The 55552-nt window shown below is 33.4% G+C and overlaps 1 protein-coding gene across 1 annotated transcript; it reads left to right on the top strand.

Moving 5' to 3' along the window:
- Positions 1-1214: 1214 nt before the first annotated feature.
- On the top strand, positions 1215-40301 carry LOC127712037 (ultra-long-chain fatty acid omega-hydroxylase-like). Its single transcript, XM_052218203.1, has 11 exons — positions 1215-1241; positions 3854-3860; positions 5792-5919; positions 7723-7847; positions 12678-12801; positions 13166-13295; positions 23559-23682; positions 24512-24707; positions 32951-33033; positions 37593-37658; positions 40125-40301. Exons 1-11 carry the CDS (start codon positions 1215-1217, stop codon positions 40249-40251), a joined length of 1137 nt encoding a protein of 378 aa, XP_052074163.1. The 3' UTR covers positions 40252-40301.
- The last annotated feature ends 15251 nt before the right edge of the window (positions 40302-55552 follow it).

The raw sequence follows: 55552 nt of genomic DNA on the forward strand, positions 1-55552 counted from the left end.
GGTGACGGTCATAAATATATTCTGGTATATGTGTTAATTTTTAGGGTCTTATTATGATAAGTCAAGTTCAGACTTATAATATACAATGCATGAAAAAGCTGGCATCCCACTTGAAAATTTGTTTATGTATTTCAAAAAGGTTTCATTAAACATCGAACATGACATGGTTAGGAGCGATACTCGTACGAACATGACTTTATTGATATAAAACATCGCATTTCCTATTTGCGGTGAGATTAACGCGAGAAAATAAATGGACGGCGGGAAAGCGACTGGCTAGTAATTTTGCAACGTCACAAATATGGAACGTCAATGCCGTTTCAACAAAACAAGAAAAACACTAGATGACTCATGACCCAAGCTTCCATTTTTAAAATGTTCAAAGTTTGTGAAATTTTGTTACAGATTATTATATTGCAGGTAAGTACTGAAGGTGACAACATCGAAATTAGAAAAGTTTGAGTAAAAATTAATAATAAGTTACCCTCTTTAGATAAAGAATTTATAATTATTATTATCATTACTATTATTATTATTATTACTATCACTATTATAAGATGAAATAAGGCATACCTAGTGTGTGAAATATAATCTTAAATTTTGATATACTATGACGATTTGAATATAAGTAATAATAAACAAATCGAGCGGTTTATGATAAGTCAATCGGACAGTAACCCAAACACAATAAATCAAGAAAATACAGGCTGATATCCAGTTGAAAAAAGACAAAATAGAACTCTCTTTATCAGAGAAGGTAAAAAGGCCAAGTTGGTCTATTTGAATTGTTTACACCTGTTTCTATGGGCTCTAAAAGTTTAATGTAGGTGCATAATTTATGATTTTTTTTGCATCTTAAATTGTATACAATGTAAACTTTTGTAAACCTTTTAATTAAAGACAGATTTTCACAAAACAGTCGATTATAGAAGGTGAAAATACTGTAAACCTGGATTTGTTTTTGTGCATAAGCATAAATTCCGCTGAAATAAATTCAAAAGAAAGATAAAATACTAATCTTTTAAAGCATTGATTTGCTTCTCTGGCCCAGGTAACAGACTTTTATGGGGAAAAAATGGGAAATAATATCATGGCATCGTAAAGAGAACATTGGTACACCTTTTTATGTTCAGGTGTGTTTGAGTTGACTGTTTTGTCTTGAAAACATTGTTTCGCTTTTGATAGCCTATTAAACAAAAACGAACAATAGTATAATGAACGGAGTTCCTGCTTTTGTACAGGTATGTAAGCATATGGCGGAGTAAACATAAAGTTATCTAAAACTGTAAATTAACCGGTTGTGTCCTATTCCCGACATCGATTTGACTGATTATAGAGTCGCATGGCGGGTAATACATGTATAGTAGGAGACACTACCCTGTCGAAGCAACCGGTCTTGCTCCTTTTAGAGTTCATAGGATTCCCTCGGTGTTTGTTTGTACTCGATTTGTATCTTCCTAAAAATAATTAGGAGATTTGGATAGTGGTAAACTATCAACAGTTATTTACAGCTTTGTACATTAAAATCAAATTTTCATGTATTTGCCATCCGCTCAATGTAAATGGATTAGTTGCCAGATCTTAAACTGTAATACTGAATTTTATGTTGAAATGAAAATAAGCATTTAAAATAAAAAAAGATCAAAACAATAATAAAGATAATGAAAAAATACAAGTCGACGAGATTATCTTTTTACAACCACTGCGGTTCTTTGTATTTCAAGTTCTTTATTTATATTTCAGTTCTTAGTACATTAAATTTCAGCAATGGTGTTGAGTACTTATATATTCAGATCTTTGTTTGTTATCGTCATTACTTACCTTCTATGGAAAATCAGAGCGTTTGTCATAAAATACAGACGGTGGCGAACAGCAACATTTGGACAAAATATAACAACTCTTGGTCAGATTCATCCAATATGGGGCTCTCTTCATTTGGTAAGTATAAATGTATTAATGGTACAAGAGGACTTTAGAAAGACATGAGTAATGAAAAATATAAATAAAAAGAGGTGTTTGGTATGTGTCTATGAGACAGCAATCAAACGACAAAAATAACCATAAGACATCTAGAGGGCAATATAGTCTTCTACAATAGACTGGTGTAAATGCAATATGTCATTGCCAAGCTATAAATCGTTTATATAATTAGAGTCTTTAAACGTTGTAATTAGGAACGAATTTCTGACGAAAGATGTCCAAATAATACCATAGCTCTTTCCAATCTCCCCCCTGCCTCCCCAAAAATGTTGATATTTTTTCCACCAAAAAGGACTTTATTTGTGTCTTATTCTTATATTTTTGTCATATTAAATTGTTTTCACCTGGTCCGAGTACACAGTTATTTCGTAGTGCATTTCTTTTAGACAATAAATGAAAATTAAAAAAATCCCACCTGCGCTTTCTCAATAATATTTTTACAGTGTGTTGTACTACTTTTGGGACAAATTATATCAAAATTATTGAAAACTTCATCGGCTCTAACTCAAAATATGGACAATTTTATGTTAAGGGGGTCTTCAAATCTTTTGACAGCTTCCGAAGTGCTAATTTTTAACATTTTTCAGCTGGACCAAATCACTACTTTACTTTAAAATTCATGACCCAAATTTTTTTAAAGTGTCATTTCACCCCCCTACTTGCTATTTGAGTCATAAAACATGGAGAAATAAATTTTGAAGGGGTATAAAAAAAATTGGCAAGTAACACACTGTCCACACTAGGGACTATATTCGTACTCGGACCACCTTATCGTTACATTTGTTTCCCTCAATTTTGGACTGTTGCATTTTTTATCGTAAAACAAATACTAAATAAGTTTGCATACACGTTTGCATTTGAAAAGAATGAAAGTACAGACAAAGACCATCCACTGATTTAATGCTAGGATCAGATTGAGGTTTTGCAGTTGCAAATTTTCTTTAAAAAATATAGATTCCGCGTCATATCTTACCATTTACTCACTTTGTGACTATTTTATGAGCGAGAGAAAATAAAAATGACTAAACATTTCGATTAATTGTATCTCTTTTAAACTCTATAGCGATTAAGCAAATAATGATAATGATATATTTAACCTGAGCTCCTACAAGATTTGATTTAATTACCTTTTGTTTGTAGTTTCATGATATTGCATCATATTTCAAGCTCCTTGGACAGATTGTTGAAAAGGAGAGACCGAAGGTTTATGTTTATTGGAGTATGTTTTTCTATGCCAGCTTTGGAGTCTGCCATCCTGACTCGGCACAGATACTGTATAAATCGTCAGCACCTAAAGCTTATGGTAGCGGAGGGGGCTACAGGTATCTAAAAGATTGGATAGGTAAGCTTATGCTGTCGGAGGTGCCTACATATACAAGTATCTAAGAGATTGGATAGGTAAGAATGCTGTCAGAGGGGCCTACAAATATCTACGAGATTGGATAGGTAAGCGTATGCGGTTCAAGCTAGGGGCCTACAGATATATAAGAGATTGGATAGGTAATAATGCTGTCGGAGGGGCCTACAAATATCTAAGAGAGAGGATAGGTACGAATCCTGTCAGAAGGACCTACATATATCTAAGAGCTTGGATTGGTATTCTTATGCTGTCGGAGGGGCATACAGATATCTAAGAGATTGGATAGGTAAGAATGATGTCGGAGGGGCCTATAGATATCTAAGAGATTGTATAGGTAGGATACAAGTTTAGATTCCGTACACTCGGTACCAATTGCAACGACTTAAACTATTGGTAAGTAAATTGAATACTTGAATAATTGATATGTGAGATCAGCTTCGAAGTAAAGTTTCACAAACTTGGTAGGAAAGGTGAACATAGTTTTAAGGACCAATATATGTATGTTTTCTACAGACACTTGGTATTCATATGGGAACCAACTGTGTGCTCCTTTTCTTAGCGACATGTACCTTGATTCATATAAGCCAGTGATTTGTTTCACAAAAAAATCTAACGACTAAAAATACTCATGTTCATTTCAGTATAATTTATTTGTTATTGCCGTAAGATTTATTTGTAAAAATAGCCTCCAAACTTCATAATTCAAACAGTTATAATATGTCCGTGTATCTTGGCAAACCACCTGAAAGTATAAAGATACATGATCTAGATGATCGTTAACATGGTTCACTTGATATCATTGAATTTGTACAAAAGCATTTTTGAGGATGTCATGCTTCTGTCAGTTATTTTTGCTTTTATCAGGACCTATCTTTATTTGAATGCCGAGAATCAAAATTTGCACCAGCAGTGTCACTCAAATGTACTTATTTAACGCGCATTGGAATATACTTATTTATCATGATGAAAATTGACAAACTTATATTTTTCATAGACTAGAACTTTTACGAATAGGACTATGATAGATTTAGATATACTATTAGATATAGGGTCACCTAAACTTCTTCTGTGAGGCAGAATAAATTTTTGTCGAAAGGGGGCGTCCGTTTTTTGCCATGACGTTATCAGTTTCTTTGACGTATGAACTGGCCGTACGGTTGCCTATATTTGCTTACATCCACTTCATTTTAAATTTGGTGGGTAGTTGTCTCATTGGCAATCATACCGCATCTCTTCATTGTTATATTGAATATTCTTTTTAATATTTTCGGCCTCTCTTATCAATGGGCAATTTTAAAATAGTGTGTTATAAATGACAAGCTGATGATACCCATTTGGTCTAGTAGGCATGTATGTCCTCTAGACTGCTATAATTGTTATACACAACTATTTGTTCAACATTAAAATGTTTACATATTCTTCCTGAAATTGCAAAATTGTTTTATAATAGGAATTTTTATGCTACGCATATATGGGTTTATTATAGGATTAAACGCCTTTTTAAAGGAATGTATTGGTGTATAAACTCGACCAATTCACTCACAAACAAATAAAAGTCCGAAGTTCGGACTTTTATGATATGTTTGTGAGTGACTTGGTCCAGTTTATACACCAACACATTCCTTTAAAAATGCGTTTAATCCTTATAATTCTTTAAAATCGGAGATAAGGAATCTATGTTTCCACACTCGTAACCTCTATCACACGTAAATTGTATATTTGTGTCATTGAATTGGCCTAGCGCATGAATATATTTGTTGGTTAACGCAAAAATATGTACTACTTGAAATTTGCAATCTGAAAAAAAAAAATAACTACAAAAACTCTTATTATCATTCAAATGAATGTTTTGAGTTATTATTTATTTTAACGATTAATGCAAAATGAAAATAAATATTTTAACGTCGAGCCAGATTTGTGTTATTATCGCCGTCATCTTGTTTACATTGGTTACAAAAAGAAGTTCGGTCAACGTCGTCTATCGAAAAATAAACAACGTCAAGAACAACTACCGGAGGTCTTCTCGACCAATCATATCAACGTTTTCTCTAATATGCAAATCATATAAGAACTATTAAGTTATCAAACAAAAGTGATATTTTCTTTTTCCTTTCACTTTCTGTGGTGCATTAATTTAAGATAACATCTGTAATATTTTCATCATGATGATGTTGTTCATGATGATGATTAAAGTACTAACTCTGTATGTTAATAATTTAATTTTGGATGTAAAACTTCTTCTGATTGGCTGAAAGGGTTTTGTCTATAAGCTCATAGACATAATTTTGTCATGTGACCACTTTAAAATAACCCGCTACGCGTGTTATTAATGTGCACAACATTTTTGAGGTTTTTTTTTCATAGACAGAAAAAAATATTACAGTCATTCCTTAAATGAAATACAATTATTGACTATTAAGAATTCAACATTGAGACATTATTTTTTTCTAGGCGACGGTTTGTTAATATCTGATGGAAAGAAATGGGAACGGAATAGACGACTTTTGACCCCTGGCTTCCATTTTGAAATACTCAAACCATACGTTGAAGTATACAACAGTGTTACAGATATATTTCTTGTAAGTAAAGTACTGTTAGGATGTTTTCCAAAATCAAAAATATTAGAGAGAAAAAATGAAGAAAAACGAAGATATCAGTTAATAATAGCGAAATTGTCTCATGTTAGATAGATAATGTCATATTGTGATATATAAAGGCAGCGCATACAATAGGAACAAAACGAGATGTTGGGAATACGTCAGTGGCATAGAAACTCTAACACGATGAATACAGAAAAGACAGACACAGGTCAGCTAACGGGTTCAGCAATATAAATAAACAAGAGTCTATGTTCAAATTCTCTACTCAGGCTGTAGACAGAAGGAATAATACGAAATTATATTATCGTTTGTTTAATAAGAATGTTTAAGTCAGATATCTGTGTGTATCATTAAATAAATTATATCATCAGTCAAGTGGTACTTTATTTGAAGTTTGTTAACACACTGAGATCCTTAGCAGCAGTGAAGGAACTAATCGGTAAGACGGGCACAGCTAGTTTTCATTGGAATACCTATCATCTAAAACCATAATGATTTACCTTAAAGATGATTATATACATTATTGAGCAACAAAATTATTAAAATTAGGCCGACAGTGGTGGATCTAGCATTCGACGTAAGGAGGAAGGGTGATCCTAATAATTTCATTATAAACTCTATGACATATTTTCATTGGTACTTGCTAAACACCAAACAGCTAATACAACATGCATTGTCAGTACAATAAAATATCAACTTGATATTAATATCATCCTGCTTAATTTTACAAGACAAACTTTCAGCGCCTTTCAAATACATTATTATACCAACTCCAAACATATCAGTCTTTGTCCATACTCCTAAATGCTGCTTTCTTGACGAAACATTTTACTCCACCAATATATCAAACACTACAGACAAATACACTTGACGAGTTAGTTGAGTGTGTGGAGAGTATAGAAGAAAAAATAGTGAGGCTGATCTAAATATAATAGAATCTAAAGGACCTTGCTGCATCAAAATACGACTGCCGTTATATAACCTTTTTGAACTAAGGCGGTCTAAAGCTTAACACCAATCAATCAATCAAAATCCGACCTTCAATAATAGATAGTTGTCCATACAATATGTCATGCTCTCAATCACTCCGTTTTTAAAATAGTTTTCTATATCTGTGAACTTTTAATAAAGAATATTTATTTTGCAAATGGCCATTTTTCATTTACTAGCACTGATCAATACATTTGCAGTTGGACTGTAAGTCCCCGATGTTATCATCAGCTCAGCTCAGTCATGTCAGAAGTCAGTGCTTCGGTACATTGACATGATTTCATATCATATTTTTTCTAAAATTTCCTTTTTATAAATTCTGAAATAATTAAGAAACTAAGGCTTCAACTCCCTCAGGCAAATTTGGCCTTGGTAGAATTGGTCTGTCCTTTTTGTTATATAGCTCCTTGTGTTGCCGCATATGCATCTCTGGCTAATAAATGTTTTGTTAGAGCATTCTTGGGAAAGGTAAATTCAGAAAAATGCTCCAGACGCACACAATTTATTAAGTGTGTTTTATTTTTTTTTTATGTTGTGTAAAATTAATTCACACAATATGGCACTACCCTTAGTACAGAGACTATCAAAGACCAACCGTCAAAAACTAAATTCGTCGAAAGTTTCTGCTCCACTAGTTCCCCTCCCCCACCAGCCCATGGCAAGAAAATATCGGTGATAAGTCGCATTTGGCCATCATGTTAATCGTTATTAGTTTTGATCAAAATAACATTTCTAAGCGATGTTAAATTTGAAAGATTTTTTAAATATTATTTCGTTTGAATAATCTAATAGGAAAAACTGAAGTATTATGCAAAAAGTGGCGAGGCAGTAGACATTTTCCCGCGTGTAGCTTTGGCAACTTTAGACACAATATTAAGATGTGCATTCTCATACGAAGGAAATTTACAAGATCAGGGGTAAGTAGGTATTAGAGGAAAATAATATCGATACCGGTGTTTCCTGTAGTTTTGGAAAGAACTTTATCTTACAATTTACTTCCATGTCATGCCTATGGTAGTAGTAGACTAGATGTTTTGCAGTCTGTGCGTACGTCCGTTCATCAGTCCGTCCGTATGAAAGATGTAAGTTCGATGGAATTTTGCGTCTTCAAAAAATGAAGAAAACCTTTTTCCACTTTGTTTTACCCTACGTTAAACATTGTATGTCTAAAAAAGATTTTGCATATATCATATATATATATATATATATATATATATATTCGGTTTGACTTTTTTATTGTATAAATTTCAAGATTGTTATAGTTTAATCTAAGTAGACTGATATGTGATTCATTCAACATCACAATCATATTTACTGATGAAGGATATCTGTTATCCGAAATATTTATAAATAATTACATTTATAGTTCCTTTTTTTGTTATTGGTGTTGTTGTGTACACTTTTTAGGCGTTTATATATACGTTGTTTTCAATTTAGACTTGTTTATATTTTTTCGTTTGGGCTTGTATTATATTTGCCTTCGGGTTTATATGATCCGTTCATCCTATTTTGACTCTTTCAAAATTCAAGAGTCTATCCTAAATTGAGGTAAATTATATGGCCTTCCAAATACCGTTTCGATTCCTAACATCACTGAAGAGACATTAATTGTCGAAATCCGGATATGGTGTACAAATTTTTGCACCTCATGTTTGCGGTATACCATCTTTTCCGCAAGTTTATGGTTTTCTGTTTGGTAATAATTTAATAATAAGATCTGTTTTGTTACATCTTGTGATCCGTTTATTTGGCAATCGCCAATGGCAGTCAACAGGGTTTAAGAACATCAGTTGTTCGACCTGCTAGTCAAATGCGTTTTGTTAAAATATACTTTTTCACTCATTTGGTCTTTTGGAAAATGTTGTTTGTGCTGTATTTAGACCCCTCTACCAAGAAATTTGGTTTGCAGGCACACGTATAAAAATTGCGGTTTTTATCCAACGCAATCATAGGTTTGATCGTTGTTTTCAATTTAGACTTGCTTATATATATATATATACCAAACGATTAGAATAGAATAATTTATTTTACTTATTATTTGATAAGATGCCTTATACAAAACAATATCGAGTTCTAAAAAGCATCAGTTCTCCAATTGCATTTTTTTTCAAACCTTCTGTTTTATTATATACTCTACTAAGTACTACATATCTTTTATATGAAAATTATATACAAAAAAGCGAGAAAGTATAAAATGTGCAAAGAAAAAAATATAAATACTATATCGATGAAAGGTAATTGTAACCTCAATGGAAGTTAAAGCGAATGTTTTACACACCTCGTTACATAACTTGAGGTGTTTTCAGTAACTTTGCTGAAGGATAATTTACTGGGATTCAAAACCGATACCAGATAAATTCCTTTAGGACAAACAACAGCAGACTATTGTTTTTTGTTTTTTTTTTTTCGAAAACATCGTTTAAAATGTTGTTTTGTGAGCACATTCTTAATGTAGCCACGTCATATAAAAAAGAAGATGTGGTATGATTGCCAATGAGACAACTCTCCACAGGAGACCAAATGACACAGAAATTAACAAATGTAGGTCACCGTACGGCCTTCAACAATGAGCAAAGCCCATACCGCACAATAAGCTGTAAAAGGCCCCGAAATGACAATGTAAAACAATTCAAACGAGAAAACTAACGGCCTAATTTATGTACAAAAAATGAACGAAAAACAAATATGTAACACATAAACAAACGACAACCACTGAATTACAGGCTCCTTACTTGGGACAGGCACATACATACAGAATGTGGAGGGGTTAAACATGTTAGCGGGATCCCCCCCCCCCCCCCCCTAAACCTGGGACAGTGGTGTAACAGTACAACATAAGAACGAACTATAAAAGTCAGTTGAAAGAGGCTTAACTCATCAGATGGATAAAAATACAAATACTACAAATACAAGTGGACGTGTACATCCAAACAACAAAAAGACACTAAGTACAGATCTGAGAGTACTCGCAGTTACTAACAGCTAGTTCAAAGCCACTAACAACCAATTAAAAAAATCATGCATCTAAGAATAAATGTTTTTGTCACATGAACGAATAAAAACCTCGTGTGTGCTTCAAGATAGAATGTCGAAGTTGAAGAAAAATATCGAAATAATCGACCATGACCATTTTGTATAACTATTTCACTTTATTTTTAAACGTCCTGCTGCAACTTTTAATCGTTACTTCCCCTGACCTACCAAGAGTTGATCGATGTGCTAGCAAACTGAGTTGTTGAAAATCAAAAGTATCATTCTTAAAACTGTGAGCTGTATGAACATACATTTTGATTGATCGATTGATTGATTGGTATTTATAATTAACGTCACTTTCAACACTATTGTGTTATTTTGTGGCAGTCAATTTTTATTGGTAGAGGAAGACGAAGTGTCAGGAGAGAACCAACGACCTTCGGCAGTCATACATTTTAACATTTTTTTTTATCAATATATACCATAAGTAAATAAATGGTGATCGAACAACAGTACTAGTGTGGAAATGCTATGTGCATTCGTGAATAGATGGTAGTTGAGTCAACCGTAAAACTATTGTCGTTTCGATTTCAGTCTTTTTTTTTCATAATTCTTTTGAAGCAGTTTTAGTGCAAGGAGCACACCCCTGCTTATGAAGTTCATTTAGAATAATCATGCACGAACGTAACGTATCAGTTGATATATGTAAACGCCATACGATGGGACAGTTGTCAATTGGATACCGACTGTATGTTGATATATCAATCCATCAAACGCAATAAATTGTTGTCGATAAAAATATCCAGCATTTTGGTGATATCTTCAGTGTAGTTGACTTTGGAATCAGTGCAATTCTTCCCAAAGTAAGATTTTTCATGACCTCAAACAAGATATTTGTATGTATGATTTCCATTTTGTAGAAAAAGCTCTGGTTTAAGAGACGATGCATTCAATCTTTCAATTGAGTATGGGGAATAAACTCCGGCTAAAACGTCACTCAGTTATGTAGCAGATCTCACGAAATTTTTTCAAAAATTTACATGCAAATACAGCAGAATAAACTGCATATGAATATTAAAAAAAATATATTATATGTAATTTTGATACTTTCCGAGGTATAGCAAACTTAATATCCGGGATATTGAAGTACAAATGTAAAGAATTAACATAAATATTCGCAAAACAGTTCAGCAATTTTGACTTCAAATTACTATTTCTCGAAATGATGTTCTACGAATTCTTTTTTAAACTGACATACTATTGCTGCAGTACTGGTATTTTCGTTTTATTTGTATTATAAATCAAATGGGAATCATAAAGTTAGCAGCAATAAGATATATAATTTAAAGAAAATTAGTAGGACAATTTTTTAAGAAATGGCTGTTTTAAGTCAGTTATTTTCTATATATATTTATCCTATTTATTTGTTCTTCTTTCTACAGAAATTTCAATTTCCTTTATCTCCAAAAGTATCAAAGTTTCTTATACCTTTTTTTTCTAAATTCATATGCACTTCCACCTGTTCTATTTGCTTGCAGAAATTCATACAAATCCGTTGATTAGCCCATTTACATACATGCAACCTTAAAGCCAATCATGTCCAGGTGAAATTAAATAATAACGCACGGGCATCTCCGAGATAGTGAGTGCCATATAACGCTGATATGGATCTATACAGCGTACAATGGACTCTTTCAATTTTTCATTTGAATGTATTCTAAACTTTTATAGACTTGGACGATATCGAACATAGCATACTGTAGACACTTGTCTATTAGTGAAGACTGTCAATTGGCCTCTAGATGTCTTTAGGTTTTTTTTAGTCGTAGTGTTTCTCTCTCTATGATTTATACTGACTTCTCCGTTGATACATACTGTATATTCTACTGAAAACAAACCATAAACGAGCAGCAACTTATAATTCTAACATTGTTCATCGTTACAGATCAAAGCATCCCTACGTACATGCTGTAAACAGATTGTCATATCTAACGCTGTCGAGATGCTTGTAAGTATATGTAGATATAAGAAGATGCGGTATGAGTGCCAATGATACAACTCTCCATCCAAGTCAAAACTTGTACATGTATACATATGGATGGAGAATAATTGCGTAAAGTTGTCTTATATTTAGACGCATATGATAAGAATAATATTTATATGACTGCGTGATGAATAAATTATCAGCCGACAGGCAAATGCATATGATCTGCAAAAAAGGCGACAGAAGAAACCTCTGGGACATTCTTAGCTGATGCTTCAAAGAGAAACCGACAACGCAATGACAAAAAAAAACGAAAATACGACGCAGACAAACTGTCCAGAAAACACTTTATAGAAAACTAACGACTGAGCAAAGCGAAACTTACCAAAAACTAGATTTTGCAAGTTTACCATCTACATGTACTGTGGTACAACCATAGATAAAGCCGATGAGGAAAGGTATTTATTGACTAACGCAAGTTTTTTTATATAGCCTAGTTGACCGGGTTGCTTAAGGCGCTAGACACGGCGCAGATGGTTAGGACATTCTGTCACTGATCTGAATTTAAGACGAAGTATATAAATTATCATGTTAGCCTTGTATTACCATAGATGATCCGATGTAGAACGTCTACTTATATATATACACAGATTCTACAACTGCATCGAGTGTGCTACTATATTTATCCACTCGAGGAATATAGTTGTAATTTACCTAAAATTATTATTTAAAATTAATAAACTTTTTGATTAATAGAAAACTACGAAAGACTTATCATTCTTTTTTTCAGAAAGCCTTGGTATCAAATTGATTTTATCTATCAATTTTCTAACGAAGGAAAAGAACTGAAGCAGCTTTGTGATTATTCACACGAATTTTCAAACAGAATTATAAAAGACAGGCAGCAAATTCTGGTACGTGTTAAGAATTACGTAATACGTTAGTTATTATCATAGTTATTACTTAAGCGAGATCAAACTCCCAAACGTATGAATAAAATGTGTATCGGGTATACCTCACCGATACAGCTTGGTTACTACTATAGTTAAGTAAAACAGACAGATAGAGATATGTGTAGCCTTAATAATAGATAATAAGTCAATTTAGGTAAAAAGCTCTTTATTGTCCGAGGATTAAAAAGATATCAAGGGTAATTCAAATTCACATACATTCAATCTCTTCTACTGTTATTTAGTTAAAGCTGTAAACTGAAGGAGTTGGAACCTTATTTTCTTAATAATTTCTAAATTTATCAACTGTACATTCTTTACATTCTAGAAAAAAGAAGGACTACCAGCAAAGCGTCATCTTAATTTTCTGGATATACTCCTTACAGCTAAAGATGAAAATGGAATAGGACTTTCTGATGAAGATATAAGAGCTGAAGCGGAGACGTTTATGTTTGAAGGTGAATGTTTAGAGATTAGGTTTTTATATTTGGGTATTCACTCGTATAAATAGAAAATACCATAAGTCCATTGATAAGTCATAACAACCGAAGCCACACAAACAATACAGTGAAGTACACAAAGCAAGAAGACTAACATTTAATATTATGATATTATTACGTGAGTATTTCTGTATTGGCCTGAGGCGAAGCCGAAGGCCAATACGGCTGGCCTCGGACCAATAACAAGGCAGAAATACTCGCGTAATATAAAAAAATTATCTTTATTAATTAACTACAGTGTTAACATACTTTCATTTTACAAGAGATTAACATTTTTTACCTTGAAATGGAGCTATCCAAATCTGAGTTCCCATTTATAATCTGCAATATTTAATGATCTGGTGCTGTTTCCAAGTGTCTTCTACATTTTCTGATGATTTTTTTACCCTTTCCAGTCACTATAAAGTGTAACAATTCATATTTAAACGCAACACATAAATAGTAATTGGAAAGGTATTATGCGGAAACTTGGTCCCGTCTTTGTAATCTGTGTTGTAGTCTTTCTTTCATGTTTTTATCAATTCTTTTTGCGGGGAACTACTCATATTGATGTTACATTATTTGGGAACTAGCTTGGACTCGGCATGACAACAGGACCTAAAAGACAATCCAGTCTGCTAACTACATTTTTATTCTGGTTCACAATCTAATCATATTTACAACAGTTACAATACAAATTACATTTCTTTTCCCAACATAGTTATACACCAAATATTCCGCGATATAAATCGAACAATAATACAAAACCCGACAATAGCATATACGCGCCATAAATGAACAGTCAAGTCATTTGTTATCTCCCCTTAACTCGTTTACTTTTAATATTTAATCAAGTATCAAAATAAGAATTGTATTTTCAAAAGTTATCTTTACAAAGAAGTTAAATATCCTTTTAATAAGTTAAGAACCTTTTATTTAATTCATTTACCTTAATATTATTTTTAACTTTGCCTACAATTTATTTAATCTATATCACGATTTTACTTGCGAATATGAATAAAATTTACTTTACTGGAAAACATCTTTTAAATCTTTAAACTCGTTTCTTGTAAATTTATAAAGCATTCCATCAAACAACAGTAAAATATTTACTAACCTAAAAGACAATCCAGTCTGCTAACTACATTTTTATTCTGGTTCACAATCTAATGAACCAAATAATTTTGCACGACTTTATATAGCAGAACTGGACTTAATCTGACACGTGAATATTTTGTTACTCATTACAATGGCTTTCTTTGATCTATTCTAAATAAACAATTGAATATGTCGGATATGGGTAGAATTACTTAATCTTAATTGTTCAAGTCTATTAATTTCAAAAAGTATGTATAATTATCGTTTTGCCTTCTAAGCTGACACATTTATCAATTAGCCGGGGGGATACGTTTGAGACAACGTTATTTAGTATGTTTTAAAAGATAAAACACTTACATGATAATTTTAGGAAATTGTTCTATACACAAATTAAACTTTCTTAAACTTGTTTTATTTGTTTTATTTACGTTCATTTCTTGGTTTACTTATTTTGTAATAAATATTCTCCTTAACTTCTGTGCATTTTTCCATTATTTAACAAAACTTTATTTGTAATTTATTAGTAAATACTATCTTTAAATATCACGCATTTTTGCATCATTATATTACCCCTTTGTTTAAAAATTTTTGTCCCCAAAAATTAGTTTATGTTAGGAGAACAAGATGAAGTTTAATATGAGATAACAAGTAAAATTTCTAATAGTTCAAGTTTTCTTTGTTACTCTGTCGTCTTGATGTGCTGGCTCTTCGGCTAGAATATATTTCACTGTTTTGAAAACAAATAGTTCTATATACATAATTTTACACAGTTTTTCTATTTCTGTCAATTTCCATAAAGTCATTTAAATTTTGAGTCCATATTACTATCACGGTGTATCTTTTTCTTTAAATGATCTTGGGTCTTTTCTTAGTTCTAAGATGATGAATTTTCGAGGCTGTAGTCCCGGACCAATCACCATGCAGGATACTCAGGAATATGAAACGACATAAGAAATAGTTAGCTCATGTATAAACAATAAAACAATAATACATATTAAGTATAAGACAATTTATGTACATCAAAGAAAAAAATTCAGAACCAACATTTGTTTACCCATTATTTACAACATTTTTTTTTTTTTTTACAGTTTTATTCGTAAATTAAATTATCTATATTCATTGGTTATATCAAAAGGTAACGAGGTCGCGCAATTGAAATAAACTCAAATTTCTAGATACTTTACAAGTTTTTGGCCTACTTAACTGAAACAATAGTTGCGAGTGCAGCTACGACTAAAACTAAATCAGATAATTATAGTAAGCTTTAATGGTATACAATAAAATCTTCAATGTTCCGGGACAAACAACTGTCGAACTCATAATTTGTTTACCAAGTTTGTATTCTCTTTACTTTAGAATAACATTATTCGATTACTATTCGAGTGGACGTCGATTTTATTTCATACCTATTTGTCAAACTGTTCGTAAAACAACTGTTTCCTGTTTTGCAGGTGGCAGCACAATTATTTGTAACTATTAGCTACTTTTCTTCAAAATATTTATTTTCAGTATTTCAGTATATCACATGATCTTTTTTTAGCTGAATAACTTCTTTTCATTTCTATAGTATATATAAGTTATCTGTGCTTTGGAGTGCAAGTTTACCACAAAACAGTTTTTCTAAAGTATGCGACCAACCTAGGTTTTATAATTATACATTTTCGAAGTTGAAGTTGAATTGTGTCAAGATGAATCACGGTAGCTGGTCTAGACTTCAGCTGAGCACTAATTTTAAATACTACAAAGATAGCAGTAAAAATTCTTATGGTTCATACTTGGCCTAATTCAATATCATTGGCCTAAATTGTTAGTATACTAATAGTTCGTGTTGTTACTTGGGCACTAAAGAAAGCTAAATTGCATACTTGGCAACTTGAAACCGACAGATATAAAGACTTATAAATTTATTTTGACACTACATTTTTTTATAACATTCAATATTTCTTTACGGATTTGTCTGTTTCACAAATAAACTAACTGGTCTTTTTCTCTTCGTGCCTGATTTAGTAAATTTAGTGTAAAATTCAACCAATAGACCTTCACCTATGTTTTCTTCAGGTTCCCAGGTAGTATTTTTATAACCTACCCATTTGACCTTATAATAGTTTTTACCTTGTCTACGCTTTTTGGCAAGTAATTTTTCTGCAATGAAGTTATTATCTTCATCATTAGTCTCGTCATTTTGTTGCAACAATGCATCATTTTGTTGCATCTGTGCATCATTTTGTTGCATTTGTGCATCATCATTTTGTGATCTATCTATATTGTCATTTTGAACATCATCTATATCATCTACTCTATCTCTATTATTTTCAGCAACATTTCTAGGAATATCCCTATGATCTCTTGGATCAATATAAGGTTTCATTCGATTTGTGTGTATTCGAGATTTAATCAACTTGTGATCTGAACATCGTCTTAATTTGCATGTATTATTTTGTCCAACATTTATTACATAAAATGGACCATCCCACTTTGGGTGTAATTTCGGTGATAAACCTTTTGGTACTTTCATAGATTGCAACATAACATAATCTCCAACTCTAAATTTCGGTGCTTCAGCTTTCTTTTCATACCTATTTTTAATTTTCTCTTGTGAATTTTCTACCGAGGTTTTTGCTATATCTTTTACAATTTTAAGTCTATCAATAAGGGTATCGAGATGACTCTTAGCAGTTTTACTCATACCATCTTTAGGTTGAACAGAAATATCAAATGGCAAGTTCATTTCTTTACCAAACAACATTTGAAATGGAGAATAACCAGTTGATTCAGTATTAGTAGACATACGTAAAGCCATCATAACGCTAGGAACTTACTTGTGCCAATTTGACTGATCTTTAGCCACTAATGTTCGTAAAGTTTGGGCGATCGTTCGATTCATTCGTTCACATGTTGAATTGGTTTGCGGATGGTACGAACTAGTATGATACCTTTGAACTTCAAATAGTTCACATAGAGCCTGAATAAGCTTACTACAAAAATTTGCTCCTCTGTCAGATAGAATAGCCCTTGGGGCACCAAACCTAGAGAATACCTCATTACATAATACTTCAGCTATTTCAGTTGCTTCTTGAGTCTTAAGAGGGAAACATTCGGGCCATCGAGAAAAACTATCGACCACTAATAACAAGTGTTGATGTCCGTCGTTTGTTTTGGGAAGACATGTAAGAATTTCCATATGCCATCTTGATAAAGTGTCTTCAATAGGAAGAGGAAGTAGTGGGGCTGGTCTATGGTGGGTTGGTTGTTTTGACCTTTGACATTTATCACATGACGTCACATAGTTATAAACTTCTTGATACATACCTGACCAGTAATATTTAAGATGTATTGCAGCGTACGTGCGTTTGACGCCTGTGTGACCAGTATGATCATGATATGCTAATAAAGAATCTTGTCTTAGACATTTTGGTAAAACCAATTGTTCAATCATGCTTTCAGCTTTAGGTATCCCTTTTGTTCTTGACCTATGTAAATGAATCAACTCACCAGACTGACCTAACCTATAGTGGTCTCGCTCATAACATATGTTGCGAGCCTCTTTTTGATTTTCGGGCAATTCGCCGTTTCAAGGTATTTTATCAATGGGACCAACTCATCACATTCTCTTTGCATTTTAGAAATATCTGATATATCATTCAGATCAACATCATTCCTTTCAATAGCTGCAATTAATGGCTTTTCATTTGCATATTCGAACTTAATTTCAGTTTTAATTTTATTTTCCAATAAACTGTTTACAGCCAATTTTGGGTGAATTTCCTGTTCAATATCTTTATATGGAATTCTTGACAAAGCATCCGCATTTGTATTCTTTTTACCTTCTTTATATATAATTTCAAAATCATAATTTTGCAATTCAAGAGCCCATCTACCTAGACGTGAGTTAGTATCTTTGGATTTGTGTAACCAAACCAAAGCTTGGTGATCAGTATATACTTTGAATCTAGCATGAGATAAATAAACTTTGTTTTTAGTGATGCCTTCAAGAACTGCTAAGCATTCTTTTTCAGTAATTGTCCAGTTTAATTCATTATTTCTCAAAGCACGACCACTGTATGATATTACTCTTTCTTTACCATTTTCATCTAACTGGCCTAGAATGTAGCCAATGGCTGAGCCTGATGCATCGCAAGTCAAAATAAATGGTTTAGACATATCTGGATACGACAGAACAGGGGCAGTTGTCAAAGCCTGTTTAAGATTTTCAAACGAAATCTGACATTTATCAGTCCAAACATATTCTTTGTCTTTTGTAAAAGATTATTCAATGGAACTGTGATTTTAGCATAGTCCTTTACAAAACGTCTATAGTAATTACACAGACCTAAGAACTGTCTGACCTCGTGCTGATTTTTAGGCCTCGGATAGTTTTTAACAATATTAATTTTGGAATCATCTACCTTGACACCGTCTTTTGAAATAATGTGACCTAGATAATTGACTTTCTTAACAGCAAAGTGACATTTTTGTGGCTTTAGTGTAAAATTTGCTTTTCGTAATCTAGTAAATACTTCTTCAAGATGTTGCAGATGCTCTTCAAATGTTTTACTAAAAATCAAAATATCATCAATATATGCAAGTACATATTTCCAGTGCAATCCTCTCAATATTTGTGACATGACCTGAGAAAAAGCTATACTACTATTACGTAGACCATACGGCATTCTATTCAATTCATAGATTCCAGAATGAGTTATAAATGCTGCTTTTTGTTTAGAATTTGGGTGCAAGGGCACCTGCCAAAAAGATGAAGATAAATCTATAGAACTAAATATCTGTGGTTGCATTTCTCCCATAGTATCAAAGACATCATGCATGTTCCCAAGCGTAGAATGCATTGGGGAAGTAAAAGCATTAACCCTTCTATAATCAACGCAAAATCGCCAACTGTTGTCTTTCTTACGAGTGAGACAAACGGGGCTATGCCAAATAGAATTAAAAGGCTCAATAATTTTGTACTTCAACATCTCTTCAACTTGTCTTTCAATCTCTGTCCTGATATTGGGTGGTAAACTTACAGGAGGGTTGTTCCCAGTGTCAATTTCATGATAGTGTACATCTGTCATGCCAATTTCAGACAGATCCGTTGCAAAAACACTTCTATTTTTATCAACAAATTTTCTTAATTTTTCCTTTTGCTCATATGTTAAGTCTGATTCAGAAAGATCAATGTTTAAGTTTTGTTTTTGCTTTTTATGACCCTTTTCAATATTATTTATGTGAAATTTTTCATTTTTATCAGTCCAATTTTGAATAGAGTTCGGTTGTATTTCTGATATTGAAGCAACAATTTCATTTCTGTTTAGCACCACTTTATCATCATTTGGGTTTATAACTTGCATTACTGCTTGTTGTTTTGAAGGCGACACTAGACAAGCAGCACCTACAATGCTTTTATTTTGTAAAGATTGGCTGGGTTCAAGTACTATTTGCTTTCCTACATATTGTTTAGGAATTTTAACAGGAATAATGCTTATTTTCCTAGCTGGAAGCTCAATGTATTTTTGAGTTATAGCTTCATTTTGTTTAGTACTTATGAGTGCGATCTGTGCAATTCCATCATACAAGTTTAAAGTTTTTGTAGGATAATCAATGTTAGCTTTATTATATTCCAAAAAGTCATTTCCAATTATTAAAGAGTGTTGAATTTTATCAATTATGTAAACATTCTGGTAAAGAACTGGCTCTTTATCAAATTTTAGTGGAAGTTTTACCTGTCCTTTGACAGAAATTCCTTCACCGCCTACACCATAAACATTATGTATCTTTGACAAGTTTACTTTTATTTTAGTTTTATCTAGTTTATTAAATAAAGAACTTGAAATACACGATACAGCAGCTCCTGTATCAATCAATCCTTTTGTTTTAATCCCTAATATATCAACATCTACAGTATTTCCTTCAATATTAGTCATTAGATTTATAAAAATAGTTTCTCTCTTCTTCTTGTGTGGTTTCTGTCTACTTTTAAAACTTTTAGTTTTTACCACATTTCTAAATGATTTAGTAAAACAGACTCTTGCTAAATGTCCTACCTTTTAACAATTAAAGCATTCCTTATTTCTTGCTTTACAATTATGGTTTTTATGGTAATATGACATACCACAATATTTACAAACATGATTTTGCTTTGTTATCATATTGACTTTGTTATTTCTATACGCATTTACCTCTGGCATCTGTTCTTTTATTTTTGAATTTAATGTTTCTATTTTCTCAGTTATTTCATCTAGATCTTTATTTTGCTTTATTATATTTAAATTTGAACAATCAGAATTTTCTATCATTTGACGTACGTTTGCACATTTTTGAGCTGTTACTGCCGCCTGTTTTAATTCATTCAGATTTTTCGGGTTACTCAAAACTATACTAGTAGTTAATTTAGATAATAATCCCTTTTTACCCATAATAAATTCTAAATGTTCAGGTATTTCTGAATCCTTTGCAATTATTTTTAGTCTGTCGAAAAATTCTAAAACAGATTCATTTGCCTTTTGTTTTACATCTAATTCTATATCGTCTTTATCTCCTGAAAAACGTTCAACTAAACCTATTTCTAAGTTTTCTGTATTATCCTGAATATTTTCATTTAAACCATCAAACCAAACTTTAGCAGATTCTTTCAAATAAAACGGCAAGTAATGACAAGCGCTTTCGTTTGATATTGAATTAATTTTGATCCATTTTTTAAAGTATATTAACCAATTTGACGGGTTTCCCGAACCATTGTACATAGGAGGTGTAATAATGTTGGAATAATTAAAATGTACATTACCTTGTGGTTCGGCCATGATGTTCTCTTGATTTATATTATGTTGTCCTGTTCTTTTTCTTTAGTTGTCCATCAGTTGACTGCAAGTTGTAATTTGTCGAACTGTGCCGAAGTCCATTTTTTCATGTTGTAGGTACCGATGATTTTACCACTTCGCCTCCACCAAAATATATTATGCGGAAACTTGGTCCCGTCTTTGTAATCTGTGTTGTAGTCTTTCTTTCATGTTTTTATCAATTCTTTTTGCGGGGAACTACTCATATTGATGTTACATTATTTGGGAACTAGCTTGGACTCGGCATGACAACAGGACCTAAAAGACAATCCAGTCTAATAACTACATTTTTATTCTGGTTCACAATCTAATCATATTTACAACAGTTACAATACAAATTACATTTCTTTTCCCAACATAGTTATACACCAAATATTCCGCGATATAAATCGAACAATAATACAAAACCCGACAATAGCATATACGCGCCATAAATGAACAGTCAAGTCATTTGTTATCTCCCCTTAACTCGTTTACTTTTAATATTTAATCAAGTATCAAAATAAGAATTGTATTTTCAAAAGTTATCTTTACAAAGAAGTTAAATATCCATTTAATAAGTTAAGAACCTTTTATTTAATTCATTTACCTTAATATTATTTTTAACTTTGCCTACAATTTATTTAATCTATATCACGATTTTACTTGCGAATATGAATAAAATTTACTTTACTGGAAAACATCTTTTAAATCTTTAAACTCGTTTCTTGTAAATTTATAAAGCATTCCATCAAACAACAGTAAAATATTTACTAACCTAAAAGACAATCCAGTCTGCTAACTACATTTTTATTCTGGTTCACAATCTAATGAACCAAATAATTTTGCACGACTTTATATAGCAGAACTGGACTTAATCTGACACGTGAATATTTTGTTACTCATTACAATGGCTTTCTTTGATCTATTCTAAATAAACAATTGAATATGTCGGATATGGGTAGAATTACTTAATCTTAATTGTTCAAGTCTATTAATTTCAAAAAGTATGTATAATTATCGTTTTGCCTTCTAAGCTGACACATTTATCAATTAGCCGGGTGGATATGTTTGAGACAACGTTATTGAGTATGTTTTAAAAGATAAAACACTTACATGATAATTTTAGGAAATTGTTCTATACACAAATTAAACTTTCTTAAACTTGTTTTATTTGTTTTATTTACGTTCATTTCTTGGTTTACTTATTTTGTAATAAATATTCTCCTTAACTTCTGTGCATTTTTCCATTATTTAACAAAACTTTATTTGTAATTTATTAGTAAATACTATCTTTAAATATCACGCATGTTTGCATCATTATAAAGGTACTGCCATTACATGTGTAATGCAGAAACAAAAGGTTTCTTTAAAAAAAATATATAGGAGTTGAATATGATTGAAAATGATACAACTATCCATAAACCAACTGACCGAAGAATGAAGACTTGAACAATTACAGGTCACCCTTCAACAATGCATATGCCTGCATCGGGTTGAAAAACAAATGACAGTTTACAAAACATTACTCATTAGAAGCAAAAGTAAAGAGTAAATCAATTTGTACTGAAGTCGACAAGAAATGAACTTTGTGATAATGTACTCGTTGCCCAAACCTGAAATAATTCAATTGTCTGCTTACAAAATGCTTTTTAAATGAATGTGACCGTCTTCAGCTTGAAAAATATGCCACACTGAACGTTTCGGCATGTTTGTGGTACTGTTTACCTTTGTGTTTGCGTTTCGATCTAAAAACTAGAGACGTTCCAAAATCATGTATTGGCCGGATCAGAACTCGGTCAATTAAGAAAAAAAATCAATATTGGCCGAGTGATTCTGTATTGGCCGAGTTGACACTTTTATATTGCATAGGCAGTTTTCATCATATTAAGTCCAATAACAGAGTAGTTAATTTTAAAATAATAAGCAATACAAACTCTGACCATTTGACGGAGTTAAACTCAGTATACTCTGGCAGAACAAGCTGTTAACACTAATGACATAACCCCGTATTGCTCTTTTGCTGATCTTCACTGGCATATATTAGTAGCAAGCACCCAATGAAATATGGATTATTAAGTGACAGAACATCATCAATATATCTGAAGGTGAAATTAAAGAATTTTTTACAATGCTTTTTCTTTTTATCTTTGAGAAGGCTGCGTATCATTTCTGCTTTGACTTTCTTTCTAGAAACAGTTTGTTCTGTTAACATTTTCTGTGACAAGCTAACTAAGACAAGTCCAAATTTCATGGTAATCAAGCTACAATGCTGTACAAGGTATCTTTAAAGGTACACGAATGGCTATTTGGGCATACTTGTTCTTTGCAGGTCACGACACCGTAGCTTCTGCAATTAGCTGGTCTATATACTGTTTAGGAAGATATCCTGAAGAGCAGGAAAAAGTATATACTGAAATATCAGAGTTATTAGTAGATAAATTAGAGGTAACGTGGTACGTCTTATTAAAAATAAAACAGGGTGATGATTTTTTTTTAAACAATAGACACCACAAAATATCATTGAATAATTATCTGGCGGGGAATACTCTCCTTTCAATGCACATGAGTTTACGAGAATGTATTTAACTTAACTGAACATTTCCTGTTTATGTTACATACTTTACCGTGTGAAATTTCAAAGACAATGGTTGTTATTTTTCTGTTACATCCACAATCTTATCTCTGTTTCTTCGTATTATAAATGTTGATGGTCAAATTTGTATCTTTTCATTTTCAGTTTTAATAAATCACAAAACTCAGTACTTAAACTATAGTTTTATTTTCATGGTAATTTATGTCATGAACAGAACAGTACATGGTTTGTCAATCTGGAATCCATGTCATTATTTCACTGGCTGGTCCCAGATGTAGAATATATTGATACTTTAGACTTACAAATTGCCAGGATTTGTCAACTAATTGTGTGTGTGTTTTTTTTGTTTGTTATCTAAGTCGAGTATACGTATGTATTTAAATTAAAGAAAATAGACATAATTTGGCCTCTTAATTTGTAAATGTTGAAAACGTTCTTCAATCTTTCAAAATTATATCGATTGTTAAATAAACATGTCAATTTAGTACCGTGCAGTACAGGAATGATATTATATTATAATTCAAGAAGTTTAGCGTCCTGAAGCAAATATGTTAGATGAAATGCAACGTTATGCTTGATATCTGGCAGAATAGTGTCGTGTAAACATCTGACGGATGTAATTTCATAGATATATGTGCCATACTTTGTGATGACCTTCTGATGACCTGTCAACAATGTCTTTAATTCAGGGAAAATCTTCAGGAGATGCCTTACCTCACAGCTTTTGTGAAAGAATCAATGAGAATGTTTGCACCAGTGCCGGGAACAGCCCGTCTGCTTACGTCACCGATGCAATTTGGTGACATTATTGTACCAGCTGGTGTTCATATAGATATCAGCATTCACTCGATTCATCATCATCCAGATGTTTGGCCTGAACACGAGGTAACAATTTAACCTTTATTTACCGTTTGATTTTATAAGTTAAGAGGTTGAAACATGCAATAGGAAACCCTGTTAGTATTCTTTTGAAATGCTTGCTTACTCATAACGGAATTAATCCTTCTCTGACTAATGATGTTATAACTGGTCAACAGGCACAACTGAGGAGAAATTCATTTTCAACATGCGAAAATGGTATATAAAATAATTTCTTTTTCAACTTACCGACTTTGTGTCCTAATTTTACTTTCTTTTCTTTCCTGTTCCCTAGTATCTAAGCACACGAGTAAAATCGTAGTGAATTACCGGTATACACAAAGAAACAAAGAAAGCGCATGGGAAAGGATCCGCATGCTTAATAAAAAGAAGATGTGGTATGATGGCCAATAAAACATCTCTCCATCACATACCAAATCACGGAGAACGATATGTCACTGGTATGGTCTTCAACAATGAGCAAAATCCTTACCGCATAGTAAGCTATGAAAGAACCCGAAATGACAAATGTAAAAAAAAACTAGAAACAGAACGATCTAAATGACGAAGACGCCGACGCCATTACCGACGACGGAATAAAGGTTTGCTGTGTCTCACTTCTGCGACATTAATGTCTCAGGTACTACACAAATCAAATGACTTGTACTTTGTTGTCAAAAAATGAGACACTTTTAATCAACTCACACTCACTTTAAAGGGAAACAACGGATAATATATGTTCCATTTGTCGTAACCACAATTCCGTCCTCTTTTCCTCGAGGATGACCTACCGCATTAGACCAAATAACTGGGTATGTAATTTCACGAATAACACGACAGGTGACTCACTTTGAGTAGGATCAGCTTACTCTTCAGGAGCATTGAGATCTACGCCGGATTTTAATTAATTCATATTGGCCAGTAATATCGATCTATTGAGTTAGCCAGCTGCAACTGATTTTTATAGCTTTTGTTACACGGCGGTCCAAGGTTAGGGTTAGGGTTGAGCACTCACAGACATGTTTAACTCCGCCACATTCTTCATATGCATATCTCAAGTCAAGAGCCTGAAGAGCCTGAATTGTCGTTGGTTCATGTGTTTCATATTTGTTTTTCGTAAATTGTTTTGTTATAGATAAGGCCGTTACATTTCTCGTTTGAATGGTTTCACATTTCAACGTGGTGGCCTTTTATAGCCGACTATACTTACGATTTGCTGAAGGCCGTACGGCTGCCTATGATTGCTTACATCTTCTTCATTTAAACTCTGGTGGCTAGTTGTCTCACTGGCAATCACACCACATCTTCTAACTTTATTCAGTAGTGGCGTCGCCGTCTTCGTCATTTAGATCCTAAGGTTTCTCGTTTGAGTTGTTTTTCATGTCATTTCAGATTCTTACTATGCGGTAAAGGTTTTGCTCATCTTCTTATTTTTATAAAGCATGCGGATTCTTTCCCGTGCGCTTTCTTTGTGTATACCGGTAATTCACTACGATTCTACTCGTGTACTTAGATACTAGGGAACAGGAAAATTTGGTTTATTTTGCAGTAAGAAAAACTGTTTTGTCCTGATCAATTTGTAAATCTCCATGAATTGTTATAAAACTTGTATAGGAGTTATTCTTTCAGATCAAGATAAAGCATCTACAGAAAAAAAACTATTTTTCAAATTTTGTATGTTACAGAAAAATGAACTGTTTACAGTAAACATTACAATTTTTCACTGACAGCAGCAATCGCATGCGAGACAGAGGGTGCCGTGGAATCCTTCGCAAATTAATTATTTAACTTCTTCTGTTTGAGAACTATGGAAAATAAACGCCGGACCAAGTGGTGTGGGGATATCCCCCTTAATATGTCCGACATATTATTATTTTTTAGTACTTTTTTTCTGATATTTGACTGCCGTTCCTCATTTTCATACCAAATAACTTTGAGCAACAACTCGACCTTTAATTTGAACTTGAACTTATAGCGACACTCATCCGAAGCACATTAAACAAACAACATATGAAAATCGGTTTAAAAATAGAATAATGTTTTTCCAAAATGGTCACGTGGTTCTACCTCATCATCAAATAAACAAGTTGTCGATATAATCAATTAACAAGTTAAATTCAACATGTCGACTTCGTATTACTATGTCATTACATTTATATTAGCAAGTCGACATTGAAATGCAATTTTTTCTTCATCATTCCGACAAGTTGACTCCACATGATGATTTGATTCCAGCTTATAACACACAACTTAACTAATGATTCCGACTTTTTTGCAACAAAATAACTTTACAAGGGGTGTACCATATTCACTTCCATAGAATGTCGACATATTTTACATAAAATTGTCATTGATTAGTATGGAAGCGCATATGGTACACCCCTTGTTAAGTTATTTTGTTGCAAATAAGTCGGAATTATTATTTAAGTTGTGTGTTATAAGCTGGAATCAAACATCATATTGAAGTCAATTTGTAGGAATGATGAAGAAAAAATTGCATTACAATGTCGACATGCTAATATAAATGTAATGACATAGTAATAAGAAGTCGACATGTTGAATTCAACTTGTTAATTGATTAAGTCGACAACTTGTTAATTGATGATGAGGTAAAACCACGTGACCATTTTGGAAAAACATAGGTCTATTTTTAAATCGATTTCCATATGTTGTTTGTTTAATGTGCTTCGGATGAGTGTCGCTATCGATTGAGTTCAAGTTAAAATTAAAGTTCGAGTTGATGTTCAGAGTTATTTGGTATGAAAGGGGGAAAGGCAGTAAAATATAAGAAAATAAGTACTAAAAAAATAACAATATTTCGGACATAAGGGGATATCCCCACACCACTTAGTCCGGCAGTTTATTTTCTTTAGTTCTCAAATGGAATCAGTTTTATAATAAATTCGTGGAGGATTCCACGGAACCCTCTTTCTCGCCTGAATTGCTGCTGTCAGTGTAAAATTGTAATGTTGACTGTAAACAGTTAATTTTTCTGCAACATACAAAATTTAAAAAATAGTTTTTTTTTCTGTAGATGCTTTATCTTGATCTAAAACATTAACTCCTATACAAGTTTTATAACAATTCATGGAGATTGACAAATTTATCAGGACAAAACAGTTTTATTAACTGCTAAAAAAAAATACCTAAATAAAAATAAGAAGATGTGGTATGATAAGACATCTCTCCATCACATACAAAATCATGGAGAAGTTAAAAACTATATGTCACTGTATGGTCCTCAACAATAAACAAAATCTTTACCGCATAGTAAGCTATGAAAGATCCCGAAATGACAAATGTAAAAAAAACAAAACGAGAAACATAAGGATCTAAATGACGAAGACGCCGACGCCATTACCGACGACGGAATAAAGGTTTGCTGTGTCTCACTTCCGCGACATTAATGTCGCAGGATCGACACAAATCAAAATACTTGTATTTTGTTGTCAATAAATGAAATAAAATTGAGAATGGAAATGGGGAATGTGTCAAAGAGACAACAACCCGATCATAGAGCAGACAACACTTTTAATCAACTCACACTCAAGTTACAGGGAAACAACGGATAATATATGATCCAATTGTCGTAACCACAATTCCGTTCTCTTTTCCTCGAGGATGACCTACCGCATTAGACTAAATCGCTGGGTTTGTATTTTCACGAATAACACGACAGGTGACTCACGTTGAAGATCGTTGAACAGGATCAGCCTATTCTTCGAGAGCATCGAGATCTACGCTGGATTTTGATGAATTTATATTGGCCGGTAATACCGATATATTGAGTTAGCCAGCTGCAACTGATTTTATAGTCTTTGTTGTGCTGTTACACAACGGTCCCAGGTTAGGCTTACTGTTTAGCGCTCACAGATATGTTTAACTCCGCAACATTCTGCATATGCCTGTCCCAAGTCAAGAGCCTGTAGTACAATGGTGTTCGTTAGTTCATGTGTTTCATATTTGTTTTTAGTAAATTGATTTGTTATAAATTGGGCCGTTACACATTTCTCGATTGAATTATTTCATATTTCCACGTGGTGGCCTTTTATAGCCGACTATACGATTTGTTGAAGGCCGTACGGCTGCCTATGATTGCTTACCTCCTCTTCATTTAAAATCTAGTGGCTAGTTGTCTCATTGGCAATCACACCACGTCTCCTAACTTTATGTAGTAGTGGCGTCGGCGTTGGCGTCATTAAGATCGATAGGTTTCTCGTTTGAGTTGTTTTACATGTCATTTCGGATTCTTTCATAGCTTATTATGCGGTAAAGGTTTTGCTCATCTTCTTATTTTTTGCAGTAAATAAAACTGTTTTGTCCAGATTAATTTGTAAATCTCCATGAATTGTTATAAAACTTGTATAGGAGTTATTCTTTCAGATCAAGATAAAGCATCTACAGAAAAAAAACTATTTTTCAAATTTTGTATGTTACAGAAAAATGAACTGTTTACAGTAAACATTACAATTTTTCACTGACAGCAGCAATCGCATGCGAGACAGAGGGTGCCGTGGAATCCTTCGCAAATTAATTATTTAACTTTTTCTGTTTGAGAACTATGGAAAATAAACGCCGGACCAAGTGGTGTGGGGATATCCCCCTTAATATGTCCGACATATTATTATTTTTTAGTACTTTTTTTCTGATATTTGACTGCCGTTCCTCATTTTCATACCAAATAACTTTGAGCAACAACTCGACCTTTAATTTGAACTTGAACTTATAGCGACACTCATCCGAAGCACATTAAACAAACAACATATGAAAATCGGTTTAAAAATAGAATAATGTTTTTCCAAAATGGTCACGTGGTTCTACCTCATCATCAAATAAACAAGTTGTCGATATAATCAATTAACAAGTTAAATTCAACATGTCGACTTCGTATTACTATGTCATTACATTTATATTAGCAAGTCGACATTGAAATGCAATTTTTTCTTCATCATTCCGACAAGTTGACTCCACATGATGATTTGATTCCAGCTTATAACACACAACTTAACTAATGATTCCGACTTTTTTGCAACAAAATAACTTTACAAGGGGTGTACCATATGCACTTCCATAGAATGTCGACATATTTTACATAAAATTGTCATTGATTAGTATGGAAGCGCATATGGTACACCCCTTGTTAAGTTATTTTGTTGCAAATAAGTCGGAATTATTATTTAAGTTGTGTGTTATAAGCTGGAATCAAACATCATATTGAAGTAAATTTGTAGGAATGATGAAGAAAAAATTGCATTACAATGTCGACATGCTAATATAAATGTAATGACATAGTAATAAGAAGTCGACATGTTGAATTCAACTTGTTAATTGATTAAGTCGACAACTTGTTAATTGATGATGAGGTAAAACCACGTGACCATTTTGGAAAAACATAGGTCTATTTTTAAATCGATTTCCATATGTTGTTTGTTTAATGTGCTTCGGATGAGTGTCGCTATCGATTGAGTTCAAGTTAAAATTAAAGTTCGAGTTGATGTTCAGAGTTATTTGGTATGAAAGGGGGAAAGGCAGTAAAATATAAGAAAATAAGTACTAAAAAAATAACAATATTTCGGACATAAGGGGATATCCCCACACCACTTAGTCCGGCAGTTTATTTTCTTTAGTTCTCAAATGGAATCAGTTTTATAATAAATTCGTGGAGGATTCCACGGAACCCTCTTTCTCGCCTGAATTGCTGCTGTCAGTGTAAAATTGTAATGTTGACTGTAAACAGTTAATTTTTCTGCAACATACAAAATTTAAAAAATAGTTTTTTTTCTGTAGATGCTTTATCTTGATCTAAAACATTAACTCCTATACAAGTTTTATAACAATTCATGGAGATTGACAAATTTATCAGGACAAAACAGTTTTATTAACTGCTAAAAAAAAATACCTAAATAAAAATAAGAAGATGTGGTATGATAAGACATCTCTCCATCACATACAAAATCATGGAGAAGTTAAAAACTATATGTCACTGTATGGTCCTCAACAATAAACAAAATCTTTACCGCATGGTAAGCTATGAAAGATCCCGAAATGACAAATGTAAAAAAAACAAAACGAGAAACATAAGGATCTAAATGACGAAGACGCCGACGCCATTACCGACGACGGAATAAAGGTTTGCTGTGTCTCACTTCCGCGACATTAATGTCGCAGGATCGACACAAATCAAAATACTTGTATTTTGTTGTCAATAAATGAAATAAAATTGAGAATGGAAATGGGGAATGTGTCAAAGAGACAACAACCCGATCATAGAGCAGACAACACTTTTAATCAACTCACACTCAAGTTACAGGGAAACAACGGATAATATATGATCCAATTGTCGTAACCACAATTCCGTTCTCTTTTCCTCGAGGATGACCTACCGCATTAGACTAAATCGCTGGGTTTGTATTTTCACGAATAACACGACAGGTGACTCACGTTGAAGATCGTTGAACAGGATCAGCCTATTCTTCGAGAGCATCGAGATCTACGCTGGATTTTGATGAATTTATATTGGCCGGTAATACCGATATATTGAGTTAGCCAGCTGCAACTGATTTTATAGTCTTTGTTGTGCTGTTACACAACGGTCCCAGGTTAGGCTTACTGTTTAGCGCTCACAGATATGTTTAACTCCGCAACATTCTGCATATGCCTGTCCCAAGTCAAGAGCCTGTAGTACGATGGTGTTCGTTGGTTCATGTGTTTCATATTTGTTTTTAGTAAATTGATTTGTTATAAATTGGGCCGTTACACATTTCTCGATTGAATTATTTCATATTTCCACGTGGTGGCCTTTTATAGCCGACTATACGATTTGTTGAAGGCCGTACGGCTGCCTATGATTGCTTACCTCCTCTTCATTTAAAATCTAGTGGCTAGTTGTCTCATTGGCAATCACACCACGTCTCCTAACTTTATGTAGTAGTGGCGTCGGCGTTGGCGTCATTAAGATCGATAGGTTTCTCGTTTGAGTTGTTTTACATGTCATTTCGGATTCTTTCATAGCTTATTATGCGGTAAAGGTTTTGCTCATCTTCTTATTTTTTGCAGTAAATAAAACTGTTTTGTCCAGATTAATTTGTAAATCTCCATGAATTTTTATAAAACTTGTAAAGGAGTTAATCTTTAAAACTAGTTTTCAAATTTTGTATGTCACAGAAAAATAAACTGTTTACTGTCAACATTACAATTCTACACTAACAGCAGCAATCTCAGGCGAGACAGAGGGTTCCGTTGAATCCTCAACGAATTTATTATAATACCGATTCCATTTGAGAACTAAGGAAAATAAACGCCGGACCAAGTTGTGTGGGGATATCCCCCTTTATGTCCGAAATATAATTATTTTTTTTGTACATTTTTATTGATATTTGACTGCCGTTCCCCCTTTTCATAACAAATAACTCTGAACAACAACTCGACCTTTAATTTGAACTTGAACTCAATGGATATCGACACTCATCCGAAGCACATTAAACAAACGACATATGGAAATCGATTTAAAAATAGACTTCTGTTTTTCCAAAATGGTCACTTGGTTTTACCTCATCATCAAATAAACAAGTTGTCGACTTAATTTAACAGTTAACAAGTTGAATTCAACATTTCGACTTCTTATTACTATGTCATTACATTTATATTAGCAAGTCGACATTGTAATACAATTTTTTCTTCATTATTCCGACAAGTTGTCTCCACATGATGATTTGAATCCAGCTTATAACACACAACTTAACTAATAATTCCAACTTATTTGCAACAAAATAACTTTACAAGGGGTGTACCATATGCGCTTCCATAGATTAGATTCCAATTCGGTTTAAAGATTCAATTATTAATGAAAATGTGTGTGAAAAACTTTTATAACTATGTAAGATAAAAAATAACTCCTCGAAAAATTGATGTTTGGTGATAGCTAGAAAAGTCACTTAAGTAGTGACATTTTGTTATAAAGCAATCATATTTGTAAGATCATGCAACATCAACATTTTGATGCATTAAGTAACCTTTATTTCACTAAATTTCAGTTTAGATATTTGAAATGTAAACGACAGTAATTGCGCATAAATTCAATCTCTGATACTGTTTTTTTGTTAAGGCTGTTAAAATGTATCACAGCATTGCTAAATTTTACTATTTTCAGCATCATGATGATAGATTATCATGAAATTTCTATTTGTTGGTTATTCAATCAAACAAGCATGAAAATCAAAATAGTTTTATCATTTGTTTTATTTTTATTATATATGAAGCTATATTTTCAGGTATTTAAACCGGAGAGGTTTCTAAAGGAAGATATAACTGATAGACATCCTTACAGCTACATACCATTTGCTGCTGGATCAAGGTAAGTGAGATAACATACGACAGACATCCTTACAGCTACATACCATTTGCGGCTGGATCAAGGTTAGTGAGATAACATACGACAGACATCCTTACAGCTACATACCATTTGCTGCTGGATCAAGGTAAGTGAGGTAACATAAGACAGACATCCTTACAGCTACATACCATTTGCTGCAGGATCAAGGTAAGTGAGATAACATACGACGGACATCCTAAAAGCTACATACCATTTGCTGCTGGATCAAGGTAAGTGAGATAACATACGACAGACATCCTTACAGCTACATACCATTTGCTGCAGGATCAAGGTTAGTGAGATAACATACGACGGACATCCTTACAACTACATACCATTTGCTGCTGGATCAAGGTTAGTGAGATAACATACGACATACATCCTTACAACTACGTACCATTTGAGGCTGGATCAAGATTAGTGAGATAACATACGACAGACATCCTTACAGCTACATACCATTTGCTGCTGGATCAAGGTTAGTGAGATAACATACGACAGACATACTTACAACTACATACCATTTGAGGCTGGATCAAGGTTAGTGAGATAACATACGACAGACATCCTTACAGCTACATACCATTTGCTGCTTGATCAAGGTTAGTGAGATAACATACGACAGACATCCTTACAGCTTCATACCATTTGCTGCTGGATCAAGGTAAAAGGAGATAATATACGACGGACATCCTTACAGCTACATACCATTTGCTGCTGGATCAAGGTTAGTGAGATAACATACGACGGACATCCTTAAAGCTACATACAATTTGCTGCTGGATCAAGGTGAGTGAGATAACATACGACGGACATCCTTACAGCTTCATACCATTTGCTGCTGGATCAAGGTGAGTGAGATAACATACGACGGACATCCTTACAGCTACATACCATTTGCTGCTGGATCAAGGTTAGTGAGATAACATACGACAGACATCCTTACAGCTACATAGCATTTGCTGCTGGATCAAGGTGAGTGAGATAACATACGACAGACATCCTTACAGCTACATACCATTTGTGTGCTGGATCAAGGTTAGTGAGATATTTTACGACAGACATCCTTACAGCTACATACCATTTGCTGCTGGATCAAGGTAAGTAAGAAAACATACGACAGACATCCTTAAAGCTACATAACATTTGCTGCTGGATCAAGGTGAGTGAGATAGCATACGACAGACATCCTTACAGCTACATACCATTTGTGTGCTGGATCAAGGTTAGTGAGATAACATACGACAGACATCCCAACAGCTACACCCATTTGCTGCTGGATCAAGGTTAGTGAGATAACATACGACAAACATCCTTACAGCTACATACCATTTGCTGCTGGATCAAGGTTAGTGAGATAATATACGACATACATCCTTACAGCTACATACCATTTGCTGCTGAATCAAGGTTTATGAGATAACATACGACAGACATCCTTACAGCTACATACCATTTGCTGCTTGATCAAAGTTAGTGAGATTTTATACGACAGACATCCTTACAGCTACATACCATTTGCTGCTGGATCAAGGTTAGTGAGATAACATACGACGGACATCCTTACAGCTTCATACCATTTGCTGCTGGATCAAGGTGAGTGAGATAACATACGACGGACATCCTTACAGCTACATACCATTTGCTGCTGGATCAAGGTTAGTGAGATAACATACGACAGACATCCTTACAGCTACATAGCATTTGCTGCTGGATCAAGGTGAGTGAGATAACATACGACAGACATCCTTACAGCTACATACCATTTGTGTGCTGGATCAAGGTTAATGAGATAACATACGACAGACATCCTTACAGCTACATACCATTTGCTGCTGGATCAAGGTAAGAAAGAAAACATACGACAGACATCCTTACAGTTACATAGCATTTGCTGCTGGATCAAGGTGAGTGAGATAACATACGACAGACATCCTTACAGCTACATACCATTTGTGTGCTGGATCAAGGTTAGTGAGATAACATACGACAGACATCCCAACAGCTACACCAATTTGCTGCTGGATCAAGGTTAGTGAGATAACATACGACAAACATCCTTACAGCTACATACCATTTGCTGCTGGATCAAGGTTAGTGAGATAATATACGACATACATCCTTACAGCTACATACCATTTGCTGCTGAATCAAGGTTAGTGAGATAACATACGACAGACATCCTTACAGCTACATACCATTTGCTGCTTGATCAAAGTTAGTGAGATTTTATACGACAGACATCCTTACAGCTACATACGATTTGCTGCAGGATCAAGGTAAGTAAGATAACATAAAATAGACATCCTTACAGCTACATACCATTTGCTGCTGGATCAAGGAAAGTAAGATAACATACAACAGACATCTTACAGCTACATACCATTTGCTGCTGGATCAAGGTTAGTGAGATAACATACGACAGACGTCCTTACAGCTACATACCACTTGCAGCTGGATCAAGGTTAGTGAGATAACATACGACGGACATCCTTACAGCTACATACCATTTGCTGCTGGATCAAGGTTAGTGAGATAACATACGACAGACATTCCCACAGCTACATACCATTTGCTGCTTGATCAAGGTTAGTGAGATAATATACAACAGACATCCTTACAGCTACATACCATTTGCTGATGGATCAAGGTTAGTGAGATAACATACGACAGACATCCTTACAGCTACATACCATTTGCTGCTGGATCATGGTAAGTGAGATAACATACGACAGACATCCTTACAGCTACATACCATTTGCTGCTGGATCAAGGTTAGTGAGATAACATACGACAGACATCCTTACAGCTACATACCATTTGCGGCTGGATCAGGGTTAGTGAGATAACATACGACAGACATCCTTATAGCTACATACCATTTGCTGCAGGATCAAGGTTAGTGAGATAACATACGACAGACATCCTTACAGCTAAATACCATTTGCTGCATGATCATGGTAAGTGAGATAACATACGACAGACATCCTTACAGCTACATACCATTTGCTGCTGGATCAAAGTTAGTGAGATAACAAACGACAGACATCCTTACAGCTACATACCATTTGCTGCTGGATCAAGGTTAGTGAGATAACATACGACAGACATCCTTACAGCTACATACCATTTTCGGCTGGATCAAGGTTAGTGAGATAACATACGACAGACATCCTTATAGCTACATACCATTTGCTGCAGGATCAAGGTTAGTGAGATAACATACAACAGACATCCTTACAGCTACATACCATTTGCTGCTGGATCAAGGTTAGTGAGATAACACACGACAGACATCCTTACAGCTACATACCATTTGCTGCTGGATCAAGGTTAGTGAGATAACATGCGACAGACATCTTTACAGCTACATACCATTTGCGGCTGGATCAAGGTTAGTGAGATAACATACGACAGACATCCTTACAGCTACATTCCATTTACTGCTGGATCAAGGTTAGTGAGATAACATACGACAGACATCCTTACAGCTACATACCATTTGTGTGCTGGATCAAGGTTAGTGAGATAACATACGACAGAAATCCTTACAGGTACATACCATTTGCTGCAGGATCAAGATAAGTGAGATAACATACGAGAGACATCCTTACAGCTACATACCATTTGCTGCTGGATCAAAGTAAGGGAGATAACATACGACAGACATCCTTACAGACATCAGTTGCAGGATCAAGGTAAAGGGGTTAAAAAATGAAGACAAACTAGAGTTCATGCTTCCGATACGCTTTTCTTTATTTACCTTCAACAGGAACGCTCAAAGCCGAATAAACGAATAATTCGTTTTAATTAAACAATGTATTCCATATTGATAGAACTTTAGTAGGTTCTTCTATATGTATTGGTTTTTGAATAAAACAGTTTATTGCATTGGTTGCAATGAATTACCATGATTTACCAGTGAAATAAAAACCGAATAATTTCACATGTATATTTTTTCTATATTTGAATTCTTGGATTAGTTATTCTATAAATATTCACCTGCGGAAAATTTATATTCACTTCGCAATAGTCGCTTATTTTGACTTGTATAATTACGGTAAAATCGTTTGATGTACAATTGTTTTGGTAAATAATTGTCATTACATACATGTTCTCTCTCGGAATACGGAATATTACAATTACTGTCTTTGGTTTCGATTAATATGTAATATAATTAACTTTTAAAAAACTGATATTCACTTTGATGGTTGGTCTCGGTGAATATCATTTTTTTTTTTCAAAAGTCAATTAAACCACATATTTACCGCATCAAAAGACATTAATTGTATAATGTTGCTTTGTTCGGATAGGAACTACACCTTATGCTCTATACTTTTATATTTTTATAGAAAATGATTCTGTATTCATATTTATATATGAACTCGGGTAAAATAAAATATTATATAAAGAGATTTTATGTACGTATGTGATTAAATTCATTTACAACTTAATATAATATGATTTTGTGTTAGTACATTTAGGCTGTTGGTTCATTGACGAAAACCCCACTTCTGCTTTTATTCTTATTCTTATTTCAGGAATTGTATTGGGCAAAATTTTGCAATGAATGAAATAAAAGTTATCATCAGCAGATTAGTTCAGAGGTTTGTAGATGTTATTAATCAATGAAATAAAACTGTTGTTGACAATATTTTATGGTATTTTTTATAGTATTCAGTAAAAATAAAAACACCACACAAACAAACAAAAACAAACTAAACAAACTAAACAAACTAATAACAACAAATCAGATGTTATTTTGTGCAAAATTTAGATCCGAGGATTAATATATATTTATTTGAACTACCATTCAATTAAGTCATAACATAATTTATAACTACCTAAGGATCTCATATAAACGATAGATATGCAATACAAAACTGGTCACTAAAATGTCCACAAAATGAATGACAATAACAAAGACATTAATCAACACAGATATTGATTAAAACAGACAAGTAGCAGTAAATGAGAAGTTGATGTACACATATCATGAAACGCCGCACGATATGAAATGCAAGAAATTGCTTACTTGCTTAGAATTGATTAAACCCGACGCTACGAAAAAGTCCGGATACATAATGGCTTTATAACCAGGTTAAATCCACCATTTTCTTCATAAGAAAATGCCTGTACCAAGTCAGGAATATGACAGCTGTTTTCCATTCGTTCAATTGTTAAAGGACTTTCCGTTTTGAATTTTCCTTGGAGTTCGGTATTTTTGTTCTTTTACTTTTTGACCATCGTGTCTTGGTCAAAAATAATATTACCAAATTTGTGCAGGAAAGTGGACTCATGATGCTAAATTTAGTAAATTTCTACATGATAGAGTATATTGAGATTTTTATAACGTTTTTTTGATATTTTAATGCTACAAGGGGGGATCATAATTTGACCTCCTTTATTTTCCCCTTAATGTTCCGTTATTCTGCATCATCAGTTCTGGTAAAAAAACTATATATCAGTGAATTTAAATTCCCGTTTAGAATAAAACCTACTTTCTTATATGTAAGATAAGGATATCGTGCAACAAAAGTTCTTGGGTAGCAATATATAGAGAATATCATATGGCTTTTTCAATATCACATCCGTATCAACCCGAGACACCAATATAATCCCAAGAGCTCTGCTCATATCATATACACTTTATTATGTATAGATTATTACATGGCATTTTTCATATCAGACCCTTTATCGGCTCTAAGTCATGATATCAGCCCAAGAGCCGTAGGCTCGAGGGCTGATATCATGAACGAGGGCCGATAAAGGGTCTGATATGATAAATGACATGTAATTATCTTTTTATCATATACTTCAACAGAAGAAACACAGACAAGAACTATTAATTAAAATTTTGTCTTTCCATGAATTTTTAGATAATAATTTACAGACAACCAAATAAAAATTTCTTAACTTTAATTATTTTTATTGATATTACAAGCATTTTATTTATCTTGTCACAACAGTTATCATGAACTTAGTTTGAAAATATGCTCCTCAAACATTTTGTGAAAAGTCTTAAATCACTTGCGGTTTTCCGCTCTGTGTTGTCGTTTTCGAACAAATTTCCGGAAATGCACGACGTTGCATGTGATAAACGTCACGGAAATTAACGGAAAGGCATGCGATAACATTCCGGAAGCAGTCAATAAAGGTTCCTTTTTCAGCCCGCTGAGGAAATTCTTAGGAATCTGATCAATAAACCTAGTAATCCTTTCATAGCCTTTTGATATTTTTAAATGTTATTGAACTGTAAAATTTTAGTAATATTTTATACAAGTATATGATAAATACATTTATTATATACTTAGTAGTAAATACAGATAAATTGTATGTGTAATACAATCATTGGCAAGCGTGCTGTATCAGCCACCCGTGATGATATCGATATCAGCACGGTTGCAAAGGCTTTATCACACCTTTAATCTATATGACGTCACGTCATCGATTGCAGTCACTGTTGCAAAGGCTTTATCAAACCCCTAATCTGTATGACGTCATGTCAAACCTCTATTCTGTATGACGTCATTTCTTTCCCCCTTATCTGTATGACGTCATGTCACATTAAACACATCTACGTGAGGTATATGTATATAATAAAGTGTATATGATATAGCTTTTTCAATATCACACACCGTATCAACCCTCAACCAATATAATCCCTCGAGCAGAGCTCTTTGGATTATATTGCTGTCTTGGGTTGATACGGATGTGATATTGAATAAGCCATATGATATTCTCTATATATCTCACGTAGATGCTTTTTATGTGACATGACGTCATACAGATAAGGAGGTTTGAAATGACGTCATACAGATTATAGGTTTCACATGACGTCATACAGATTAGGGTTTGCAACAGTGACTGCAATCGATGACGTGACGTCATACAGATTAAAGGTGTGATAAAGCCTTTGCAACCGTGCTGATATCGATATCATCACGGGTGGCTAATACAGCACGCTTGCCAATGATTGTATTACACATACAATTTATCTGTATTTACTACTAAGTATATAATAAATGAATTAATTATATCAATTAATGAGAATTGTTTAATTTTTATTTTAGATACAAAGTATCATTGGTAGATGGCCATAATTATGAAATCAATCCAGAACTGATTATGAGGGCAACACATGGAATCAAAGTAATATTGGAAAATCGTTTGATGGAGAAGGAGTGGCAAATCGTTTAAAAGCTGATGAAATTTATAAACATAGCCATCACCTGTCCCAAGTCAGGAAACTCTAGCCTTTGTTAGTCTTGTATGTTTCTTAATTTTAGTTCTATTATATATTTCGGAGTTTAGTGTTACGTCCATTTTCACTGAACTAGTACACATTTTTGTTTAGTGGCCAGCTGAAGCCCGCCTCCGGGTGAGGGATTGTCTCACTGTGTTGAAGACCCATTGGTCTCTGCTCTTTGTTTTCTGCTCTTTGGTCGGGTTGTTGTCGCTTTGACACATTCCCCATTTCTATTCTAAATTTTATCAGAGAAACTTATACTACGTAGACAGATATCCTGAAAAATTTTAATTCATTAATAATGCACCAAAAAAATCTTTTGTAAAGCATATAAATGTCATTAGCATATATTTTTCATCTTGGATATGTCAGTTGAATTCTCTCCTTGTCATTTGGTTACTTTACCACGTTTGTTTCTGAAGTTAAATTTCCGGTGTAATGTATCATATTAACTCATCGTAGATACGGAATCACAAATATTTGTACAGACATCAGGTACTGGGGATGCTCTAGGGAAAATAGAGCAACAGAGAAGACGATAATTTGGAATTACCTGACCCTAACTAAATCTGAAAAAATATACAATTACCTCTATAATACAGATTTTCAGCTTTATAATCGATTGAAGTTAAGAGTTGTGGGATATCCGTTAATGCGTCGTCCAGACGACAAAAAAGACTTTGAAAACAACACACATCTTCAGGACAACAGGCGGAGGACATTGTAGCGAAGAACTTTAAACTACTAGTGAACATTTTACCGCCGTCATAAAAGCCCATTTTGACACCGTATTTTTTAGTTCAACTGTATTTTCCATGACACACTTTTTTTAAAAACGTACAACATCTGAGATTCCAATGTCGAATCGGTAAAGTTATTAGAGACGAAGATATCCAGTCAAGATAAAGAGAAGGAATAGTTATTACTCCAATTCTTTGATATAACCTTGTAAAAGTATGAATATACCAGAGAGGTGCACAGAGGGAAATACGAAACACATCGAAGACAAACAATTAACCGAATGCAAACTCAAAGAATGTTTAAATCGTGTACATATACTGCAAATTAATTTTAAAAAACTGGGCTTGTTATGTGTAAACTATGAAAAATCAAAATGAACTCCCCAAATATCATTATTTTTCCGATTAAAAATACATGGGTAAAATAAATCATCGGCAGTAAAATTCTCACACCTTCAGACAATAGTCACTCCTTCAGATTTTTTTTGTCTTGCTTTTTAACTACTTCTTGCTATTTTCCAAATTTCTTTTATCCAGTTATAGTGTAAAAAAATTTTGATTTGATTGGTGTTCAGATCAGTTGCTTAGTATTGTTTATGCTCGTTTGATAAGATTCAATAAAAAAAAAGAATCCAGTACACCTTACTTAATACCTCCCTCCATCTTATTCAAAATCATAAGTGACTACTAGTTTTAGAATAAAATGAAAAAAGCTGTACAATTACAATATTTAATGATTATGCATCCAAAAGGAAGAACTTTCTATTTTTTAAACAATAGAAAACAAACTTTATAGTAAGATTGTAGAAATAGAAATAACACTCTGCCATTCTTCTATTTTCATTTTAAAAAATAAGATAACAAAAATACCAAACTCCAAGGAAAATTCAAAACGGAAAGTCCCTTATCAAATGGCAAAATCAAAAGCTCAAACACATCGAACGAATGGAAAACAACTGTCATATTCCTGATGTGGTACAGGCATTTCCTTATGTCGAAAATGGTGGATTAATTGTCATATAATTTTTATAAGAAAGCAATCCTTAGAAGTGTTTGAAGAATAGTTTACTGTTTGACTAAGAAATACCCCACAAAACAACCAATTTGGGTGAAAAAGATCTAAATTCCAAGTCTCTTTGTCCCCTTGGCCCCATTTTGTATACTGAAAAACTACAAGGATAAAGTTTGTTTAGTTGAACATTATTTGGTTATGTCTTCTGTTTACTAAAATGTAAACTTAAAACTTGAAACTATCAAGTTAATTTCACAAATATACTAAATTTTAAAAAGAAATGATGTTCAGATTTAGTGACCAACTGACATTGATACACATACTCATTTTATCAACTGAAACAAATGATAATGGATTTTACTAATGAAGAAGGACTGCTGTGACTCAATCATTGTTAGTATTTACTCTAGCATCTCTGCAGGACCAGAACATCTTCGTCATTATATCTGCCTTAATGTAAATCTAAATTTCAACGATTGCATTCTTAATAAAACTGTAAAAATATATATTTATGTTTCCTTTGAGCGTATTTATTCTTGTTCCATTATAACCTACAGGTTCAGATCATCACACTAAAAATAAAATGTTTGCATCTAATTTTGAGAAAATTTACGAATAAGAAATAAGAGAATATATATTTACAGTATGTTGAGTATTTTGCATTCCAATTTATGATACAGACTATAGTTTGCAACCCCGGTGCTACCAACAGACGATTGATTGATTGATTTATTGGTGTTTAACGTCACTTTCAACATTATTGTGCTATTTTGTGGCGGTCAGTTTTTATTTGTGGAGGAAGCCGGAGTGCCTGGAGAGAACAACCGACCTTCGGTAGGAAAACTGACAATCCTAGTCTGTTAAGATTGGAGTCGAGTGCACCTGCCCCGTGCGGAATTAGAACTCAAAGCCTCAGTGTTGACTGGCAAGTGAAACAGTAGCTTGACTATTTAGACCACTCGGCCACCGAGGACCCTACCAATAGACCACACGGATCAGCTAATGCAGGAACTAGCCATGAAAGTCAGATCAAGAAGTATTAAAATTGTAATGCTGAAGAAAAAATATTATTCTAACCTGTATCTCACTTGTAAAAAAAACAAGTTTTCCGGTTTTCTTAATATTACGGATGATTTGAACAGCTCATGTTGCCTTGCGGTTTAGTCTTTTGTGTATTGTTTTGTTGACTGTTGTTTGTCTTTTCCTCAAATATCTTTATAGCTATCGTATTGTCTGTTGTCTTTGATTTATGGTTTTCATTGTTCCTTATTTCTTTTTCATTTTTACAGGCATAAGATAGAACATTTATGTATTCAACATTTTGACTGTTCCGTGGATTTTGAAGGGTATTGTTTTTTAACCTTATGAAATGATTGCACGGTTATTTTTAGCAGTAAGTTTTAATTTTTCTGCACTTCTTAAAGTCATATGAAATGAATTTCTTGAAATTAAAATGTTCAGAACATTATTGACTAATGAATGCATATAATACTAAACTAAGTCCTCTGTACGCGTTTTTTACATTTATTATTAATCTAGAACGTATTATCGATAAATAATTTTTCATTCAGTGAATGTTGATCTCATGTTTATTAACTTTCGAGTGTGTTACCGAAGTTTACCGGATCGTGACTTTGATAAACAATCAACACAGAATCGTGGAGCACATAACAAGAAAAAGTCATTTGATAGAGCAATGATACCTATTTTCATATTTTCCATGCGTTCCATTTGTTTATCAATTTTTATTTTCAGGCATATGGCAGTTGTTATCAAATAGTTTGTTTCTGTGTGTGTTTGCGTTTGTTTTTGTTGCACTTCGGTGTTCCTGCTGTTCCTTTGTTTTCCTCTTATAGTTGATGTGTTTCCCTCAGTTTTGGTTTGTAACCCGGATTTGTTTTCTCTCAATCGATTTATGACTTTTGAACACCGGTATACTACTGTTGCCTTTATTTTTCGTAACAGTTGTTAAATGATTTGGTGTATTTTATTTGTTCTTTAAGAATCCATTTTTACTATTTACCTTCCAGTGCACGTTAGTTTACATTCTGTCATCACGGTTTTCCCTCCCACTTGCGCTGTAGTGTGGCTGACCTTTTAACGGGAAGTCACGTAGTTAAGGTCACTGCATACGGAAAACTATGGGCGAATAATGGGATTAAAAGACAATAACTCAACAGCAGTACATTTATAAAAATTTTAGTAACATAAAGGATTTTTATTTTTCTTACCAATAGTCATATTTTTATCAGAGGTTTTTCATTAAATAAAAATATATTAGTCCAAGCCTAAGACATAATTGAGAATATTGACCCCCCTTTTTTCAAATTGGAAAAGGGACATTTTTGGTATAAACCATACTTCTGTGGTACAACATAGATTATTAAGAGCAATTGATATATCCCTAAGCTGGATAACTTGCTGAACTGGTTCAAAATTGCATGTACAGTGAGATTTTGGAATTCTTATATGAGTATATACCAATTGCCTAGATTGTAAAAGGCTACCATAAGAAAACCAATAAAACTTGAAAAATCATAGGATTATTTGACCAAGAGCAAATTTTTTTACAATAAATAAGTCATAACATACATGTTTTATTGATTTCAATCCCAAATGATGCAAAAATAAGAACTTGGGGTCAAGTCTTAACTGCATGCATGTTGTATGACCATAAAAGACTAAAATACCTTATTGTGTCAATTTTAAGAGCTGAAATTTCCCATAAACAGACTTGTTCATCCAAAAAATTTGATTTAACATGATTACTGACATCAAATATGACCAATTTTTAGCTCACCTGGCCCAGAGGGCAAAGTGAGCTTTTCTCATCACTTGGCGTCCGTCGTCCGTCGTCCGTCGTCGTCCGTCGTCGTCGTTAACTTTTTACATTTTTAACTTCTTCTAGAGAACCACTGAATGGAATGAAACCAAACATGGCATGAATGTTCCTTATGAGGTGCTGACCAAGTGTTGTTACTTTGTAGCCGATCCATCATCCAAGATGGCCGCCAGCGGGGGACTTAGTTTAACATAGGACCCTATGGGAAATACATACAAATGTCTTCTTTTAGAGAACCAGTGAATGGAATGAAACCAAACATGGCATGGATGGTCCTTATGAGATGCTGACCAAGTGTTGTTACTTTGCAGTCGGTCCATCATCCAAGATGGCCGCCAGCGGGGGACTTAGTTTAACATAGGACCCTATGGGAAATACATACAAATGTCTTCTTTTAAAGAACCACTGAATGGAATGTAACAAAACATGGCATGAATGTTCCTTATGAGGTGCTGACCAAGTGTTGTTACTTTGCAGTCGGTCGATCATCCAAGATGGCCGACAGCGGGGGACTAAGTTTAACATAGGACCCTATGGGAAATACATACAAATGTCTTCTTTTAGAGAACCAGTGAATGGAATGAAACCAAACATGGCATGAATGTTCCTTATGAAGTGCTGACCAAGTGTTGTTACTTTGCAGCCGATCCATCATCCAAGATGGCCACCAGTCGGTGACTTAGTTTAACATAGGACCCTATTGGAAATGCATACAAATGTCTTCTTTTAGTGAACCACTAAATGGAATGAAACCAAACATGGCATGAATGTTCCTTATGAGGTGCTGACCAAGTGTTGTTACTTTGCAGTCGGTCCATCATCCAAGATAGCCGACAGCGGGGGACTTAGTTTAACATAGGACCCTATGGGAAATACATACAAATGTCTTCTTTTAGAGAACCACTGAATGGAATGGAACCAAACATGGCATGGATGTTCCTTATGAAGTGCTGACCAAGTGTTGTTACTTTGCAGCTGATCCATCATCCAAGATGGCCACCAGTGGGTGACTTAGTATAACATAGGACCCTATGGGAAATACATACAAATGTCTTCTTTTAGAGAACCACTGAATGGAATGAAACCAAACATGGCATGAATGTTCCTTATGAAGTGCTGACTAAGTGTTGTTACTTTGCAGTCAATCCATCATCCAAGATGGCCGCCAGCGGGGGACTTAGTTTAACATAGGACCCTATGGGAAATACATACAAACGTCTTCTTTTAGAGAACCACTAAATGGAATGAAACCAAACATGGCATGAATGTTCCTTATGAGGTGCTGACCAAGTGTTGTTACTTTGGACCATCATCCAAGATGGCCGACAGCGGGGGACTTAGTTTAATATAGTCGTCGTTAACTTTTTACATTTTGAACTTCTTCTAGAGTACCACTGAATGGAATGAAACCAAACATGGCATGAATGTTCCTTATGAGGTGCTGACCAAGTGTTGCTTCTTTGTTGCCGATTTACTGTTCAAGACGGCCACCAGGATATTTTATTAAATAACGGGACCAATAGTAAACCAAATTTGGCCTCAATCATTATTTGGGTATCTGTTATGATTTTTATCTATCTTTACATGATTTCTAAAACCAAAGTAGAGTCAGGTGAGCGACACAGGCTCTTGAGAGCCTCTAGTTATTGGAATAGGTACAACTTCTACAAATTGTATTTCTGATGATTCTCTGTAATAGGTAGTACACCACTAATTAATGGCTCCATTGCTTTCTATGCTAAATTCCTCAATTTCAAGCAGACTCATATGTACAGCTCTTTTGTTTTAAGTTCAAATAAGGTGACAATAATTGCATGTCAAAGCAACACTTTATGGTGTCTTGTACTGAAAAAAATCAACATACCTTTAATGGCATTTAAGAAAGAACTAGTTCCCGGAAGGAACTTCGGATGTACCAAAACAAGTTCTTCAGATCTGACAAACAGGCAAAATATACCTCTTTCTAAATTTCATGCAATCATTTTATTATTCAAAATTAAATTTCAAAAAGTGTTCTACAATGATCACCAGTCATTCAGCTTTCATTTGAAACCAACACCAATATTACCTAAATATTCTACATTTTTTCAATGTTACACACATGAGTAGGAACTATTTTGTGTTAAATATGTACTACTTTCTGGTATGTGCTTTCTGACCTGGCCCGAATTAGTGGCGTTACACCTAAAAGTTGTGGAGGATTTTGAGACTTGTAGTCATTTTTTTTACAGCTATTGTTAACATATAACAATAACGTAACTAAACACACCTATGCAGTATCTTTAACTACATCATGTTAAGTCAGTATTTACTTCACAATAAAATTCGGCAATTTCTGTTAAAAATGCGTTAGAGAAGATACAAGGGGACAAATTTGCCCAATTAAACTCTCTTTAAAAATTTTTGATAGCAAAATGCTCAATTTAACTAAAAGTAATTTACCGATGTGTAAATGTCATGAACCGATTAAGAAGAGTTAAATCAAGGTAACAACCAAACACTGAGAAAACTCTCATAAACTCCTAAAGAAGCGTGACCAGTGCGTCGACAGTGTAAGTGTCCTGCTATGTATGCATCAACTGGCATGCGAATCCACATTCGGTCGGTATTCAACAATAATGAATAGGATACAATTGGACCACTTACAGATCTAACGACTATTATGGTATTTTAAAATCTCAGACGTACCGCGAAAACATGTTGATAGCAAGTCAAGACACTTCGCATCGGTCAACCAATTTGTTGTGGTAAACGTAAAACTTGAGAGGTGTTAGTTTAAGTTTGTCTTACTCTTAACTTAATTGATTTGGTATTTGTTTAAGGATCACACAGCGACTCTTGATGAGGTCAATATAGAAAAAAAATCAAGATATCAAGCTGACCTTCTTGTTTTAATAGTTTTCTTAATTTCAAATTCACTGGGGTATGTGAGATGCAAGCTATCGCTGGCATAAGTTATTATGTGTCAACACATCATCAATTTATCTGAAAGTGCTATTTGTTGTTGTCTCAAAAACATCTGTATGAATTTTGATTCATATAAGTACAACATTAAGTTGTCCAGTGGGTGTGCACAGTTATTACCCATTGAAATATAAATCAACTAAATTAAAAAAAAATAGGTTGTCCATCAAAAAAAACATCACTTTGATGAAATCCTTATTGGTGTATTAGTTGTAAGAATCAATGTGGTTCTTCACAAAGGATTTTATTTTGTTGATGAAATATGTTAATTTCCACAAACCTGATATCATACTACGTTAGAAAAATAAAACAACTAAAATGAGACAACAATCCAACATTACATTTCAATCAAAATTGAATCAAGCTAGTTCATATATTTGTAGAAAAAGTATCGAGCATAAAATGTCTTCATACGTTGCTCAAAATAATCACACACATTTAATCCAGGGCTCTCGGTCATAAACTTTTACTCAGTACTCGGAGTCAAACATTTGTGCTCGAAACACCAAATCTAGGATTTTGATTGGTTGATTTCCGAGTATGTAAAAAAATCGTGCTCGAAATTTTTGTGACCGCAAGGCCTGAACAGCTAAAGGCAATAAGCAGATTCAATAACACATCAAATTAGTTCAAACATTTAATTTATATGATACATTTTTATAAAAACAATAGAAGATGAAAATAATAAAAGTCAAAAGTCAAAAGACTTACAGCCCCGTAGCAAAATATTTATAAAACAAAAAAAGAACTGGTCAAAATACAACCGACCATTATAAAAACAAACACCAAACATAAAAACACAAAAGCCATAATATCGTATAGAAAAGGAGTGGCGGTCCAAGTAGTTAAGGTCTTCGTTACGGGTTGTTTATAAAGGAATTTAAACATTTAGATGTGATTAAGAAGCTCCAAAAGAACATACCACAGTGTTCCTTGGTTTTATCAATTGAAGCGATTATAAAAAAAAGTATTTAACAATACTCAAATGTACTCGGATTGCATTTTATTGCAAAGTTCGAAAAGCAATTCCGCATGACGTTTAGAAGCTGTATCGGATGGAGGTAAAAACGTAATTGCTTTTTTTCGGCGTCTAACCCCTTGCGATAATATTTTTCTACCTTTTTCTATATCTCTAAAAACCAACAAATAAATAAATGAAAGGGAGTAATATGCATCATGATACTTCCTATGACATTCTGGTGCAGCATCTAAATACTTGTGGAACAAATCAATAGCCTTATGTGGATCCTCGCGCCAATGCAACCACGCAATTCCAAAGAGAGGTTCATGATCGTCATGGTCAATATCAAATGCTTTCTTGAAGGAATCGATTGCACGGAATTTCTATTGTGTAATAATATAAAGCGATATTAAACTGTTAAACAATGTTGCAAGAATTTGACGTTGAATATATGAAGTAGTATAAGCTTTCTCCACTTTCATTGCAAATATTTCATATGTTCGAATGGCTATTTGTAAACATTTAAATTTTGAAAATTCACTTCCAATTCAACTTTTATGTGATCGACAGACAAATTTATTTTTTCAATATTCCGATAATATGTCATCTATCCTATTTTTCAAGTATTGATCTATAAGGTTAAATGCATTTTCAGGAGTCTTGAAATTTTCGTACCAGATGTGATCAACCATTTATGCATTAGCATAACTATGAAAAGCTGGCTACAGGAAATCATAGTCATTGTCTGTTTCCACCTCTGCTTTTGTATATTGACAAAGTATCGATCTTGCTTCTTCAAATATTTCAAATGCAGTCATGTATTTCAGGGCGTTAGGCGAGTTTAGACAAGCCGATACCATACCATATTCGAATTTTACAGGCTTTCTTTGGTACATATTAGCTGGATCATGTCCTTGCCGAGCAAAGTCATCCATTAAATCTCGAATTTGTGATGACTGTTCCATTTTTTATGTTGTTATTTTATAGCTGTACACAATTTTGATGTCAAGCACCACTAAAATAAAATGTAACTGAATTAAGGAAGCAGAATAATTACACAATCAAGAGGATTTATCTAAAGTAAAAAAAAATGAGTGAATTTATAAAATTGGTTTATTTCGTTTCATCCAGTGTTTTCTTGTTCATGTATTTTTAATTTGCAAAGTTTTGCACCATTTGCCACTGTCAATAAGAATCAAAAAGACTTTCTTTCTAAAATCCCTTTCTCCTAACGCTAAAAAGAATATGATGAACAAGAATTTTACATGGTTTTATTTTCTTCTTTTCTGTGAATTTACAGGTTCAAATAAGTCACAAAAGGTACCTACTCATTGTGTAAATTTTAGAAAATAAAATTTTAAAAAGATAGAAATTAAAGCGATACAAATGATAAATGCACACACAGACAAATTATATACAATGATTTTCAAAAATTAAAGAACTTACTTAGATTAATGTTGTCATAAATGTCAATATCACTACAGATACACAATATATTTTTCTATCACAATTCATGTAGATAAATATGTTCAATTTAAAGTTCATTCAAAATTGTTAAAATACCCGACAAATCAGATATGCCGTATTAAAACACACACATACAAGATCGAAAAAACAAACTGAAAAATTTATATATTCTTAAGTAATTTACAATTCCTTATGTTGTTTAACATTTATCAAAGATACCAGACCAAACAATCAGCGGCTCTTTTCACAAAAAATCTTAAGAGTAAAAATACTCGTAAGTCATACACATTTCAGTATAACTTACGATCAATTTTAATCGTAAGATTTTTAGTGAAAAGAGTCGCAGGAACAGAGCGTATTTGTATGTTTTTTTGTTTTTTTTTGGCGAATAGTCAAAATGATTTATAGTTGGTATAATATATTTGTTTAGTACAAAATGAGAATTAGTTCTGTTTTAGCAGTCATGTGCAAACAAAAGGTACCAAAAAATGTATAAGTGTATTAAAGTGTTTTTTCCGATCATCATAGAATGTGTTTTTACTTGATAGACTCAATGTGTTAATCACTGTATTCAATTTGATTTGTGGGAACCCACTCTGCTGATTTTATTTTATTTAAGAAGTATAAAACAAATACAACTTCTATCACCAACCAATTGCATTTTATATCATGTATATATTCACTTTCAACATTTTCTGTAGACGGGAAATACGGGGGTGACATTTATGTGTTCAGTACGACAAACATATCACGTAGAGACGGTTTTGAGCGTGAATCTCTGAAAGTTAGTTTGATCGTTAGATTACCATAAAAATAATCGATTTAGTCCAGTCGATTGTGCAGATTTTAAGCAAAAATGCTCAGATTGTGGTAAAAGCATTAAATTTTGCATAATAGTAGTATAGGTCATGGAAAATATTTTCAGCTATGGACCCACTCTGAAAGTCGAAATTTGCAGGAAAAGTGGCCATTTTTAAATTGGCGAACATTGGATTTCTATAAAATACTTGAACAATTCATGAAAATTATATTTGTTAAGCTATTGACATGAAAACTGGCAAATAGAGTGACAATGCTTAAACATTGCCATGTTGAACAAATTTATGAAAATGTTACCCATCTTAAATGGCGACCATCTTGAAGAATCTTGTAAGCCAAATTAGGTCGAGCTGCAAAGTAGAAACGCGATGGAAATAAATCTTTTGGTTGATATTGTTTATCTGAAAACAACTTTCAAAAAACCTCCGTTGCAGACACAATGAGTATCATATCATACAAGTAATGTCATAGGGAGATCATCTGCTTACATGTTCCCAACTGACGTTACAGATATCACATAATACACGAGTAGTACATGTTTTGTCAAATCACACAGTAGCGGTCACTGTCTATTATATCCTATCACATCGTCCTCCACATTTACACAGAGCAGTACAACTTAATGCTGCCTTTTCACCTTTGCGTCTACCTTGGCAACCGTTCTCACTTTTACATTCACATTTCATGAGTTTAGCACAGGACTCTGACGCTTGCTGCAGCGATGTCCAGAATAGTTTCTATATAGTCCAGTCGATTTGTGAAACAATTATTCAGATGGTGGTAATAGCATCAAACTTTGCAGAGTTTTAGTTAGATCATAGCAAATATTTATAGCCATGGACACATTTCAGAATATCAAAATGAAAATAGATAAAATAAATCAGAAAAAATTATGAAAAATAAATGGCTTTACCCATTTTTATTTATCTATCACATATAACAAGGACTATCATCTGAGAACTTCAGATTTTGAAGTACTGGCCGTCATCTTGAATGGTGGCCAATTTAAAAACAATAATTTCAAATATATCATTATTGGCTATTTCAATTATTTTGCTATTTGCATTTATCCTAATGTTTCGATGCATTTACAACTAGTTTTGCGAATCATTGTTATAGGACTGTTGTCATTTAAATTGGATATTCACCAAGTGGTCAAATAATCATACATATGTTGACGAAATTAAGGTATCTAATACATAATTTCATTTACTTACAGTTTTGCCTAAGTAACTTTTTACAAAAGAAAATTACGTAATATATGACCACACTATGTCGAAAGGGTCAGAATTGTTGATATCGAACACACTAGAGCTGAAAAATCTTTGATGAACAAAAAGACTTGAAAGAATATGTCGATATGTGAGGATTTATAATGCTCAGCAGATAACAAAAGAACAGACATAGAAATTGGAGCTGGTTATCAATCCTTTGATGCTTGCATACAAAGATGTTGCGCATTGAATTGGTTTCACATAACACACAACTTGGAACAGTTGAATGAAGGCCATGCAGAAACACTCAAAATATATCGTCAGGAGTGAAAACATACTTTTTAAGTTGAAGATGAGTCACCGATTGAAAATACCTGTAAAATAATCAGACACAGTTGTGGTTAATCAATAAGAACACTGACTGTCGGGTGTTTTCTTCTGTGGTGATATATCTGACGATCCTCACGATGCATCGACATTTATGATCGACAAAAGAGTATGTGACTGTGCACTTGAACTACAGGACCCTGTTCTCCTGTACCCAAACTAAGTGCTGGAGATTTAATATCACAGCAGGCCACGTATCATTTTAAAATGGCCGCCCGGAGTAGCCATTTTGATTTTCTGAAATGGGTCCTTAGCTATAAATGTTTGCTATGACCTAAACTAAAATTCTGCAAAGTTTGACGCGTTTACCACCATCTGTACAATTGACTGGACTAATTGGTTCACTCCGTATCGAGGTGATCGAAACAGTTTAGATATTTATAAGCCTTTTAAAACATTATTAATAGTCGGTTTACGCTATACCTAAAATTATATAACAGAAAAAAATGAAAAAGGGTGTCTGCCATATACGAAGCTGTGTATGTCTCATTTGATTTAGTAACAAGGAATACAAGGGATAAATGATTGTGCTCGTGTTTATCTATGTATTAGGCCTGAATAGATACTTAAACACAAAAACAATCATTTATCCCTTTGTTTCCTTGTAAGTCAAGGAATTAGAAACACTATAAACAAAACAAAAAAAATGAAGAAAAAAGCCGCTGTCACGATGCATACTTGTTTCTGACATGCGTTTTAAAGATATGTAGCATGAAAAGTCTCTAAAGTATTCAGTGTATATGATTGTATCAAGTAAGTCATCAAATTTGAAGATCAATATGTAATTCTATCGTCTGAAAGCTTTTTTTTTTAATATAAAAACAGCTTTCGTTGCTGCATTCTACATGTAGATATTTATTTTGAAAAAGTTTGAAACTGATTTATATACAAAATGCCTGTCCTGGCAATAATATAAACGTGTTAAAGCCTTAAACAACTCATCAAAAGTTCCGGATTCTTTTTTCGAGAATAAAGATGCGAAAACTTCGAAAAATGGCCAACAGATGTCGCTGTCCAGGAGAAAAAAATCCCGTCAGGGAAGAGATGAATGGATTTCGTTAAGGGCATACGATACAGTTTTGATCCCACGAAGATTTTTTTAACGAAAATCTGTATAGAAGCTATGTTTCACCTAGTTAATTCAAATATGTAATAAAAAAAATATACCTTCATGAGCTAAATTTAGAAATAAATGGGGTCGAAATTTTAGACATTAATTCAAACTTTCGGTTTCTTTGACAGTTCTATCCTTTGGAAAGACACACGTAACTTTTTTGTTTCAAAAGATATACACATGCGGATTTTTGTAAAAAGATTTAGAATATCTTCTTCACAAAAGTATGGTCTTTATTTGTGTAACAATTCTTTTGAAATCATTCATTCTCATTAAATATTCATGATTTTAGAAAAAAAAGCGGAATCTTTTGCTGTATAATTATCTAATTTCCAGAAAATTATGTCTTCATAAAAATTGGAACAAATAATCTTGATACAATATTAAGTCAAAATTCGTTTTAAAAAAGACTGGGTCCATGTACTCGTTTTCAAGCTAATTATTAAAATCAATTTAAAAACACATCTTTTCCCGATCTGTCGCAGTTTGACGTTGCGAAAAATAACATTTTACGTTAGCAACGTCATTACCTCCCCTGTAACTGTATGGTATGCGGTATGGGTTTTGCTCATTGTTGAAGGCCGTACGGAGACCTATAGTTGTTAATCTCTGTGTCATTTGGTCACTTGTGGAGAGTTGTCTCATTGGCAATCATACCACATATTCTTATTTTTATATTGATTTTCAATCTTAGGAACCGCCATTTTTTTCACTTCGACTGCCATTAACAAATTGTCAGCTCTGGACGAATTGAATATCTCCTTATTTTTACACTGATCTTCGACATCGTACTCTATTTTGCCTTTAAACTTTTTGATTCGAGTGTGTCATTGATGGGTCTTTTGTAGACGAAACGCGCGTCTGGCGTACAAAATGGTAATACTGATATCTACGAAGGTTGTTCGTAAAGTTTGAGTACAATCTCAATAAAATGTTATTTACCCGTCCGAAATAAATAAAACAAGTATATAACTAATTTCATGATTTACTGATTAAGTGTACAAAATTTTATTTCAGTACCTGCTTAAATAATCGTATTTTCATTAATTTAAAAATCATAAGAAACTCTCACCCGGAGCACCCAAACAAATATTTCCGACGTTCCGACGTTCGACGACGTCAACATTTTAACTTTACTCAAAGTAGTCTCCTTTCAAAGCAAAACATTTTTTACATCTTTTTAACCAGTCATCAAATATTTTCTCAAACTGTTCAGTTTTCATTTTTAAGATTATGTTCATTACTTTCTGTCTTAGTTCAGGTCAATCGTCGAAACTTTGTCCACGGAGAAAAGATTTGATATGCAGGAATACCGCAAAATCCATTGGCGCTAAGTCAGGGCTATACAGAGGATGTTTCAGACATTCGAATCCAAGTAAATCAATTTCTATATGAGTTTTTAGAGAAGTGTGGGCCGGTGCATTGTCTTGATGTAACATCACTTGCTTTATATTGGCTGCTAAATAAGAGCGTTTCTATCTCAAAACTTGAACCAAATCTCGCCTCAGTACCTGAAAGTACAAAATAAACGGACTTTTAATCGTATTGCATCTAAATTAAAATAAGATTGATAATTTATTTTTTATTCTTTGATAAACACCTTTTTAAACTGTTTATTTCATTTTATTTAGGTTTTAATTATTAATATAAGATCATTCGTTATTTTTAAAATCAAATATAATGTCAAATACCTTGGAGAGTAGTATTCAGAATTAACAGTCTGGCCACGGGT

The sequence above is a fragment of the Mytilus californianus genome, unplaced genomic scaffold, assembly GCF_021869535.1.
Source record: "Mytilus californianus isolate M0D057914Y unplaced genomic scaffold, xbMytCali1.0.p SCAF_8, whole genome shotgun sequence".
NCBI lineage: Eukaryota > Metazoa > Mollusca > Bivalvia > Mytilida > Mytilidae > Mytilus > Mytilus californianus.

Bases quoted from the DNA above. Each gene is read 5' to 3' on its own strand.
- LOC127712037 (XM_052218203.1), top strand. From the start codon at position 1,215: ATGAACGGAGTTCCTGCTTTTGTACAG. The intron at 5,920-7,722 runs GTAAGTAAAGTA...ATAATCTAATAG, and splicing joins GTGTTACAGATATATTTCTT to GAAAAACTGAAGTATTATGC. The intron at 24,708-32,950 runs GTAACAATTTAA...CTATATTTTCAG, and splicing joins ATGTTTGGCCTGAACACGAG to GTATTTAAACCGGAGAGGTT.